Raw genomic sequence first — 72,089 nt, 5'->3', positions numbered from 1 at the left:
TACCAGTACCACCAATAACCCAAGTTTCAACATCACACGCCTCAACATCTCATTATGTACCTCGAGCATGATCATCGTTCTACGAATCGTTCTACATCATTTTCTTTATTCTTCATGGCAATTATGTAATCTCTAATGTTTTAGAGATTATGTATCCTAGTTCTAACGGTAAATCAAATGAGTTTAATATTATATTAACTCATTAAATCCATGATTACATATGAAGAAAATATTTATGTAGGTATATTTTCATAAAGATTGTAATTAAAAGTTCCTTGTACAAACTGTTAATGGTAAAAATATTTTAACAGGTAGGTAATACCCTGTAAGATATTTAGATTTCACATTAATAAGTTACACTCTACACTCTTCGGTTCTGACTCAGCAGTCATTAACAATACTGCTCAAATTCGCACATATACGTATCCGTTCACCAAAGAACAACCATTTTCATTCAAATTCAATTTCATATTCAGATTTTGACCGATCAGAATCCAAGTCAAGATTTAACAAGTGGCATAAAGAAGATAATAATAGACAAAATAAAAAAATTGATTAGTAACCAATTAATTAACTACGTAAAAATTTCTTCATCATCTCCTGATCTTAAATAAATTTAAATTTTAAGATTATATATTGAACTATTGGACTATATTTGGACTACTAACATTGGACAATTAAAAGGTATTAAAATATTGATTATAACATATGAAACAAAACATTTCTTCAAGTTTGCCACTTGATTTCATCTTAAACAATCATATATATCTTGACGATTACAACCTGCGTTCAAATCCTTCAAAATTCTTAAAACACCTCGGATTGATAACCAATGATTCAGAAATTAATATATATAATGCTGATGAAGCAGCAAAAGATATAGATGGTCTTAATGGCCAGAAGCTTAATAATAAAGAATAGTGTGTTGGAAAAGCTTAGAAAAGAAACTGAAGAACGGAATGAGCAAACCCTGAAGGAGACTATGGACAAATCACAAGGATTAAAAGAATCCGGATGATTCTGTATCTAATGAAATCTTTAGTGAATACTTTGCTCCTTACTTATTCTAAATCCTTGCGAAAAAAGTTCTGCAACATCCTTTGATTCTAGATATTTTAAATTCTAAGATATTATCGTATCTCTCGTTATAAATATCTTCAATATTTCTGAAGATACCTTCATAAATATCTTTGTCTAAAATTATCTATCTCCTCGTGCTATCTACATTACATCATAAAAGAAATTGTTTTAGTTTCTATCACTCTATAAAATTTGAGTTTAAATTATGAATGTTTCTAGAGAAGTGTTGGGAATTGAAGCATGAGTTAGTATAATATAATGACGCCCGGCCAACGTGATTATATTACAGTAAGTCATGCTGAATTCTAATGGAACGTTATGATTCACAGACTATACCGTCATCATGTGCCATGTTACATAACTCTTTCATTCTATTTAACCTCTAAACATATCAAGAACATATTTTATTGATAGTTCTATCTTTTCCGTGAATTCTGGTAATTTACCAAATCAAATCGTGCTAATACCTATCCCTCCTACTTAATATATTATGATCATTCGAAACTCCGTATCTAGGAATTCCGAACGAGTACTTGCCTCACTTAAGGTCAAAAAGAGAAAACAACAGCATGAGGCTTCGAAATACAAATAGAGTATAAATCATAGCAAACGTGAAATATCATTAACTGTGAATGTCAATAATTATGGAAAGACAGATGCAAGGAAGGATTATGAAAATCACCAACCCAAGAGCGTTGTAGAAATAAAAATATTCTTCTGGTGGAAGATATAAAAGAAGAATGACTGTAAATATGATTAATATAATAGCAAGGATCAATACAGGATTAAGCATATTAACAGGATCTTGTGAAAGTATGAATTGAGAAAGAAAATATAGGAGTGGTGGCAATAATGGATTGAAAGAGATGAATTTATAGCGAAATATCAGACATAGAAATCGAGGCAGATTACCGCATTTAATTGAAGAAGATCCTAATTTCCTTAATTACCGAAGAATCGAATCTGATATAGATTCCGAAGATTTTCTTAATTCCCTGGAATTCCGGAAATCCACCGTGACTACGTCAAAAGTTAAATCTCTAACTCAATCTTTTGTGACAGCTTCACTCGTACGTTTCACATAATCGAATCGTTTTATCTATATTAATCAATAATGATAAAACTCTATTTATCAACTCATATGCGTCATGAAAACATTCTTATTGTTAGCAATGACGACCTCGATCAAATTTCGGGACGAAATTTCTTTAACGGGTAGGTACTGTAATGACCCGGAAAATTTCGACTAATTTTAAATCAATCTCTCCATACGATTTAATGTTTTTGACACGATAAGAAAAGTCTGTTAGGTTAAGTCTCAAAAATTTTGAACTATTTTCTTGCATTCATTTAACCTCGATCAGTTCCCGACGATTCACGAACAATTAATTGTAAATAGATATGTGTGTATATATATATATATATACAAATAATAATTGGAAGTATAATTTAAAATATTAAATGATGGTAATACTAGTTTGATGTCCGATTGATATTAAGCGAGTTAAATTCAAATTTATATTATTTTAAAATAAACAGTGATCCGAAAATGAGTGATATAAATTATAGGCTTATTTGAAATGTATTTAGGGTTTAATTATTTAATTTTAATTTTTTTTTTATATTTTAACTGGGATCGAGCGCGGACAGTTGAGTTAAATTTTAATTAATAATTTTAAACAAGTTAATGACCAAATTTTATACCATAATGACTGAAATAAATAGAGACATTTAATTTAAAAATATGGAATTTATCTGAAAGACTTTATCCGCCACTGAAAATCAACGGACCAAGATTTAATATTCCTAATAGAACTGTCGGTAGCATGAAAACAATTAAATATCACGAGATGTAAATAAGTAGCATCTTTTGTCTTCTGCTTTTGAATTTTCACATGGTTATGATTATGACTTAATATATGAATTATCACATCTGCTTTTGAATTATCACTTGGTCCGAATCTATACCTCTTTCTATATATCTATATCTATCTCTATAATATAATAGATATATTCATACACATTATGGTTACAGATTAGGAAAAAGGAAAAACCCCAATTGAATCAATCAACACCCATCACTACCACTTTCTGTCTATTTCTATTTATAAATGAAACCCACTTGAAATTACCTCTTTGTTTTTGTTTTTTTTTTCTACTATATTTCCCAATCACCATCTTACATATAAATATTTACATATACATATACGAACGAAACAGATCACCATCATCATAAAAGCAAGAAAATTAGAATAAAGAAAAATATATTCATCTTGATTTTTAGTACCTCTTTCCTGTGTCCTTTTTACTTCACTTCAATCACCAATTGAAAAGTGGGTCATGATATAATAATGCAGCTCCGTGAAAGATGGGTGTCAACATTAATTTACAATCAAGGGTCCTATTGAGTGGAATAAAATTTATAGCTGATTATCTATTTATTTATTTTTATTTATTTATTTTTGCTACTAAACACGCGAGATTAAAAGGATTACTGAGTATATTTCTGTTTCTAGTGCGACCCATGCACACACATTAATCCTCCAAACTTATTTCCTTCTTCTTCACTAACCGATAACATAAACACCACCCATTTATATTAATCATTGGAGAAAACCACCGTTCTTCACTCCTCACCACCTCACCTCCAAGAACTACCACCATAATCACTATGCTCGATCACCATCTTTCACGATCACCACCCAACACCACACAACCATCACCAACTCGTCACCCATTTTTCTGTTTTAGTCCGACCAACTTATCAAACCTTTGATCATCACTATTTGTTAAATGTTATTCGATAACAACCTATATTCGATCACCACCACCTCGGATGTAAAGTAAAGACCCACAACCATCGAAATCCTCCACCACACCTATCGTAAAGTCCTGTTACTGCTGCTTAAACATTTCTACTACCATGTCGAACTGCTGTTTACTATTTCTGTTGTGACTATAGAATAACCAAAAATGAAACCCATTTACGTTACTGTTACTATTTCCATTCTATTTCATATTTAGAACAGCTCAAAAACCAAACACCAACCTTTGTAATTATTTTGCCAACGAAAACCACAGAACGATGATAAATCGAAGCTTGATTGTTTGTTGACGACTGCTACTATATTTTATTCTTCTGTTCGAGTACTATCACAAACCTGCAATCATCGAATACAACTTACACTATCTTCCTGCTTTTGTTGTCTTCCTGTTCGATGTAGTGACCCGAACTTTTCCATGTTTAAATATATTAATTGAGATTGATATTTACATGATTAAATGTTTCCAACATGTTAAGCAATCAAACTTATTAAGACTTGATTAATTGAAATATGTTTCATATAGACAATTGACCACCCAAGTTGACCGGTGATTCACGAACGTTAAAACTTGTAAAAACTATATGATGACATATATATGGATATATATATAGTTAAAATGATACTATGATAAGTAAACATATCATTAAGTATATTAACAATGAACTACATATGTAAAAACAAGACTACTAACTTAATGATTTTTAAACGAGACATATATGTAACGATTATCGTTGTAAAGACATTTAATGTATATATATCATATTAACAGATATTCATACATGATAATATCATGATAATATAATAATTTAAAATCTCATTTGATATTATAAACATTGGGTTAACAACATTTAACAAGATCGTTAACCTAAAGGTTTCAAAACAACACTTACATGTAACGACTAACGATGACTTAACGACTCAGTTAAAATGTATATACATGTAGTGTTTTAATATGTATTTATACACTTTTGAAAGACTTCAATACACTTATCAAAATACTTCTACTTAACAAAAATACTTACAATTACATCCTCGTTCAGTTTCATCAACAATTCTACTCGTATGCACCCGTATTCATACTCGTACAATACACAGCTTTTAGATGTATGTACTATTGGTATATACACTCCAATGATTAGATCTTAGTAGCCCATGTGAGTCACCTAATACATGTGAGAACCATCATTTGGCAACTAGCATGAAATATCTCATAAAATTACAAAAATATGAGTAATCATTCATGACTTATTTACATGAAAACAAAATTACATATCCTTTATATCTAATCCGTATACCAACTACCAAAAACACCTTCAAACACTTTCATTCTTCAATTTTCTTCATCTAATTGATCTCTCTCAAGTTATATCTTCAAGTTCTAAGTGTTCTTCATAAATTCTACAAGTTCTAGTTACATAAAATCAAGAATACTTTCAAGTTTGCTAGCTCACTTCCAATCTTGTAAGGTGATCATCCAACCTCAAGAAATCTTTGTTTCTTACAGTAGGTTATCATTCTAATACAAGGTAATAATCATATTCAAACTTTGGTTCAATTTCTATAACTATAACAATCTTATTTCAAGTGATGATCTTACTTGAACTTGTTTTCGTGTCATGATTCTGCTTCAAGAACTTCGAGCCATCCAAGGATCCGTTGAAGCTAGATCCATTTTTCTCTTTTCCAGTAGGTTTATCCAAGGAACTTAAGGTAGTAATGATGTTCATAACATCATTCAATTCATACATATAAAGCTATCTTATTCGAAGGTTTAAACTTGTAATCACTAGAACATAGTTTAGTTAATTCTAAACTTGTTCGCAAATAAAAGTTAATCCTTATAACTTGACTTTTAAAATCAACTAAACACATGTTCTATATCTATATGATATGCTAACTTAATGATTTAAAATCTGGAAACACGAAAAACACCGTAAAATCGGATTTACGCCGTCGTAGTAACACCGCGGGCTGTTTTGGGTTAGTTAATTAAAAACTATGATAAACTTTGATTTAAAAGTTGTTATTCTAAGAAAATGATTTTTATTATGAACATGAAACTATATCCAAAAATTATGGTTAAACTCAAAGTGGAAGTATGTTTTCTAAAATGGTCATCTAGACGTCGTTCTTTCGACTGAAATGACTACCTTTACAAAAACGACTTGTAACTTATTTTTCCGACTATAAACCTAAACTTTTTATGTTTAGATTCATAAAATAGAGTTCAATATGAAACCTTAGCAATTTGATTCACTCAAAACGGATTTAAAATGAAGAAGTTATGGGTAAAACAAGATTGGATAATTTTTCTCATTTTAGCTACGTGAAAATTGGTAACAAATCTATTCCAACCATAACTTAATCAACTTGTATTGTATATTATGTAATCTTGAGATACCATAGACACGTATACAATGTTTCGACCTATCATGTCGACACATCTATATATATTTCGGAACAACCATAGACACTCTATATGTGAATATTGGAGTTAGCTATACAGGGTTGAGGTTGATTCCAAAATATATATAGTTTGAGTTGTGATCAATACTGAGATACGTATACACTGGGTCGTGGATTGATTCAAGATAATATTTATCGATTTATTTATGTACATCTAACTGTGGACAACTAGTTGTAGGTTACTAACGAGGACAGCTGACTTAATAAACTTAAAACATCAAAATATATTAAAAGTGTTGTAAATATATTTTGAACATACTTTGATATATATGTATATATTGTTATAGGTTCGTGAATCAACCAGTGGCCAAGTCTTACTTCCCGACGAAGTAAAAATCTGTGAAAGTGAGTTATAGTCCCACTTTTAAAATCTAATATTTTTGGGATGAGAATACATGCAGGTTTTATAAATGATTTACAAAATAGACACAAGTACGTGAAACTACATTCTATGGTTAAATTATCGAAATCGGATATGCCCCTTTTTATTAAGTCTGGTAATCTAAGAATTAGGGAACAGACACCCTAATTGACGCGAATCCTAAAGATAGATCTATTGGGCCTAACAAACCCCATCCAAAGTACCGGATGCTTTAGTACTTCGAAATTTATATCATATCCGAAGGGTGTCCCGGAATGAGGGGGATATTCTTATATATGCATCTTGTTAATGTCGGTTACCAGGTGTTCACCACATGAATGATTTTTATCTCTATGTATGGGATGTGTATTGAAATATGAAATCTTGTGGTCTATTATTATGATTTGATATATATAGGTTAAACCTATAACTCACCAACATTTTTGTTGACGTTTTAAGCATGTTTATTCTCAGGTGATTATTAAGAGCTTCCGCTGTCGCATACTTAAATAAGGACGAGATTTGAAGTCCATGCTTGTATGATATTGTGTAAAAACTGCATTCAAGAAACTTATTTTGTTGTAACATATTTGTATTGTAAACCATTATGTAATGGTCGTGTGTAAACAGGATATTTTAGATTATCATTATTTGATAATCTACGTAAAGCTTTTTAAACCTTTATTGATGAAATAAAGGTTATGGTTTGTTTTAAAATGAATGCAGTCGTTGAAAAACGTCTCATATAGAGGTCAAAACCTCGCAACGAAATCAATTAATATGGAACGTTTTTAATCAATAAGAACGGGACATTTCAGTTGGTATCCGAGCGTTGGTCTTAGAGAACCAGAATTTTGCATTAGTATGTCTTATCGAGTTTGTTAGGATGCATTAATGAGTCTGGACTTCGACCGTGTTTACTTGAAAAATGATTGTTTAACAAATTTTGTTGGAAACTATATATTTTTAACATGTGAATATTATGTGATATATTAATCTCTTAACGCGTTTGATATTATGTGATAGATGTCTACCTCTAGAACAAACCCCATTGACTCACCTAATAATAATGAAGAGTCAAATGTAAATTGGAATGATTCGTGGACTGATTCACAAGTTCCCGAAGAGGAACCGGAAGAAGAGTCGGAACCGGAAGAAGAATCGGAACCGGAAGAAGAATCGGAACCGGATGAAGAAATAGAACTGGTGGGGGAAATAATAAAACGGTTAAGTAATAGAAAATCCTCAACCAACCGACCAAGGTTAATTATGGTCAATGGTGTTTCCGCCAAGGAAGCAAAATATTGGGAGGATTACCAATTCTCCGATGAATCGGATTCCGACGAGAATTCCGATGATGTTATAGAAATTACCCCAACTGAATTTAAAAAGGTAAAAGAAAATAATAAGGGAAAGGGCATAAAAATAGAGAAATCTAATTCCAACCCCGATGAACTTTATATGTATCGTCAACCCCCGAAGTCCTTAAGTTGTAACAATGACCCGGGAACCTCTAAACCACCAGGTTTTTCTAAACCAATGTGGAAAATGACGGCTCGTATTAGGGGAACATCATATATCCCTAGAAACTTGGCAAAACGAACCAAAATCGAAGAAGAAGAAACAAGCGAGTCGGAATAAGATAGTTGTATTCGTGTGGTGTAATATATGTAATATAGTGTGCTTATGCTTTATGATATATGTAAAAATTGCTTGTATTAATAAGTATTTTTTTTTTATGAATCTAACTCTTGTCTATTTTACAGTATAAAAACACAAAATGGATAGACAACCCAATATTTTAAGAGACCTACCCGGAGACATGATTGATGAAATCTTGTCTAGAGTCGGTCATAATTCTTCGGCACAACTATTTAAGGCGAGATCAGTTTGTAAGACATTCGAAGAACGTTCCAAGAATGCCTTGGTTTATAAAAGGCTTTCGTTCGAAAGATAGGGGATATCACATTGGGAAATCCATAAGTTACGATGTGTTTACTTTGACGCATATATTGCGGGGAACCCAAATGCTATTTTATGCAATGGGTTAAGAAATTATTTTGACTCAATATATCTGAATATTGGACTTCGTGATTTAGAAAAAGTGGCTAACATGCAACATAAAGAAGCATGTTATGCTTACGGATTAGTAATGTTCGCTTCTCACCAAAGTGAGAACAAGAACATCGGGCTACAACTATTAAACAAAACGTTCCCACAAGTGACGGAGTCGGTAATTGGGGTAAGAAATGAGGTTTTTAGATTGTTACGGGACTGTTGGACATTACGTAACCCTCGTCCCTTTGACGACGTTACAACACGCTGTCTTATCAACGGCCATAACGGTTATGTTCCACAAGACCAAGGATGGGAAGTAATCCTAGTAAAACCAGAATGCATGACTTGTTTCTGGACGTATGAATTACGTGTCTTTATTGCCTTTGCTGAACGACTTGTGTACTAGCTAGAATTATCTTCACAACCATCTTGTATCAAATTTATTGTGTGTTATATTTCATGCTATATGTAAAATAAGCGGTATTGTAAGTTTGTAAAATATTGTGTAAAAGTTTGAACGCGAAATATTATTATAATCAGTTTTTCATATAGAATTGTAGTAGTTGAATTGTATATTAGCTACTAAGTATGAACTTAACGGGTAGGTACTACCCGAATTTAAACTTATAAAACGCTAATATGAAGAAAAAGCTTTTATAAATGAGTTCATATTATGCTACGAAATACTATTAACTACTCTTAATATTCTGTATGATTAACTTGTTCCATTTGACTATTTTGAAGGAAATGGCACCGACTACTCGACACACCATGAATATGAATGAAGAGGAATTCTGTACTTTTCTAGCTTTAAACATAGCCGCAGTACAGGCTGCGCTACATACCAACAATAACCTTGGATCTAGCAGTACAGGAAATCGTGTAGGATGCACCTACAAAGAATTCACTGCCTGCAAACCTTTGGAATTTGATGGAACCGAAGGACCGATCGGATTGAAACGGTGGACCGAGAAGGTCGAATCAGTGTTTGCCATAAGTAAGTGTACTGAAGAGGACAAAGTGAAGTACGCTACACATACCTTCACAGGTTCTGCGTTAACATGGTGGAATACCTATCTAGAGCAAGTGGGACAAGACGATGCGTACGCACTACCGTGGTCAGCATTCAAGCACTTGATGAACGAGAAGTACCGTCCCAGAACCGAGGTCAATAAGCTCAAGACAGAACTTAGAGGGTTACAAACCTAAGGATTTGATATTATCACGTACGAAAGACGATTCACAGAATTGTGCCTATTGTGTCCGGGAGCATTCGAAGATGAGGAAGAGAAGATCGACGCGTTTGTGAAAGGATTACCGGAAAGAATCCAAGAAGATATAAGTTCACACGAGCCCGCCTCCATACAACAGGCATGTAGAATGGCTCACAAACTAGTGAATCAGATTGAAGAAAGAATTAAAGAACAGACTGCTGAAGAGGCCAATGTGAAGCAAGTTAAAAGAAAGTGGGAGAAAAACGGTGATAAGAATCACCAATACAACAACAACAGCAATTACAACAATAATCGCAACAATTATCCCAACAATCGCAACATCAATTGCAACTACAACAAACGGCCCAACAACAACAACAACAACAACAACAACAACAACAACAACAACAACAACAACAGCAACTACAACAATCATCCCAACAACAATAATAACCGCAACAACAACAACAATCAGAAGCAGCTATGCCAAAGGTGTGAAAAGTATCACTCGGGGTTCTGCACCAAATTTTGCAATAAGTGTAAAAGAAATGGTCATAGCGCGGTGAAGTGTGAGGTCTACGGACCAAGGGTTAATAGAACGAAAGGAACAAATGGTGTCGGAACGATTAATGGCGGAGCAAGTAGTGTCGGAGCAAGTTATGCCAATGTAGTTTGTTATAAATGTGGAAAACCGGGCCACATTATTAGAAATTGCCCGAACCAGGAGAACACGAATGGACAAGGCCGCGGAAGAGTTTTCAATATTAATGCGGCAGAGGCACAGGAAGACCCGGAGCTTGTTACGGATACGTTTCTTATTGACAATAAATCTGCTTACGTTTTATTTGATTCTGGTGCGGATAGAAGCTATATGAGTAGAGATTTTTGTGTTAAATTAAGTTGTCCATTGACGCCTTTGGATAGTAAATTTTTACTCGAATTAGCAAATGGTAAATTAATTTCAGCAGATAATATATGTCGGAATCGAGAAATTAAACTGGTTAGCGAAACATTTAAGATTGACTTGATACCAGTAGAGTTAGGGAGTTTTGATGTGATAATCGGTATGGACTGGTTGAAAGAAGTGAAAGCAGAGATCGTTTGTTACAAAAATGCAATTCGCATTATACGAGAAAAAGGAAAACCCTTAATGGTGTACGGAGAAAAGGGCAACACGAAGCTACATCTTATTAGTAATTTGAAGGCACAAAAACTAATAAGAAAAGGTTGCTATGCTGTTCTAGCACACGTTGAGAAAGTACAAACTGAAGAAAAGAGCATCAATGATGTTCCCGTCGCAAAAGAATTTCCCGATGTATTTCCGAAAGAATTACCGGGATTACCCCCACATCGATCCGTTGAATTTCAAATAGATCTTGTACCAGGAGCTGCACCAATAACTAGTGCTCCTTACAGACTCGCACCCAGCGAGATGAAAGAACTGCAAAGCCAATTACAAGAACTTTTAGAGCGTGGTTTCATTCGACCAAGCACATCACCCTGGGGAGCTCCTGTTTTGTTTGTCAAGAAGAAAGATGGTACATTCAGGTTGTGTATCGACTACCGAGAGTTGAACAAACTTACCATCAAGAACTGCTACCCACTACCAAGAATCGATGACTTATTTGATCAACTACAAGGCTCGTCTGTTTATTCAAAGATTGACTTACATTCCGGGTATAATCAAATGCGGGTGAAAGAAGATGATATTCCAAAGACTGCTTTCATAACACGTTACGGTCATTACGAGTTTATGGTCATGCCGTTTGGTTTAACTAATGCACCAGCTGTGTTCATGGACCTTATGAACCGAGTGTGTGGACTATACCTTGACAAGTTTGTCATTGTTTTCATTGATGACATACTTATTTACTCAAAGAATGACCAAGAACAAGGTGAACATTTGAGAAAGGTGTTAGAAGTATTGAGGAAGGAAGAATTGTACGCTAAGTTTTCAAAGTGTGCATTTTGGTTGGAAGAAGTTCAATTCCTCGGGCACATAGTGAACAAAGAAGGTATTAAGGTGGATCCGGCAAAGATAGAAACTGTTGAAAAGTGGGAAACCCCGAAAACTCCGAAACACATACGCCAGTTTTTAGGACTAGCTGGTTACTACAGAAGGTTCATCCAAGACTTTTCCAGAATAGCAAAACCTTTGACTGCATTAACGCATAAAGGGAAGAAATTTGAATGGAATGATGAACAAGAGAAAGCGTTTCAGTTATTGAAGAAAAAGCTAACTACGGCACCTATATTGTCATTGCCTGAAGGGAATGATGATTTTGTGATTTATTGCGATGCATCAAAGCAAGGTCTCGGTTGTGTATTAATGCAACGAACGAAGGTGATTGCTTATGCGTCTAGACAATTGAAGATTCACGAACAAAATTATACGACGCATGATTTGGAATTAGGCGCGGTTGTTTTTGCATTAAAGACTTGGAGGCACTACTTATATGGGGTCAAAAGTATTATATATACCGACCACAAAAGTCTTCAACACATATTTAATCAGAAACAACTGAATATGAGGCAGCGTAGGTGGATTGAATTATTGAATGATTACGACTTTGAGATTCGTTACCACCCGGGGAAGGCAAATGTGGTAGCTGATGCCTTGAGCAGGAAGGACAGAGAACCCATTCGAGTAAAATCTATGAATATAATGATTCATAATAACCTTACTACTCAAATAAAGGAGGCGCAACAAGGAGTTTTAAAAGAGGGAAATTTAAAGGATGAAATACCCAAAGGATCGGAGAAGCATCTTAATATTCGGGAAGACGGAACCCGGTATAGGGCTGAACGGATTTGGGTACCAAAATTTGGAGATATGAGAGAAATGGTACTTAGAGAAGCTCATAAAACCAGATACTCAATACATCCTGGAACGGGGAAGATGTATAAGGATCTCAAGAAACATTTTTGGTGGCCGAGTATGAAAGCCGATGTTGCTAAATACGTAGGAGAATGTTTGACATGTTCTAAGGTCAAAGCTGAGCATCAGAAACCATCAGGTCTACTTCAACAACCCGAAATCCCGGAATGGAAATGGGAAAACATTACCATGGATTTCATCACTAAATTGCCAAGGACTGCAAGTGGTTTTGATACTATTTGGGTAATAGTTGATCGTCTCACCAAATCAGCACACTTCCTGCCAATAAGAGAAGATGACAAGATGGAGAAGTTAGCACGACTGTATTTGAAGGAAGTCATCTCCAGACATGGAATACTAATCTCTATTATCTCTGATAGGGATGGCAGATTTATTTCAAGATTCTGGCAGACATTACAGCAAGCATTAGGAACTCGTCTAGACATGAGTACTGCCTATCATCCACAAACTGATGGGCAGAGCGAAAGGACGATACAAACGCTTGAAGACATGCTACGAGCATGTGTTATTGATTTCGGAAACAGTTGGGATCGACATCTACCGTTAGCAGAATTTTCCTACAACAACAGCTACCATTCAAGCATTGAGATGGCGCCGTTTGAAGCACTTTATGGTAGAAAGTGCAGGTCTCCGATTTGTTGGAGTGAAGAGGGGGATAGACAGATTACGGGTCCGGATATTATACAAGAAACTACCGAGAAGATCATCCAAATTCAACAACGGTTGAAAACCGCCCAAAGTCGACAAAAGAGCTACGCTGACATTAAAAGAAAAGATATAAAATTTGAAATTGGAGAGATGGTCGTGCTTAAAGTTGCACCTTGGAAAGGCGTTGTTCGATTTGGTAAACGAGGGAAATTAAATCCAAGGTATATTGGACCGTTCAAGATTATTGATCGTGTAGGACCAGTAGCTTACCAACTTGAGTTACCTCAACAACTCGCGGCTGTACATAACACTTTCCACATCTCGAATTTGAAGAAATGTTTTGCTAAAGAAGATCTCACTATTCCATTAGATGAAATCTAAATCAACGAAAAACTCCAATTCATCGAAGAACCCGTCGAAATAATGGATCGTGAGGTTAAAAGACTTGAGCAAAACAAGATACCAATTGTTAAGGTTCGATGGAATGCTCGTAGAGGACCCGAGTTCACCTGGGAGCGTGAAGATCAGATGAAGAAGAAATACCCGCATCTATTTCCAGAAGATTCGTCAACACCTTCAACAGCTTAAAATTTCGGGACGAAATTTATTTAACGGGTAGGTACTGTAGTGACCCGAACTTTTCCATGTTTATATATATTAATTGAGATTGATATTTACATGATTAAATGTTTCCAACATGTTAAGCAATCAAACTTATTAAGACTTGATTAATTGAAATATGTTTCATATAGACAATTGACCACCCAAGTTGACCGGTGATTCACGAACGTTAAAACTTGTAAAAACTATATGATGACATATATATGGATATATATATATATATAGTTAAAATGATACTATGATAAGTAAACATATCATTAAGTATATTAACAATGAACTACATATGTAAAAACAAGACTACTAACTTAATGATTTTTAAACGAGACATATATGTAACGATTATCGTTGTAAAGACATTTAATGTATATATATCATATTAATAGATATTCATACATGATAATATCATGATAATATAATAATTTAAAATCTCATTTGATATTATAAACATTGGGTTAACAACATTTAACAAGATCGTTAACCTAAAGGTTTCAAAACAACACTTACATGTAGCGACTAACGATGACTTAACGACTCAGTTAAAATGTATATACATGTAGTGTTTTAATATGTATTTATACACTTTTGAAAGACTTCAATACACTTATCAAAATACTTCTACTTAACAAAAATGCTTACAATTACATCTTCGTTCAGTTTCATCAACAATTCTACTCGTATGCACCCGTATTCGTACTCGTACAATACACAGCTTTTAGATGTATGTACTATTGGTATATACACTCCAATTATCAGCTCTTAGCAGCCCATGTGAGTCACATAACACATGTGGGAACCATCATTTGGCAACTAGCATGAAATATCTCATAAAATTATAAAAATATGAGTAATCATTCATGACTTATTTACATGAAAACAAAATTACATATCCTTTATATCTAATCCATATACCAACGACCAAAAACACCTACAAACACTTTAATTCTTCAATTTTCTTCATCTAATTGATCTCTCTCAAGTTCTATCTTCAAGTTCTAAGTGTTCTTCATAAATTCTACAAGTTCTAGTTACATAAAATCAAGAAAACTTTCAAGTTTGCTAGCTCACTTCCAATCTTGTAAGGTGATCATCCAACCTCAAGAAATCTTTGTTTCTTACAGTAGGTTATCATTCTAATACAAGGTAATAATCATATTCAAACTTTGGTTCAATTTCTATAACTATAACAATCTTATTTCAAGTGATGATCTTACTTGAACTTGTTTTCGTGTCATGATTCTGCTTCAAGAACTTCGAGCCATTCAAGGATCCGTTGAAGCTAGATCCATTTTTCTCTTTTCCAGTAGGTTTATCCAAGGAACTTAAGGTAGTAATGATGTTCATAACATCATTCGATTCATACATATAAAGCTATCTTATTCGAAGGTTTAAACTTGTAATCACTAGAACATAGTTTAGTTAATTCTAAACTTGTTCGCAAATAAAAGTTAATCCTTCTAACTTGACTTTTAAAATCAACTAAACACATGTTCTATATCTATATGATATGCTAACTTAATGATTTAAAACCTGGAAACACGAAAAACACCGTAAAACCGGATTTACGCCGTCGTAGTAACACCGCGGGCTGTTTTGGGTTAGTTAATTAAAAACTATGATAAACTTTGATTTAAAATTTGTTATTCTGAGAAAATGATTTTTATTATGAACATGAAACTATATCCAAAAATTATGGTTAAACTCAAAGTGGAAGTATGTTTTCTAAAATGGTCATCTAGACGTCGTTCTTTCGACTGAAATGACTACCTTTACAAAAACGACTTGTAACTTATTTTTCCGACAATAAACCTAAACTTTTTCTGTTTAGATTCATAAAATAGAGTTCAATATGAAACCATAGCAATTTGATTCACTCAAAACGGATTTAAAATGAAGAAGTTATGGGTAAAACAAGATTGGATAATTTTTCTCATTTTAGCTACGTGAAAATTGGTAACAAATCTATTCCAACCATAACTTAATCAACTTGTATTGTATATTATGTAATCTTGAGATACCATAGACACGTATACAATGTTTCGACCTATCATGTCGACACATCTATATATATTTCGGAACAACCATAGACACTCTATATGTGAATGTTGGAGTTAGCTATACAGGGTTGAGGTTGATTCCAAAATATATATAGTTTGAGTTGTGATCAATACTGAGATACGTATACACTGGGTCGTGGATTGATTCAAGATAATATTTATCGATTTATTTCTGTACATCTAACTGTGGACAACTAGTTATAGGTTACTAACGAGGACAGCTGACTTAATAAACTTAAAACATCAAAATATATTAAAAGTGTTGTAAATATATTTTGAACATACTTTGATATATATGTATATATTGTTATAGGTTCGTGAATCAACCAGTGGCCAAGTCTTACTTTCCGACGAAGTAAAAATCTGTGAAAGTGAGTTATAGTTCCACTTCTAAAATCTAATATTTTTGGGATGAGAATACATGCAGGTTTTATAAATGATTTACAAAATAGACACAAGTACGTGAAACTACATTCTATGGTTGAATTATCGAAATCGAATATGCCCCTTTTTATTAAGTCTGGTAATCTAAGAATTAGGAAACAGACACCCTAATTGACGCGAATCCTAAAGATAGATCTATTGGGCCTAACAAACCCCATCCAAAGTACCGGATGCTTTAGTACTTCAAAATTTATATCATATCCGAAGGGTGTCCCGGAATGATGGGGATATTCTTATATATGCATCTTGTTAATGTCAGTTATCAGGTGTTCACCACATGAATGATTTTTATCTCTATGTATGGGATGTGTATTGAAATATGAAATCTTGTGGTCTATTATTATGATTTGATATATATAGGTTAAACCTATAACTCACCAACATTTTTGTTGACGTTTTAAGCATGTTTATTCTCAGGTGATTATTAAGAGCTTCCGCTGTCGCATACTTAAATAAGGACGAGATTTGGAGTCCATGCTTGTATGATATTGTGTAAAAACTGCATTCAAGAAACTTATTTTGTTGTAACATATTTGTATTGTAAACCATTATGTAATGGTCGTGTGTAAACAGGATATTTTAGATTATCATTATTTGATAATCTACGTAAAGCTTTTTAAACCTTTATTGATGAAATAAAGGTTATGGTTTGTTTTAAAATGAATGCAGTCTTTGAAAAACGTCTCATATAGAGGTCAAAACCTCGCAACGAAATCAATTAATATGGAACGTTTTTAATCAATAAGAACGGGACATTTCATTCGACCCCTAAGAACCACCGCAAGCATTCATAATCATAACATGATCACCACCGTCTCCTTTTTCTTGTTTGAGCCAAGATAAAAAAAAACCCATCTCCTTGATTACTATTGCCGATATACTTTGTTCACCACCAACGAAACACTTCCATTAACCACCATCATCTTTATAACATGTTTCGTTTACTATTTTGGCCGAAAAAACCCAACACCATCAAAAGTTCTGACGGTTGCTGCACCTGCTTACTTCGTTACTGTTTCTGTTCAAATAATGATGAAGAAGATACAGTAATGTTGATGATGATGATTCGCTGAAGGTTATGATGAAAAGTAATAAAGAAACGATGATGAATAGTAGTGTACGAGAATGATGATACAGTTATGGTGATGAAAAGATAAAGATGAATGATGATGTTTTCGCTGTGATGTACCTGATGATAACGATGAACTTGTGATAATGATGATGATGAATCGAAACCCTAGTCTGCTATTCCATTAAACGGCCTCTTTTGTTTTGATCAGTTAAAGAATATAATCGAAATTTTTTATGTTTACTAATGGAATAATTATATTGGGTTCCACTTAAATGGACTTTCGATTTGGGCCCGTATATGATTTGTGCAGTTGGGCCGCCGGTTACTAGTTGGGCCGAGATAAACATGGGCTTGTGATATGGATTGTTAATAGGGAATAAATAAATTTAAGTTGGATATTTAATCACAAAAATGAGTTAGATCAGTTGGCTCGGGTGTGTGTTTCTTAAGTAAGAGGTCACGAGTTCGAATCTGGGCTGTGACATATTGGTTACCTTTTTAAGGTAGTATTCTTATTCTTCGTAGTATTCTTATTATCCAAATTATTATTATTATTATTATTATTATTATTATTATTATTATTATTATTATTATTATTATTATTATTATTATTATTATTATTATTATTATGATTATGATTATGATTATTATTATTATTATTATCAATATAAGTATCATTATTAGAAATTATTATTATTATTATTATTATTATTATTATTATTATTATTATTATTATTATTATTATTATTATTATTATTATTATAATTATCATTTTTAATATTATTTTTATCATTATCATAAGTATTGGTATTATTATTAGTAGTATTATTATCATTATAGTTATTAATATAAATATTAATATCATTATTATTATTATTATTATTAGTAAAATCATTATTTTTATAGTTACAATTATTAGTATTCATTATTATTAAAATTAAAATTTTTATTAAAAAGTATCATTTTTATTAAAGTTATCATTATTATCATTTATATTAAAAGTATCATTTTTAAATCTATTATCATTATTATTATTATTTTTATCATTACTAATGTTATTTTAGTATTATTATAATTTTAACAAACAAACAATATATATATATATATATACAAAAATATATATTTAATACATATAACATAACAAATTTATATTTTTTTATTTATTTTAAATATATAAAATGAATATATAAAACATATAGGTTATTAATATAAAAATGATATAACTAATAAATTTATATATATATATATATATATATATATAAATTTGTTCGATTACAATTATGTGTGTTAATATATATATATAAATGATATAGGTTCGTGAATCCGATGCCAACCCTCCATTGTTCAGTTTCGTCGTATGCATATTTTTACTACAAAATATCGTATAGTGAGTTCATTTACTCCCTTTTACTCTTTACATTTTTGGGACTGAGAATACATGCGCTATTTTTACAACTGCTTTATTAAATGCTTTTGAAATATATTTTGAACTGCGAATACATGAAATGCTTTTATAAATGTTTGATGAGACAGAAACAAGCAAAACATTCCTCGAATGAATTATTATGCAAAAAAAAGTTCTGTGGATTATTATTGAATTAGTTGGACATTATAATTGCCACTAATTGTTGTGAATATTTCCCCTGATTATTATTGCTTGGTAACCTAAGAATTAGAATCGGGTATGGCCCTAATTCATGCGAATCCTAAAGGTAGCTACCGGGTTTAACACCCCCACCCAGAATGTTCACTAGACGGAAGAGCTAGTGGGCGTGGTGTTTAGTACTTCGAGGTTTATATATTCATTACAGACTGAAAGTTCTGTTTATTTTGGGGATATTATTGATGCGCATTATATGTTAAGGTCGGTTATCAAGCCAAGCAAAGAAGGCAAAGTGAATGTTATGTATCGAGAGAATGATTTTTATACACAGGTTATGTGTATGATATTTTGTACACGAGATATGTGTACGGTTACTAAGATTTATGAAAAATAGTTTCGTACACGAGAAAGGTGTACTATATTTAAAAGAGATCGCATGTACATTACAGGTGGGTATAGGATTCGGGCCCATTTGTACCATGCACATTTAAATCTTGTGGTCTATCAAAATTATGAATTTTATTGTTTATGATAAACCTATGAACTCAATAACCTTTCGGTTGACACTTTTAAAACATGTTTATTCTCAGGTCTGAAAGAAATCTTCCGCTGTGCATTTGTTCATTTAAAAGATATTACATGGAGTCGTTCATGGCATATAGAGGTCAGAACCTCGCAATGGGACCATCTGTTGAAGACTTCGTACAGGTAGATAAGGACGGGTCACTACAATGTTGGCCAAGTTTCATGTTAATTGGAGTTGCTAGTAAGCGTGAACGAAATGCTGAGCACGAAATGCACTAATCTGCACAAATGTGCAATTTCTTGCACACTTGTGCAAATAAGGGTAAACTGAAATCAGAAATCAGAAATCCCCTTGTTTTAGCTGGACACAAAATGCACTAATCTGCACAAATGTGCAATTTCTTGCACACTTGTGCAACCTGATGTGCTTAAATTTTCAAGTGTACGAACCAAAACTCTTTCAACCGCAATTATGAACCGTAAACACTCAAAACGCGTATCTTATGTCGTTGGAAAGGTATTTTGACAAGGAATACAACTAAACACATATCAGTAATCAAAACTAGCATTTGCAATAATCAAAACCTCATCGAATGATCATTATTTAACGTTTCAAGCTCAAAAATGCAAATGGTGATTCGGGGATCCAATTCACATATACGATATGCCGTTTCGAAGGTCCTTAAACATACATTGCAACTAAACACTTACTAACAACATCTCATAGCATTTAATGCGTCATAAATTCGTTTTAAGTCTATCAAACCCTAACCAAAAATCATAAAATCAACAATCATGCTAACGAAGTTTTTCTAAATCAACCTACATACCAAAACGAAGCTAACGATGCTAGTAACACATTTAATACATGAACTTTAATATTTAAACAACATTTAATCATCCAAAACTCAAGATTAAACACACCCATTTCAAGTGTTCATGCTAGTTACTCAAAACAATAAAATCGAATAAACCAATCACATATTCATGTTAGACTTGAGCCATAGACACTAATTAACATCATTTCAAGTTTATAAAATGAAATTGAGAAATCTAGAGTTTTTAGAAACTTTACCCCAAGTAGTGAAATTGATACCAAAATGTAGAGGATGAAGAGAGGATTCCAAAAGTACGATTTGTTTTGATGTTAGCTTCTTGATTTGAATTTAGATGATGAATCTTTGTTGAAGATGAAAATGGTGAAAGATGGAAGTAGTGAATGAGAGAAAAAATGGAAAAGAAAAAGAAAATGGAATGAGTGGTGGGGAGGAGGGTTTGACCCTTTGACCTAATTGCCACTTTGGTCCTTTGACAACCTTAGTCCCTTGAGTTTGAAAGCGGGTGCGTGAATTAACCAAATGAATTATTTTAAATACACTAGAGTAAACGAGAGATGTTATAATTAAATAACGAAAATATTAAAACGCTAGTCAACGGAAGATACAAATATAGATACGAAATGTATTATATAAAAAAATAAGACGGGCGTTAAAATGATTTAATGAAAAAAGGCGGAATGTTACATTTTTCATGGATATCACACGTCTTCGATGAAACCATCCAAAATAGTATGGTGGCGGATTTGCTCGTAACTTAGATGTCATTCATAATTAGGGATGGCAATGGATCGGATATGGATCGGGTGAGGCCGTATCCATATCCATATCCATTTATTTTTTTTACTTCTAATCCATCCATATCCATATCCGTCGGGTGAAGCAGGTTAATGGATAATTATCCATATCCGTTTAAATTTATTTTATTTTTAACAATTATAAGCGGTAGTTCACTATATACGATTAAAAGTAATATTTTTAATAGTTTATGCGACCGAAAGTCACATTTTACTAATATATATAACAAATATTCAATAGATAACCTATTAAACGTGTAAAGATATCGACATGTAAATTGCTTACTTTTAGTTACATGGAATCACATTTGAACCACTAAAGTACGATAAATACATTTGATTATTTAAACAAAACAAAATATAAGAAGAAGTTATATTTTTAGAGAAAATATAAAGAAAGATGAATATGAATATAATTAATGAAATATCACTACATAAATGATACTAATTTGAGTGATAAATTTATATATTTAGTTATTTCGGGTGAAAGCGGGTTCATCCATAGATGAAATTTTTTCATCCACATCCATATCTGTAGTGACCCGAACTTTTCCATGTTTATATATATTAAATGAAATTGTTATCTACATGATTAAATGTTTTCAACATGTTAAGCAATCAAACTTGTTAAGACTTGATTAAATGAAATAAGTTTCATCTAGTCAATTGATCACCCAAGTTGACCGGCGATTCACGAACGTTAAAACTTGTAAAAACTATATGATGACATATATATGGATATATATATAGTTAACATGATATTATGATAATTAAACATATCATTAAGTATATTAACAATGAACTACATATGTAAAAACAAGACTACTAACTTAATGATTTTGAAACGAGACATATATGTAACGATTATCGTTGTAACGACATTTAATGTATATATATCATATTAAGATATATTAATACATCATGATATCATGATAATGTAATAATTTAACATCTCATTTGATTTAATAAACAATGGGTTAATAACATTTAACAAGATCGTTAACCTAAAGGTTTCAAAACAATACTTACATGTAACGACTAACGATGACTTAACGACTCAGTTAAAATGTATATACATGTAGTGTTTTAATATGTATTCATACACTTTTGAAAGACTTCAATCCACTTATCAAAATACTTCTACTTAACAAAAATTCTTACAATTACATCCTCGTTCAGTTTCATCAACAATTCTACTCGTATGCACCCGTATTCGTACTCGTACAATACACAGCTTTTAGATGTATGTACTATTGGTATATATACTCCAATGATCAGCTCTTAGCAGCCCATGTGAGTCACCTAACATATGTAGGAACCATCATTTGGCAACTAGCATGAAATATCTCATAAAATTACAAAAATATGAGTAATCATTCATGACTTATTTACATGTAAACAAAATTACACATCCTTTATATCTAATCCATATACCAACAACCAAAAACACCTACAAATACTTTCATTCTTCAATTTTATTCATCTAATTAATCTCTCTCAAGTTCTATCTTCAAGTTCTAAGTGTTCTTCATAAATTCTACAAGTTCTAGTTTCATAAAATCAAGAATACTTCCAAGTTTGCTAGCTTACTTCCAATCTTGTAGAGTGATCATCCAACCTCAAGAAATCTTTATTATTTACAGTAAGATATCTTTCTAATACAAGGTAATACTCATATTTAAACTTTGATTCAATTTCTATAACTATAACAATCTTATTTCGAGTGGAAATCTTACTTGAACTTGTTTTCGTGTCATGATTCTGCTTCAAGAACTTTCAAGCCATCCAAGGATCCTTTGAAGCTAGATCCATTTTTCTCATTTCCAGTAGCTTTATCCAGAAAACTTGAGATAGTAATGATGTTCATAACATCATTCGATTCATACATATAAAGCTATCTTATTCGAAGGTTTAAACTTGTAATCACTAGAACATAGTTTAGTTAATTCTAAACTTGTTCGCAAACAAAAGTTAATCCTTCTAATTTGACTTTTAAAATCAACTAAACACATGTTATATATCTATATGATATGCTAACTTAATGATTTAAAATCGGAAAACATGAAAAACACCGTAAAACCGGATATACGCCGTTGTAGTAACACCGCGGGCTGTTTTGGGTTAGTTAATTAAAAACTATGATAAACTTTGATTTAAAAGTTGTTTTTCTGGGAAAATGATTTTTCTTATGAACATGAAATTATATCCAAAAATCATGGTTAAACTCAAAGTGGAAGTATGTTTTCCAAAATGGTCATCTAGACGTCGTTCTTTCGACTGAAATGACTACCTTTACAAAAATGACTTGTAACCTGTAATTCCGACTATAAACTTATACTTTTTTTGTATAGATTCATGAACTTAAGTTCAATATGAAACCATAGCATTTGGATTCACTCAAAACGGATTTAAAATGAAGAAGTTATGGGTAAAACAAGATTGGATACTTTTTGATTATTTTAGCTACGGAAAATGTTTAACAAATCTATACAAATCATATCCTAGCTAACTTATATTGTATTATACATGTATTCTAATATATTATGTAATCTTGGGATACCATAGACACGTATGCAAATGTTTTGACATATCATATCGACCCATGTATATATATTATTTGGAACAACCATAGACACTCTATATGCAGTAATGTTGGAGTTAGCTATACAGGGTTGAGGTTGATTCCAAAAATATATATACTTTGAGTTATGATCTAGCCTGAGACATGTATACACTGGGTCATGGATTGATTCAAGATAATATATATCGATTTATTTCTGTACATCTAACTGTTGACAACTAGTTGTAGGTTACTAACGAGGACAGCTGACTTAATACACTCAAATCTTTAAAACATAATAAAAATGGTTGTAATTATATTTTGATCATACTTTGATATATATGTACATATTTGTATAGGTTCGTGAATCGATCTGTGGCCAAGTCTTATTTTCGAGGAAGGAAATATATGTGAAAGTGAGTTATAGTCCCACTTTTAAAATCTAATATTTTTGGGATGAGAATACATGCAGGTTTTATAAATGATTTACAAAATAGACACAAGTACGTGAAACTACATTCTATGGTTAAATTATCGAAATCGAATATGCCCATTTTTATTAAGTCTGGTAATCTAAGAATTAGGGAAAAGACACCCTAATTGACGCGAATCCTAAAGATAGATCTATTGGGCCTAACAAACCCCATCCAAAGTACCGGATGCTTTAGTACTTCGAAATTTATATCATATCCGAAGGGTGTCCCGGAATGATGGGGATATTCTTATATATGCATCTTGTTAATGTCGGTTACCAGGTGTTCACCATATGAATGATTTTTATCTCTATGTATGAGATGTGTATTGAAATATGGAATCTTGTGGTCTATTGTTACGATTTGATATATATAGGTTAAACCTATAACTCACCAACATTTTTGTTGACGTTTAAAGCATGTTTATTCTCAGGTGAATATTAAGAGCTTCCGCTGTTGCATATTAAAATAAGGACAAGATTTGGAGTCCATGTTTGTATGATATTGTGTAAAAACTGCATTCAAGAAACATATGTCGATGTAATATATTTCTATTGTAAACCATTATGTAATGGTCGTGTGTAAACAGTATATTTTAGATTATCATTATTTGATAATCTACGTAATGTTTTTAAAACCTTTATTGATAAAATAAAGGTTATGGTTGTTTTAAAAATGAATGCATACTTTGAAAAATGTCTCATATAGAGGTCAAAACCTCGCAACGAAATCAATTAATATGGAACATTTATAATCAATATGAACGGGACATTTCAGTTCGTATCCGAGCGTTGGTCTTAGAGAACCAGAAAATTTGCATTAGTGTGTCTTATCGAGTTTGTTAGGATGCATTAGTGAGTCTGGATTTCGACCGTATTTTCTTTAAAAATGATTGCTTAACATTTTTGTTGGAAACTATATATTATTAACATGTAAATATTATGTGATATATTAATCTCTTAACTTGTTTGATATTGTGTGATAGATGTCTACCTCTAGCACAAATCCCATTGACTCACCTAATAATAACGAAGAGTCGAATATATATTGGCAAGATTCACAAGTTCCCGAAGAACCGGAAGAAGAGGAACCGGAAGAAGAGGAACCAGAAGAAGAGGAACTGGAAGAAGAAGAGGTTCCAGAGGGGGAATAGTAGGAACCACAGAAAATCGGTCAAATAAAAGAAAATCCTCAACCAATGGACCAAAGTTAATAATGGTCAATGGTGTTTCCGCTAAGGAAGCAAAATATTGAGAAAATTACCAATTTTCTGATGAATCGAATCCTGATGAGGATTCTGATGATGTTATAGAAATTACCCCGGCCCAATTTAATGAGGCAAAAGAAAATAATAAGGGAAAATGCATCAAAATAGAGAAATCTGATTCCGACCCCGATGAACTTTATATATACCGTCAACACCCGTATTTTTAATATCGTGACAATAACCTGGGAACCTCTAAACCACCAGGTTTTTCTAAACCAATGTGGAAAATGACGGCTCATAATAGAGGAACATCATATATCCCTAGAAAAGTAGGAAAAAGAACCAAGTCCGAAGAAGAAGAAACCAGTGATTCAGATTAGAGGGGTGTGAGCATGTTGTGTAATAAAGGTATTGTAGTGTGCTTGTACTTTTATGTTCTATGTAAAAATTGCTTGTATTGTTTGTTATTACGAATCTAATCCTTGTCTATTTTACAGTTTAAAAACAAAATGGACGTTAAGGGTAGACAACCGAATATTTTAGAAGACCTACCAGAGGATATGATTGAGGAAATCTTGTCTAGAGTCAGTCAGAATTCATCAGCACATTTAGTTACGGCGAAATTAACTTGTCAAACATTTGAAAGACATTCCAGAAATGCCTTAGTTTATAAAAGGCTTTCCTTTGATAGGTGGGGTATATCACATTGGGGAGACTTTAAGTTACGCCGTGTTTTCTTTAAAGCGTTAAATGCGGGGAACCCAAATGCAATTTTACGCTACGGGTTAAGAACCTATTTTGACTCAACATATCCCAACATAGGATTTCGTGAATTAGAAAGAGCTTCTAACATGCAACATAAAGAAGCATGTTATGCTTACGGGTTAGTGATGTTCGCTTCTTACCTAAGTGAGAAAAAGAACATCGGATTGCAGCTTTTAAATAAAACTTTCCCACAGGTGACGGATTTTGTAGTTGGGGTGAGAAACAAGGTTTTTAGATTATTACGGGGCTGTTGGACGTTACGAAACCCTCGTCCTTTTGACGACATTACAACATGCTGCCTAGCTAATGGTCATAACGGTTATTTTCCGCAAGACCAAGGATGGGAAGTCGTCTTAGTAAAACCAGAATGCATGACTTGTTTCTGGACTTATGAATTACGTGTCTTTATTTCCTTTGCTGAACAACTTGCGTATTAACTAGATTTATCTTCAAAACTGTCATGTATCATAGTGTACTATATTTCATGTTATATGTAATATAGCGAAGTTGTAAGTTTGAAGAATATTTGTATGTGATATATTATTATAATCAGTTTTTCATATGGAATTGTAGTAGTTGAATTGTATATTAGCTACTAAGTATGAACTTAACGGGTAGGTAGTACCCGAATTTAAACTTATAAAACGCTAATATGAAGAAAAAGCTTTTATAAATGAGTTCATATTATGCTACGAGATACTATTGACTAATCTTAATATTCTGTATGATTAAATTGTTTCATTTGACTATTTTGAAGGAAATGGCACCGACTACTCGACACACCTTGAATATGAGCGAAGAGGAATTTCGTGCCTTTCTTGCTTCAAACATAGCCACAGTACAGGCCACGATACATACCAACAATAACTCTGAATCTAGCAATACAGCTAACGGCGCAAGAAATCGTGTAGGATACTCCTACAAGGAATTCATTGTCTGCAAACCTTCAGAATTTGATGGGACCGAAGGACCAATCAGATTGAAACGGTGGACCGAGAAAGCTGAATCGGTGTTTGCCATAAGTAAGTGTACTTAAGGAGACAAAGTGAAGTACGCTACGCATACCTTCACAGGTATTGCGTTAACATGATGGAATACATATCTAGAGCAAGTGGGACAAGATGCTGCTTACGCGCTACCGTGGTCAGCATTCAAGCACTTGATGAATGAGAAGTACCGTCCTAGAACCGAGGTCAATAAGCTCAAGTCAGAACTTAGAGGGTTACGGACACAGGGATTCGATATTACTTCGTACGAAAGACGATTCACAGAATTGTGCCTATTGTGTCTGAGAGCGTTCGAAGATGAGGAAGAGAAGATCGACACGTTTGTGAAAGGGTTACCGGAGAGAATCCAAGAAGATATAAGTTCACACGAGCCTGCCTCCATACAAAAGGCATGTAGAATGGCTCACAAACTAGTGAACCAGATTGAGGGAAGAATTAAAGAACAGGTGGCCGAAGAGGCCAACGTGAAGCTAGTCAAAAGAAAGTGGGAGAAAAAGGGTGATAAGAGTCACCAAAACAACAACAACTATCCCAACAATCGCAACATCAATCGCAACTACAACAAACGGCACAACAACAACAACTACAACAATCATCCCAACAACAATAATAACCGCAACAACAATAACAATCAGAAGCAGCTATGCCAAAGGTGTGAAAAGTATCACTCGGGGTTCTGCACCAAATTTTGCAACAAGTGTAAAAGAAATGGTCATAGCGCGGCGAAGTGTGAGGTCTACGGACCAGGGGTTAACAGAACGAAAGGAACAAATGGTGTCGGAATGAGTAATGGCGGAGCAAGTAGTGTCGGAGCAAGTTATGCCAATGTAGTTTGTTATAAATGTGGAAAACCGGGCCACATTATTAGAAATTGCCCGAACCAGGAGAACACGAATGGACAAGGCCGTGGAAGAGTTTTCAATATTAATGTGGCAGAGGCACGGGAAGACTCGGAGCTTGTTACGGGTACGTTTCTTATTGACAATAAATCTGCTTACGTTTTATTTGATTCGGGTGCGGATAGAAGCTATATGAGTAGAGATTTTTGTGCTAAATTAAGTTATCCATTGATGCCGTTGGATAGTAAATTTTTACTCGAATTAGCAAACGGTAAATTAATTTCAGCAGATTATATATGCCGGAATCGAGAAATTAAACTGGGTAGCGAAATATTTAAGATTGATTTGATACTCATAGAGTTAGGGAGTTTTGATGTAATAGTTGGCATGGACTGGCTGAATAAGGTGAAAGTAGAGATCGTATGTTATAAAAATGCAATTCGCATTGTACGAGAAGAAGGAGAACTCTTAATGGTGTACGGAGAAAAGGGCAACACGAAGCTACATCTTATTAGTAATTTGAAGGCACAAAAACTAATAAGAAAAGGTTGCTATGCTGTTCTAGCACACGTCGAGAAAGTACAAACTGAAGAAAAGAGCATCAATGATGTTCCCGTCACAAAAGAATTTCCCGATGTATTTCCGAAAGAATTACCGGGACTACCTCCACATCGATCTGTTGAATTTCAAATAGATCTTGTACCAGGAGCTGCACCAATAGCTCGTGCTCCTTATAGACTCGCACCCAGCGAGATGAAAGAACTGCAAAGCCAACTGCAAGAACTATTAGAACATGGTTTCATTCGACCAAGCACATCACCATGGGAAGCTCCTGTTTTGTTTGTCAAGAAGAAGGATGGTACATTTAGGTTGTGTATTGACTACAGAGAGTTGAACAAACTTACCATCAAAAACCGTTATCCACTGCCGAGAATTGACGACTTATTTGATCAACTACAAGGCTCGTCAGTTTATTCGAAGATTGATTTACGTTCTGGATATGAGGCAGTGTAGGTGGATTGAATTGTTGAATGATTACGACTTTGAGATTCGTTACTACCCGGGGAAGGCAAATGTGGTAGCTGACGCCTTGAGCAGAAAGGACAGAGAACCCATTCGAGTAAAATCTATGAATATAATGATTCACACTAACCTTACTACTCAAATAAAGGAGGCGCAACAAGGAGTTTTAAAAGAGGGAAATTTAAAGGATGAAATACCCAAAGGATCGGAGAAGCATCTTAATATTCGGGAAGACGGAACCCGGTATAGGGCTGAAAGAATTTGAGTACCAAAATTTGGAGATATGAGAGAAATGGTACTTAAAGAAGCTCATAAAACCAAGTACTCAATACATCCTAGAACGGGGAAGATGTACAAGGATCTTAAGAAACATTTTTGGTGTCCAGGTATGAAAGCCGATATTGCTAAATATGTAGGAGAATCTTTGACGTGTTCTAAGGTCAAAGCTGAACATCAGAAACCATCAAGTCTACTACAACAACCTGAAATCCCGGAATGGAAATGGAAAAACATTACCATGGATTTCGTTACTAAATTGCCAAGGACTGCAAGTGGTTATGATACTATTTGGGTAATAGTTGATCGTCTCACCAAGTCAGCACACTTTCTGCCAATAATAGAAGATGACAAGATGGAGAAGTTAGCACGACTGTATTTGAAGGAAGTCGTTTCCAGACATGGAATACCAATCTCTATTATCTCTGATAGGGATGGCAGATTTATTTCAAGATTTTGGCAGATATTACAGCAAGCATTAGGAACTCGTCTAGACATGAGTACTGCCTATCATCCACAAACTGATGGGCAGAGCGAAAGGACGAAACAAACGCTTGAAGACATGCTACGAGCATGTGTTATTGATTTTGGAAACAGTTGGGATCGACATCTACCGTTAGCAGAATTTTCCTACAACAACAGCTACCATTCAAGCATTGAGATGGCGCCGTTTGAAGCACTTTATGGTAGAAAGTGCAGGTCTCCGATTTGTTGGAGTGAAGTGGGGGATAGACAGATTACGGGTCCGGAGATAATACAAGAAACTACCGAGAAGATCATTCAAATTCAACAACGGTTGAAAACCGCCCAAAGTCGACAAAAGAGCTACGCCGACATTAAAAGAAAAGATATAGAATTTGAAATTGGAGAGATGGTCATGCTTAAAGTTGCACCTTGGAAAGGTGTTTTTCGATTTGGCAAATGAGGGAAATTAAATGCAAGGTATATTGGACCATTCAAGATTATTGATCGTGTCGGACCAGTAGCTTACGTCTTGAGTTACCTCAACAACTAGCGGCTGTACATAACACTTTTCACGTCTCGAATTTGAAGAAAAGTTTTGCTAAAGAAGATCTCAATATTCCGTTAGATGAAATCCAAATCAACGAAAAACTTCAATTCATCGAAGAACCCGTCGAAATAATGGATCGTGAGGTTAAAAGACTTAAGCAAAATAAGATACCAATTGTTAAGGTTCGATGAAATGCTCGTAGAAGACTCGAGTTCACCTGGGAATGAGAAGATTAGATGAAGAAGAAATACACGCATCTATTTCCATAAGATTCGTCAACACCTCCAACTACTTAAAATTTCGGGACGAAATTTATTTAACGGGTAGATACTGTAGTGACCCGAACTTTTCCATGTTTATATATATTAAATGAAATTGTTATCTACATGATTAAATGTTTCCAACATGTTAATCAATCAAACTTGTTAAGACTTGATTAAATGAAATAAGTTTCATATAGACAATTGATCACCCAAGTTGACCGGCGATTCACGAACGTTAAAACTTGTAAAAACTATATGTTGACGTATATATGGATATATATATATATAGTTAACATGATATTATGATAATTAAACATATCATTAAGTATATTAACAATGAACTACATATGTAAAAACAAGACTACTAACTTAATGATTTTGAAACGAGACATATATGTAACGATTATCGTTGTAACGACATTTAATGTATATATATCATATTAAGATATATTAATACATCATGATATCATGATAATGTAATAATTTAACATCTCATTTGATTTAATAAACAATGGGTTAACAACATTTAACAAGATCGTTAACCTAAAGGTTTCAAAACAACACTTATATGTAACGACTAACGATGACTTAACGACTCAGTTAAAATGTATATACATGTAGTGTTTTAATATGTATTCATACACTTTTGAAAGACTTCAAGACACTTATCAAAATACTTCTACTTAACAAAAATGCTTACAATTACATCCTCGTTCAGTTTCATCAACAATTCTACTCGTATGCACCCGTATTTGTACTCGTACAATACACAGCTTTTAGATGTATGTACTATTGGTATATACACTCCAATGATCAGCTCTTAGCAGCCCATGTGAGTCACCTAACACATGTGGGAACCATCATTTGGCAACTAGCATGAAATATCTCATAAAATTACAAAAATATGAGTAATCATTCATGACTTATTTACATATAAACAAAATTACACATCCTTTATATCTAATCCATATACCAACGACCAAAAACACCTACAAACAATTTCATTCTTCAATTTTCTTCATCTAATTAATCTCTCTCAAGTTCTATCTTCAAGTTCTAAGTGTTCTTCATAAATTCTACAAGTTCTAGTTTCATAAAATCAAGAATACTTCCAAGTTTGCTAGCTTACTTCCAATCTTGTAGAGTGATCATCTAACCTCAAGAAATCTTTATTATTTACAGTAAGATATCTTTCTAATACAAGGTAATACTCATATTCAAACTTTGATTCAATTTCTATAACTATAACAATCTTATTTCGAGTGAAAATCTTACTTGAACTTGTTTTCGTGTCATGATTCTGCTTCAAGAACTTTCAAGCCATCCAAGGATCCTTTGAAGCTAGATCCATTTTTCTCATTTCCAGTAGCTTTATCCAGAAAACTTGAGGTAGTAATAATGTTCATAACATCATTCGATTCATACATATAAAGCTATCTTATTCGAAGGTTTAAACTTGTAATCACTAGAACATAGTTTAGTTAATTCTAAACTTGTTTGCAAACAAAAGTTAATCCTTCTAACTTAACTTTTAAAATCAACTAAACACATGTTATATATCTATATGATATGCTAACTTAATGATTTAAAACCAAAAAACACGAAAAACACCGTAAAACCGGATATACGCCGTTGTAGTAACACCGTGGGCTGTTTTGGGTTAGTTAATTAAAAACTATGATAAACTTTGATTTAAAAGTTGTTTTTCTGGGAAAATGATTTTTCTTATGAACATGAAACTATATTCAAAAATCATGGTTAAACTCAAAGTGGAAGTATGTTTTCCAAAATGGTCATCTATACGTCGTTCTTTCGACTGAAATGACTACCTTTACAAAAACGACTTGTAACCTGTAATTCCGACTATAAACTTATATTTTTTCTGTATAGATTCATGAACTTAAGTTCAATATGAAACCATAGCATTTGGATTCACTCAAAACGGATTTAAATTGAAGAAGTTATGGGTAAAACAAGATTGGATATTTTTTGATTATTTTAGCTACGGGAAATGTTTAACAAATCTATACAAATCATATCCTAGCTAACTTATATTGTATTATACATGTATTCTAATATATTATGTAATCTTGGGATACCATAGACACGTATGCAAATGTTTTGACATATCATATCGACCCATGTATATATATTATTTGGAACAACCGTAGACACTCTATATGCAGTAATGTTGGAGTTAGCTATACAGGGTTGAGGTTGATTCCAAAAATATATATACTTTGAGTTGTGATCTAGCCTGAGACATGTATACACTGGGTCGTGGATTGATTCAAGATAATCTATATATCGATTTATTTCTGTACATCTAACTGTGGACAACTAGTTGTAGGTTACTAACGAGGACAGCTGACTTAATACACTTAAATCTTTAAAACATAATAAAAATGGTTGTAATTATATTTTGATCATACTTTGATATATATACGTACATATTTGTATAGGCTCGTGAATCTATCCGTGGCCAAGTCTTATTTCCGAGGAAGGAAATATCTGTGAAAGTGAGTTATAGTCCCACTTTTAAAATCTAATATTTTTGAGATGAGAATACATGCAGGTTTTATAAATGCTTTACAAAATAGACACAAGTACGTGAAACTACATTCTATGGTTGAATTATCGAAATCGAATATGCCCCTTTTTATTAAGTCTGGTAATCTAAGAATTAGGGAACAGACACCCTAATTGACGCGAATCCTAAAGATAGATCTATTGGGCCTAACAAACCCCATCCAAAGTACCGGATGCTTTAGTACTTCGAAATTTATATCATATCCGAAGGGTGTTCCGGAATGATGGGGATATTCTTATATATGCATCTTGTTAATGTCGGTTACCAGGTGTTCACCATATGAATGATTTTTATCTCTATGTATGAGATGTGTATTGAAATATGAAATCCTGTGGTCTATTGTTACAATTTGATATATATAGGTTAAACCTATAACTCACCAACATTTTTGTTGACGTTTAAAGCATGTTTATTCTCAGGTGAATATTAAGAGCTTCCGCTGTTGCATACTAAAATAAGGACAAGATTTGGAGTCCATGTTTGTATGATATTGTGTAAAAACTTCATTCAAGAAACATATGTCGATGTAATATCTTTCTATTGTAAACCATTATGTAATGGTCGTGTGTAAACAGTATATTTTAGATTATCATTATTTGATAATCTACGTAATGTTTTTAAAATCTTTATAGATAAAATAAAGGTTATGGTTGTTTTAAAAATGAATGCAGTCTTTGAAAAACGTCTCATATAGAGGTCAAAACCTCGCAACGAAATCAATTAATATGGAATGTTTATAATCAATATGAACGGGACATTTCAATATCCATATCCATTTAGATCGTCCATATCCACAAATAATCGGGTGGATCGGATGAATATCCACTGGATCGGGTATCCATTGCCATCCCAAAGATTCATAATTCTAAATATTATGGTGTCCCATGTCCAGCCGTCCCCAACGTTGATTTGAAAGAATTCGGGAAAACTTGTAACGATAACCGGTTAGAGGCGGTGTCGCAGCCGTCCCGGACGTTGATTTGAAAAACGCCGCGAAACTTGTAACGATACCCGGTGCTCTAAATCGAAATAGAGCCATCAAGTATCGGAGTCAATCTTTTAAGTGTAACACCTATCTGTATTAAAAAACTAGACGCGTTTAACAACGCGTGAACCCAATTAGCTCACGGCACCGAACCGAACCACACCCACGCGTGTTGATTTTGATTTTTATATATATATAACAAAATATAACAATAACAATCATTGCCATATATACATTTCCCTTTCCCTATAAATCGTTTAAAAACTCTGTTGCTGAATTCAATCCCAAAGAAAGAATCTGCCATTTTTTTTTTTTCAATTCAGGTCAGTTATCATCCTTAAATTCTTTTCGAAATCTATATATTATAATTATTACATGTTGAATTCTATCTTAATAGTCATATATAATATATAATAATATATGTTTTATGTTTTATTTTAGTATATCAAATCAAATCATGATACCTAACGCATGTTATTCGTATACCTAATTTTCTTCTTCAATGTTTATCTAGGGTTTTAATATATCATTTATGTATATGCATATGTTTGTTCTTAATGCCTGCTTGTTTGTTTGCTTGATCGATTGAATTGTGGTTGTGCTATAGATGTGTGTACTCTGTGAATTTCTACTTGTAATTTTGTTAAATTTTATTGAAATATTGTTACTTAAACTTAACCGTATAGATTATTACATTAGAGATATAATAAGAGCATATTGGAGTGGTTATACCTTAGAATGCTAATTAAAAATTTGTTGATCAACAATGTGTGGCTTTATGTGGTCATGTTTTATACAATAATTGATACACAAAATCTACTTTAATTGTTTTATGCTATTATTATTTATCCCACTTGAACCAACTGTATTTTGGTTGATTAAAAAATCAATGACATTCTACTAGTTATTCTTGTGTTTTGCTTCGTTATTACTGGTAACCATGATTTAGAATTTTAGATCTATGTGATTCTTAAATTTGCCTTTATTAGGGAAAATCTTAAGTACATTTAACTATAAGCTATTACCACTGTTGCAAAAGACCCCGTCTCGTACCGTTGCGACGGTTTGGTGACTAGCCCGTCCCGTCTCGAAGAAAACCGTCTAATATTGCAGTCAACGGTTAAAATTCGGGTCAAAGTTGAAAAAAATCGAGTCAAAAGTCGGTCAAAATTCAAAAAAGTCAGAAAGTCAGAAAAATCGGTCAAATTTGTCGTATTTTAGTTTGAATTTTATGTATTAAATTAATGGTGATAGCGATTATGGGTACAAATTAATCAATTAAAGTTTTTGGCTATAAAATATGTCTACATATATGCATTTATATACTTATATATATAAAAGTCAACTTTGGTGAACGTCCGTCTCGACCCCGTCTCGAACGTCTCGACTATTTTAGGATCCGACCGTCTCGACCCCGTCTCACGTATTTTGCAACCTTGGCTATTAGTCGATAGTAACATTGATTTTGAGGTGTATAAGATTATATATGCAGTCCTTATTAAGAGACATTTAAGTATTTTTTTTTTTTGTTTTATAATGACCTATGAATTAGATCACACATGCATTTACTATTATGTAGCTGGGGAAATATGATTCAAGGCCACTGATTAGTTTTTATTGCTACAAGATATCATTGCATCTTTTCGTTCCCAATCTTCAAAAGATTTCTATATTGTTTTGTTATGTTAGGTTCTTTGGTTCTTTAGTTCTTCAGTTCAACACCTTTGTCACACACAATTGCTGACATAGTCTGTCTTATTATGCAAAATACAATTTTTTTAATCTAATTCAGCTTTAACACAAAAGGAAGTACTAATTGCTTTGTAGTCAACTAATCAACTCATGCAGACATGCAGTTATATGTAATGGTGACTGAAATGACTGTTTAATGGTGTTTAATGTGATCAGACTGACATTGTATAAAGTCTTATACATTTCCTAAAATGACTGTATTTTCGCGAAGTGTGTTAGTTTTTGCATTCTTTAAGGTTTATCTCAGTAGTTATGAAGTGTCAGAAAGACTATAATCGTTATGCTTCACATAATCATGAATGTATGCTGTGCGCTGCAGTTTTTGTAAAGGAATTGTGACGTTAAAGTAAAATGGGTGGTGGAGAAGATGAACGTAAAAATGATCAAGACAAAGGTCTGTTCTCCCATCTAGCTGGATACGCTACTGGCGGTGGACATTACCCTCCACAACATGGACCGTACCCTCCTTATGGCTCTCATGGGTATCCGTACCCTCCTCCTGGCGGGTACCCGCCCGCTGGTTATCCTCCGCCAGGTGGATATCCGCCAAATGCTTATCCTCCGCCAGGTGGATATCCACAGCATGGTTACCCTCCCGCCGGTTATCCGCCAGCAGGCTATCCCCCAACTGGCTATCCTGGTCCATCACATAATTCAGGTTTGTTTTTACAACTATTACTGATCATTAATCCTTTTTTTCACCTTAAACTGTAAATACTGCAACTTTGACTATGGGTTTAGCCGTTTAGGTGAATAGAGTTTTAATACTATTATTGAATTGTATAGACCAGCATGCATCGTGTAAAATACAAGAAATATGTGGACCATACTAATCACCACTAGTATTTATTATTGATAAAGTATGAGTATATAGGTGCATTTAGATTGAATATTTGCTGAAATAGAAGAGATTTTTGTATAATATTATTATGGGACTGAAGAAGGATCATACAATTTTAACGTATTTCCCAACACTTACGTTACATGAGAATTGGAATCGTGTATTCTTTGGAAAGATGTCATGTTGAAATTACATAGTCACCCGTATTATTATACAAATAAATCAATAGTATTGGATTCAGCTCATACTTCATATGATTCTGTTTTTTTTCTTAATGGAAGGAATATTTTTTTTATATATTTAGAGTAGTAAGTAAATAATGAGAATAAATGCCAAATTTGGTCTCAGGCCATGGAGGACCTGGCATGGGAACAATACTAGCTGGAGGTGCTGCTGCTGCAGCCGCTGCATATGGGGCCCACCATCTTACTCATGGTCATGGGCATGGTGGTTATGGACACTATGGGGGTCACCATGGTAAGTTTAAGCATGGTAAGTTCAAGCATGGCAAGTTTGGCAAACGATGGAAGCATGGGGTCTTTGGTGGAAAGCATAAAGGTTTCTTTGGAGGAAAACACAAAATGTGGAAGTGATCTCAATGTGCACCTGTTCACTACTATTAGCTGTCTACATATAACTATGTTTTTAGTCCAGTTTTCTTCTTCACTATAAGATCATAGTTGCAGTTGTTTTCTGATGCTTCTTACTAGAATTTGTTGGTTTGGTAATATGCTGTTGCTCTTGAAAATATTTAGTTACTAACAAAGAATGTGTGTGTATGTTATTGTTGATTTACCTTTTTTATGTGAGTTGTGTAGAAGATGAAAAATTAATACATTATTCTTTATGTGTTGCTTTCAACTGTTTAATTAGAGCTTGTTTTACATCTCTGACTAATTGGTGTGTTGGATCTTAACATTTTAACACTTAGATCCCAAATCTTGTTGGGTTTTAATGGATCTGCAGGGTGAAAAATAAGCAGGTGGGGAAAGTGGTACCAGGTCAGCATGTGTGTCTAGGAAGAACTAGTTATAGTTATTTGTTTAACTTACTGCAGTAATTAATATTAACTAGAAAAAATCCGACCGCGCGTTGCTGCGGTTGTATTCGACGCGCGGTCCAATTTGGATATACGATGTCCGTTTTGCGTATAGTTAGTCGTGTTGTATATGTATATATATGTATGTAATATAGCCCGAAATATTTATTTTTTTTAACGATGTCCGTTTCGCGTATAGTTAGTCGCGTTGTGTTCGTAAAATTATTTCGAGTTGAACGGTGGTCTCGGAAAAATTTAACTCGCACCGAGCGTGAATATAGGGCCGTTATTTAGTGTTTTTTTAACGATGTCCGTTTTGCATATAGTTAGTCCCGTTGAGTTCGTGAGATTTTTTCGAGTTGAACGGTAGCCTCGGAAAAATTTAACTCGCACCGAGCGAGAAGATAGGGCCCGTTATAAATTCGGGTGGAGTGAGGTTTTTTTATTTTAACTAAATTATAAATTTACGGTTTTTACCTCTGAAAAAGTGTAAAGTTGAGGGGTTATTATGTAATTTGTGCGAAAGTTGGAGGATCATTTGTAGTGTGAACGCAAACTCAAAACGACAATTCGTTAAAACTGAAACGACAAAAAATGGGAGGAGGTTTAGTATGTAAAGTATAGTATAATATAGTATAATATAGTATAATATAATATAATAATATAATATAATATAATATAATATAATAATATAATATAATATAATATAATATAACTAACAAATATTGTTGGTACAATCATTAAATAACTCATCTGTCATAGAATTGGTCCATACCTATATGAGATATTTTATACAGTAAGTTTTAGGTAATAAATCAATCCCACATGCATCTTCATGTGCCATTCACCTAGAACACCTCATAGTTTGTTTAAAAGTACATATCAGAATCAGATTCTAAGGTATTTGTGGTCCATTCTTTCTGTTCAAATGATGCCAGGGACCAACAAACCCCATACAAAAACACACTGGCAGATACAATTTATTACATCCAAAAGCTCATACTATTTCAGATCCCTTGAAATTTTCTTTTACAGTTTAAAGCTTGAACTTCAAAAATGTCGTAAAACAGTGTTTCTTGCATCTAAAAATTTGTTTTCTTGAGATACCGATAGATGTGTCACTTGCATTTACTTTGTGCGTTCGATGCCTTGGTTTGTAGCTAAGTTCTAATCATGTACCGGTGAAAGGAATCTTGGACGTGAGGATAGTTACTAGAAAGATTGGTATAGTGGCTTCTTTTCTTGTGCCTTTTTCGTTTTAAAGAATGTTACGCTCTTAAATCAAGTAAAAAAGGGCACAAAATAAGATGCAACTAAAATTTTATTAACCTTCACGTCCATTGTCCCTTTCACCGCTGCTAGATTATATGTTCGTTGTGCCTGGCCATGCTACAATGATGTGTCCATGCTTCTAGTTCATGTTCAACGGTAGAAAATTTTGAACATACAATCTGCAAATAAGTATGATGTCTTTTTGTTACTATTATCAATTAACCGAATGAGGTTGGTAATGGTATGATTTAAATTATCTTTTATCAAAAATTGTTTTCCACTAATTAGAAAAAGGTTTTCTGTCAATTGTATGCTTAACTTTTTTGTTTCTGATCAAATAATCAATTTATCATCATCACTAAGACCATAAAAATGGCAATAGTAACACGAGTATAATTGTCTTTAGGGGTGGAAATTTGGTTATTAGATAAACGAGTCGAGCAACCCGGATTGGACCCAAGTACTGCTTTTTAAAAAATAAGGTCAATAGGTTAGTGGGTCAGTATCAGATTGACAGTTCAAATGGGCCAGAAAAGCAAAAAGAATGTGAAGAATAGACGTATGATTGCAACAATTTAACACCACAAGAAGATAGTTATATGCACACAAAACAAGAGAATATACATATGGAGTGGGAATTGCAATCATATGGTTTCATTCATCATCTCCCCTATCTATCAATCATGCCTAAACTCCCACACCTACTGCTTTATCCTGCCAACAAGGTACTTTAAGTATATAAATATAGAATTTTAATTTTATATCACTTTCTTAAAAACTTTATTTGCTTCTCTCAATTGAAAAAGGAAATTATGAAAGTAAAATTTAATTTCATAACAATCCTTGGTTCTCAGGATATGTTCTGGTAATATTGAACGCTGTAAAACAGTGTGTTCAAATTATATGGGGTGGGTGTATTCTTTAATTAGAGTTATCTCGTCACCATTCATTTCTCTAGATATCGTGAGCTAGTGAGGCTTGAACATAAGTTCTATTGTGAGGATATTTCATATTAGGACGTAACCACCGAGTTATCTTGTAATATTGAACATTGTAAGGAATACATGTTAACAAAATGAATGAATGATATTAGAAACATAATCATTAAGGAATCAACCTATCACTTCATCTACAAATTAACCTACTAAGTCCATGTTTGACAACAAGCTTTTTGAAACTTTCCGAAGCTTTTAGCTTTTAACTTTTATAAAAAAACTTCTATCAAACAAAAAATTCCGTTTAACTGCAAGAGCTTAAAACGTTTTAAAGGATAGAAAAGCTAAAAGCTACTAGAAGTAGCGTTTAGCTTTTAGCTTCTAGCTTTTTGTCATTTTACTCTTTATTTTAATATTTTCAGTTACTCTGCCAAACGACTAAATACATATAAAAACTCAACAGCTACAAGCTACCAGCTACAAGCTACCAACTACCAGCTACCAGATACCAGCTACTAGCTAAAAGCTAGCAGCTACCACCTAGTTTTGTCAAACATACCCTAAATAACATAATAATATAATGATACATGGAAGGATGGTTTGGAGAAAGAATTAGTGGATGTCACATGTCATAATCTTAGAATAGTAAGAGGATTATTAGGCAGGTTGTAACGACCCGACTTTTTCGACTTGCTTTTGTGTTTTGTGCTTTTTGCGAAACTGCGTATTTGTGCGTACTGAGCTATATTATACTCTGGGAACTTCCTACATGTTGATTACTTTCGTTTATATATTAAAACGTGCCTTTAAGTACGTAGGGTACTTAACTTGAACCCCGGAAGCCTTTATGACCGTTAGTGTCACTTGACGTTTAGAACGAACTGCGTACTGTGTACACGTTTAACTTTTGTCGTAACCGGAATATTACGACTACGAAATACTAATTGTTATTTTATAATAACAATTACTTGGGTTTTTGGATGCTTAATTACGCTTAGTAATTTACTAGAGCACACTAGTTAGTCTTGTTGGACTTTCTATCTTGTTGGACTTTAGCCCACCCTACACTAGCTAGTGGACTATTTAATTAACCCAATTATTATAAGTTAGTGACTCATTATAATGAAAGACAAATATCCATTTATTAGAGGGAACATACTAGCATTTTTGTTAAGCATTATCCTTAATGTTGAATGAGATCCTAACATAAGCACCAACTTTAGACAACCATTAACCAAAAAGTAAACAGTTGTCCCCCTTGTCCCCCCTCCAAAATCACGGCCATACCACCCCTCCCACCTCCTCACCACCTATAAATACAAGCCTTATTTCACCCATTCTACACTTGATCTCATTTGTAATTTACACACACTTACTCTCTAATTCTCTCTCTAGTCTTTCTCACTCTAAAAAGTGTAAATTTTAAATTTTATTCTTCTTTCTTTTCTTCTTCATGAAGTCGACATCATCATCATCATTTTATGGATCTAGCTTTTAGCTTTTGATCTTGTTATATCTTGTGGATTCAAATTTGGGTTTGAATTCTTCAAGAACATGAAAGATTCAAGCTTTCTAGCTAGGAATCTTCATTTACTTGTTAAATCTAGCTTGTAATTTCTTTGTTTTATTATAAAGATCAAAACTTGTGTTTATGATCTTCATGTATCTTAAAGATCCAAGCTTTATGCTTCAAGATCTTCAAGAACACTAAAGATCCAAGCTTTCTAGCTTAGGGTTTCATTATTATGTTAAAGATCTTAGCTTTTTAGCTTATTGATAATGCTAAAAACGGACATATATTTCATAGCATTATTCCTCAAGAAAGACAAGCTTTTAGTTGCAATTGTTCTATTTACAAGTGATATTCGTTTAAATAATAAAAGGTGAAGACAAAAGACAGATTCGACGAATTGAAGACGCAAAGGTCCAAAAAGCTCAAAAGTACAAAATACAATCAAAGTGGTTCCAATTATTGATAAGAAACGTCTCGAAATTACAAGAGTACAAGATTGAAATCGCAAAGTACAAGATATTAAATTGTACGCAAGGACGTTCGAAAATCCGGGACCGGGACCAGAGTCAACTCTCAACGCTCGACGCAATGGACTAAAAATTACAAGTTAACTATGTATATAAATATAATATAATATATAATTAATTATATAAATTATATATATATTATATTTATATAAAAATCCGTCGGCAAGAAAGGAGCCAAAATGGAGTGAGCTGTAAAATCAAACTCCGCGACTCGCGGAGTTTGAAGAGGAAAAGTGTCGCGAGTCGCGGAGATTTCCTGGACTCAAATCCCTATAAAAGGCAACGCAGTTTGATCATTTTTAATATCAATATATCCATCCTCTATATATCTATACGTAAATATTTATATTTATATTTTAATTTTAATTTTAATCCAAATAATAAGGGTATGTTAGCGAATGTTGTAAGGGTGTAAGTCGAAATTCTGTTCGTGTAACGCTACGCTATTTTTACTCATTGTAAGTTATGTTCAACCTTTTTAATTTAATGTCTCGTAGCTAAGTTATTATTATGCTTATTTAAAACGAAGTAATCATGATGTTGGGCTAATTACTAAAATTGGGTAATTGGGCTTTGTACCATAATTGGGGTTTGGACAAAAGAACGACACTTGTGGAAATTAGACTATAGGCTATTAATGAGCTTTATATTTGTTTAATTAAATGATAGTTTGTTAATTTTAATATAAAGATTTACAATTGGACGTCCCTATAAATAACCATATACACTCAATCGGATACGATGGGCGGGATATTTATATGTACGAATAATCGTTCATTTAACCGGACACGGGAATGGATTAATAGTCACTAGAATTATTAAAATAGAGGTGAAATTATGTACAAGGACACTTGGCATAATTGATAACAAAGTATTAAAACCTTGGGTTACACGCAGTCGATATCCTGGTGTAATTATTAAACAAAGTAATAAAACCTTGTTACAGTTTAAGTCCCCAATTAGTTGGAATATTTAACTTCGGGTATAAGGATAATTTGACGAGGATACTCGCACTTTATATTTATGACTGATGGACTGTTATGGACAAAAACCAGATGGACATATTAAATAATCCAGGACAAAGGACAATTAACCCATGGGCATAAAACTAAAATCAACACGTCAAACATCATGATTACGGAAGTTTAAATAAGCATAATTATTTTATTTCATATTTAATTTCCTTTATTTTATATTTAATTGCACTTCTAATTATCGCACTTTTATTTATTGTTATTGTATTTAATTGCACTTTTAATTATCGTACTTTTTAATTATCGCAATTTTATTTTATCGCACTTTTATTTATCGCAATTTCATTATCATTATTTATTTTACGCTTTAAATTAAGTTGTATTTATTTTTACATTAGGTTTTAACTGCAACTAAAGTTTTAAAATCGACAAACCGGTCATTAAACGATAAAAACCCTCCTTTATAATAAAAATATTACTTATATATATATTTTTATTTTTATAAATTAAACTAATATAGCGTTAAGCTTTGTTTAAAGATTTTTTTCCCTGTGGAACGAACCGGACTTACTAAAAACTACACTACTGTACGATTAGGTACACTGCCTATAAGTGTTGTAGCAAGGTTTAAGTATATCCATTCTATAAATAAATAAATATCTTGTGTAAAATTGTATCGTATTTAATAGTATTTCCTTGTAAAATTTAAAAGTATTTTATACCCCTTAGCTTTGACATCAAGTATTTTTGGCGCCGCTGCCGGGGAACATCTAGCTTAAAAGCCGGAAGCGCAACGCTAATATAAAAAAAAAATTTATTTTTAGTTTACTAATATAAAAAAATACGCTTTTGTAAAAATACGTTTTAAATATTCGAAAATATAAAAAGAAAAACAAAAATATAAATATTTTTAAGAGTTTGTTAAATATTTAAGTTTTGTAAAGTTTCTTTATTTTTATTTTATAAAAATATAAGTTTTATTTAAATATTTTGTGTTTATTTAAAATATAAAATCAAAACCGAAAATATATATATATATATATATATATATATATATATATATATATATATATATATATATATATATAAATTTATTTTTAAGATTTTTAAAATTATAAAGTATTTTATTTCTAATTTAGTTTTTAAAATATAACTTTTATTTACTATATTAATTAAATTAAAAACAGAAAAAAAAATATATATATATAAATAAAATTAAACCAGTCGAACGAAACCAGCCTGTCAACTGAAATTTCAAACCCCGCGACTTGCGGAGTTTGTAGCCACGAAGCACCGCGACTCACGGAGCCGTCTGACACGGGTGACACAGAAACCCTAAAAGCATTAATTACGGGATAATTATTATTATTATTAATCTTAAACCCTAATTAGGGTATTTTTATTATAATATTTAGCTTTAATTTTATTATTTTGTTTTATTTAGTTTTAATTAGTTTAATTAAATTGTAAAATTTATAGTTTTAATAAAATAAATAATATAAAAATAATATTTTTATAAAAATTGTACTTTTTACAACTTTTAGTATATTTTTATATTTTTTACCTTTTTAATTGTTTTAGCGTAATATTTGTGTTTTTCACTCGTATTTAGTTTTAAACTTAGTTTTTGCCATAGTTATTTTTATTTCTAGATTTTTAGGCTTTGCCGTAAAATCCCTTAAGTGCTTTTTCTTTAGACTAAGATTTAGGTGCTTTAGAATTTTGCGACGCCTTTTTAAGTTTTAGTACCTTTTTAAGTTATTACTATTTGGGATATAGTTTTTCTTTTAAGCTTTAATATTTTTAGACGCAACTTTTAATTTTTAGTTTTTAGTTCCTTTTTAAGTTTCAACGCGCTACTTTCTTATTTTTATTTTTCGACGCCTTTTACCTATGTATCAATTATCACTCCAATTAGTAATCTCAATTTGCAATTTTAATTTTAAGTTAGTGATAGTAATAAGGTTGGGTTAGTCGAGTGTTTTTAAGTTTTATAAGTCTCTTTTTTTTTATTTCTTATTTTTCGACGCCTTTTATTTTTCAACCCTTTTCTTTTTCGACGCGCTCTTTTTCTTTCTTATTTCTCGCTATTCTAGTTTTTAGGACATAAATTTTTATTCTACTTCTTATCTAAATTTCTTAAAATTACAAAAATTTATTTTAAGTGGTTAAATTGATAGACATCAAAATTTTCTGGTTCGTAGTAATAGTTGGATTTGTACGTGGACCGGGTTATTGGAGCCAAACAGTACTCAATTATATTGAGACCAAACGAATCCTGCCCCTCTGCTGCATCTTTTGGCTATTCGAAACGTGGGCAAAATCAGAAAAGTCTATTATTTGGATAACTTATATAATTTTTCTTTCCTTTTAAAAACTAATAGGATATTCAGTGAATGCACCGAGCAAGACGTTCACCACCTTTTGTACGTTCACTACCTGTAACTCGATCAAGACATCTAGCTAATATTGTCGCCGTTGATTTTTCTTTAGAATCGTCATCCAGTCGACCAAGTACTCCAGTTCAAATTTCCGATAATCCATTTTTCGAACCCGACCTCACAATTGAGAATCCGGAGAATATTCAGGGACGATTCATATATCCTGAACCATTAATTTTTCCTCCGAAACCACCAATCATTCAAACAGAGATTGTTGAGGAACGAACCATTAAATCAGAATCCTCTAGTGATTCAGATTCAACAAATTCAATTATGGAGAATCTGGAACCTTTAAGTATGGAAGACCGAATGAGAGCTAAACGCACTGGCCAAGGTCACGCAATTACTCATCCAGACATTAATGCGCCAGATTATGAAATCAAAGGACAAATTCTACATATGGTGACTAATCAATGCCAATTTAGTGGTGCGCTGAAGGAAGATCCAAATGAACATCTTCGTACCTTTAATAGGATCTGCACATTATTTAAAATCCGAGAAGTGGAGGATGAACAGATATATCTCATGTTATTTCCCTGGACTTTAAAGGGAGAAGCCAAAGATTGGTTGGAATCGTTACCTGAAGGGGCGATTGATACATGGGACGTTTTAGTTGAAAAATTTCTTAAACAATTCTTTCCGGTATCTAAAGCCGTAAGACTTCAAGGAGAAATTGTTACGTTCACACAGAAGCCAAATGAAACTCTATATGAGGCGTGGACAAGATTTGGAAAGTTATTGAGAGGATGTCCGCAACATGGTTTAGACACCTGTCAAATAGTACAAATATTCTACCAAGGATGCGACATCACTACAAGAAAAGACATAGATATAGCAGCTGGTGGTTCCATTATGAAGAAAACCGAAACTGATGCTTACAAAATTATTGATAACACTGCTTCCCACTCACATGAGTTGCACCAAGAAAAAGATATCGTTAGATCATCTAAAGCAGCTAGAGCCGATTCTAGCCATGACTTAGATTCCATTTCAGCAAAGATAGATGCTGTCGAGAGACGAATGGAAAAGATGACTAAAGATATACACTCAATACGAATTAGTTGTGAGCAGTGTGGAGGACCACATTTGACAAAAGATTGTCTTAGTATTGAGCTAACGATGGAACAAAGAGAGAATGTTTCATATCTAAACCAAAGGCCTGGAAATAATTATCAGAATAATTATCAACCGCCAAGACCGATTTACAATCAAGACCAGAATTATAACAGAAATGTTCCATACAACAACCAATAAGGTCCTAGCAATCAACAAGTATCCAATAATACTTACAACCAGCAAAGACCTAATTTTCAAAACAAACCACCACAAACCGATGATAAAAAACCAAATTTAGAAGATATGATGACGAAGCTAATTGAAACTCAAACGCAGTTTTTCACATCTCAGAAACAAACTAATGAACAAAATGCTTAAGCATTTAGAAATCAACAAGCTTCTATTCAAAATCTGGAACAAGAAGTAAGTAACCTAGCAAGGTTAATAGGTGAAAGAAAACCGGGAAGTTTACCTAGTGATACAAATGCTAACCCCCGGAATGAAACAGCTAAAGCCATTACCACAAGAAGTGGTACAACACTTAAACCACCTGAAATACCTGTAATTTCTGATGAAGCTATTCCTACTCCACAAGAACCACAACCTGAACAAGATAAGGAAAAAGAACCGGTAGTTGAAAAGGTTAATGAAGATAACACAGTTAAGGATAAACCTCATGTTAAACCATACCAACCACCACTTCCTTACCCGAGTAAATTGAAAAAAGAGAAACTTGAAGCCGAGCAATCCAAATTATTGGATATGTTTAAACAGATAAATGTAAATCTTCCTTTCATTGATGTAATTTCAGGAATGCCTAGATATGCTAAATTTCTAAAAGATCTGATCACAAATAGAAAGAAAATGGAAGAACTCTCGGCCGTTACTATGAATGCTAATTGTTCTGCAGTGCTGTTGAATAAGATACCAGAAAAACTATCTGATCCAGGAAGTTTCACAATTCCATGTTTTCTGGGAAGTCTTAGTTCAATAGAAGCATTGGCAGATTTAGGTGCTAGTATAAATTTAATGTCGTATTCACTATACGCTAAACTAGACCTTGGAGAATTGAAACTAACAAGAATAAGCATACAACTAGCCGATCGATCAATAAAATATCCTATAGGGATAATGGAGAACATGCTAGTTAAAGTTGGTACTTTAGTATTTCCAGTAGATTTTGTTGTTCTGGACATGGAAGAAGATTCTCAAGTTCCTCTCATATTAGGAAGGCCATTCTTAAACACGGCTAAAGCAATGATAGATGTGTTTGGTAAGAAACTGACCCTAAGTATAGAGGACGAGAGTGTTACCTTTTCAGTTGATAGAGCAATGCAACAACCGCAATCTGCAGATGATACATGCTATTATATTCAAACTATAGACTCACATGCAGAATTGTTAGAAGAATTTCCAGAATTACAAGGAACAGGAGAATGTTCTTTAGGAGAAAGTACTGAACCAATTGATGAAGCTGAAATGTTAGCTACACTAATAGCAAATGGATATGAACCAATAACAGAAGAAATTCAAATGCTAAAAGAAGAAGACAGATATCGATACAAATCATCGATAGAAGAACCTCCAACATTAGAGTTAAAGCCACTTCCAAACCATTTGGAATATGCTTATTTACATGGTGAATCTGAATTACCTGTAATAATATCGTCTTCTCTTACTGAAAATGAAAAATCACAACTCATTTCTGTGTTGAAAGCTCATAAACCAGCCATTGCATGGAAGATTCATGATATTAAAGGAATAAGTCCTTCGTATTGCATACATAAAATCCTTATGGAAGAAGGTCATAAAACGTATGTGCAACGCCAACGAAGACTAAATCCTAATATGCAAGATGTAGTTAAGAAAGAAATTATTAAACTGCTAGATGCAGGTTTAATTTATCCAATTTCTGATAGTCCATGGGTAAGCCCAGTTCAATGCGTGCCTAAGAAGGGTGGCATGACTGTCATTACAAATGAGAAAAATGAGCTTATTCCTACTAGGACTGTAACAGGATGGCGTGTATGTATTGATTATAGAAAATTAAATGACGCCACCAGAAAAGATCATTTTCCCTTACCTTTTATTGATCAAATGTTGGAAAGGTTAGTCGGAAACAGTTACTATTGTTTTCTAGATGGTTTTTCCGGATATTTTCAAATTCCAATAGCACCCGAGGACCAAGAAAAAACCACATTCACGTGCCCTTATGGTACTTTTGCTTACAAACGCATGCCATTTGGACTTTGCAATGCCCCTGCAACCTTTCAAAGGTGCATGATGGCGATTTTTCACGACATGATAGAAGAATGCATGGAAGTTTTCATGGATGACTTTTCAGTCTTCGGTGATACATTTGAATCATGTTTAGTTAATCTTGAACGAATGCTTATTAGATGCGAACAATCAAATCTAGTACTTAATTGGGAGAAATGTCATTTCATTGTTAAAGAAGGCATCGTTCTTGGACATAAAATTTCAAAGGAAGGAATTGAAGTGGATAGAGCTAAAGTAGATGTAATTGCTAAACTTCCACATCCCACCAATGTTAGAGGAGTTAGGAGTTTTCTAGGGCATGCCGGTTTTTACCGACGTTTCATAAAAGATTTTTCTAAAATTGCCACTCCTATGAATAAACTCCTAGAAAAGGATGCTCCATTCATCTTTTCAGATGAATGTATCAAATCTTTTAATATTCTTAAAGAGAAACTCACTAATGCGCCGATCATGAAAACACCAAATTGGAATCTACCGTTTGAACTAATGTGCGATGCAAGTGATTTTGCAATGGGAGCCGTTTTAGGACAAAGGATTGAAAAACGATTTCAACCTATATATTATGCTAGTAAGACGTTACAAGGAGCACAAACGAATTACACAACTACTGAAAAAGAACTCCTTGCTATTGTCTTTGCTTTTGACAAATTTCGTTCATATCTCGTTCTAGCAAAAACGGTGGTCTATACCGACCATTCTGCTCTTAGATACCTATTTTCGAAACAACATGCTAAACTAAGATTAATCCGTTGGATCTTACTCTTACAAGAGTTCGATATTGAAATCCGAGATAAAAGAGGAGCAGAAAATCTCGCCGCTGATCATCTTTCTCGTCTTGAAAATCCTGACTTAGAAGTTCTAAATGAATCGGCCATACAAGACAACTTTCCTGATGAATATCTATTGAAGATAGATTATAATGAAATTCCATGATTTATAGACTATGCAAACTACTTAGTATGTGGATTCCTTGAAAAAGGATTGTCATACCAAAAAAGAAAGAAATTCTTTAGTGACATAAAACACTATTTCTGGGAAGATCCACATCTGTTTAAAAGTTATCCCGATGGAATAATACGCCGATGTGTATTCGGAGATGAAGCCAATCAAATCTTAAACCATTGTCACACAGGACCAACATGAGGGCATTATGGGCCTCAACTAACAGCAAGAAAAGTTTACGATGCTGGATTCTGTTGGCCTACAATTTACAAAGATGCACACCTTCTTTGCAAATCCTGTGATGCTTGTCAAAGGGCCAGAAAAATAAGTCAACGTGATGAAATGCCACAAAATGTCATTCAAGTATGTGAAGTATTTGACATTTGGGGTATTGACTTTATGGGTCCATTTCCAAAATCTCATAATAATCTCTATATTCTCGTAGCCATTGATTATGTATCTAAATGGGCGGAAGCACAAGCTCTCCCAACTAACGATGCACGAGTTGTAGTCAACTTCTTAAAACGTCTTTTTGCAAGGTTTGGAACACCGAAAGCTTTAATAAGTGATCGAGGAACTCATTTCTGTAATAATCAACTTGAGAAAGTTCTTAAAAGATATGGAGTAACTCATAAAATCTCCGCCGCATATCATCCATAAACGAGTGGACAAGTTGAAAATACCAACCAAGCTTTAAAACGTATTCTAGAGAAAACCGTAGGATCAAATCTTAAGGAATGGTCCATAAAATTGGAGGATGCACTCTGGGCTTTTAGAACAGCCTACAAAACTCCAATTGGAACCACACCTTTTAAACTCGTTTATGGAAAAGCATGTCATCTTCCAGTAGAAATTGAACACAAAGCATTTTGAGCTTTGAAGACATGTAATCTTGATTTACATGAAGCTGGACGTCTACGATTAAGTCAACTAAACGAATTAGAAGAATTAAGACATGAAACATACGAAATTTGTTAATCTATAAGGAAAGAACGAAGAAATGGCATGATAAAAGAATCAGAAGTTCAAAAGAATTTAAAGAAGGAGACAGAGTTCTTCTTTTCAATTCACGATTTAAGCTATTTCCTGGAAAATTGAAATCAATATGGTCTGAACCATTCATAGTCAAAAGAGTTTTCCCATACGGAATGATAGAATTAATAAATTCAAATGGGATTGAATTTAAGGTTAATGGTCACAGAGTTAAACATTACATAGATAGTCCAATGGAAGTTGACAACGAAGTTAATCACAATTTCGATACCACAGCTAACTAAGTGTGGGGAGAATCAAGTCTTTTAAAGGATAATATGTATTTCTATTAGAGTTAGATTTTCTGTTTTCGTGTAGTTCTCGAAAATGGAACCCGAATGGTCTTTCCCTAGCAGACCCTAAAGAACTAGTCTTCTCCCCCCATTCTGAATTTTTATTTTTTTTAGGTTTTTACGAAATGAAGACTTCCTGTGAACTAAACCATGGTCTAATGCTACACGCTTTGATCACTAAACGTAATAATGACACACTTCCGAGTGAAATAGTATCATTAATCAGAGGTAAATTGGACGGAGTAAGAAAAGAATCCAGATGCGAAGATAATAAGTCACAATTTGGTAAAGGAAAATCAAAATCCGCAGCGAAAAGAAGAGCACGACACCTTGAAAGATGTCACAAATGCGGAAAATGGTTACATGGAGGTAAATGTTTAAATAATCAAACCTATTCAAACACCGAATTTGTTACTTTATGCAGAGATGGACCGTTCATATGTTTAGAAGAAAAAACACTGAATGCTCAAGGTTACGCCTATGTAGCCATGGAAAATCAATTAAACCGACTATCTTATGAATGGGATAGATCATATCACTAAGAATACTATCTCACAGGTAAGTCTGTACAGTTTTTATTTTTATTTTTATTTTTAACCTTTTGATAATAAACGCTAATTTGTTCGCTATAAAGTATTAAATTGGTATTGAATAAAATTAGATTTGGCGACCGAAATTATTGATATCATTCAAAAATTTATTACATCACTGCGAAATTTAACGTTTATTCTTAAGGTATAAATATCTTTAATCAATCAACCCAAAATATTTCAAAAATTCGTCATGAGTTAAATTAGGTCATTGAACCGAAATTACTTTACCGAAAAGAGGGGCGTATATTTTTGATAATATTTGATTGATTAAAGTGGGATAAAAGACCAAAAAGATTTTTAATTTTATTTTTACCATGTTTTTTAAAATTAATATATAAATATTAAATTAATATTGTAAACTTTTTAAATTAATATATTTAAAATTGTAAATATTTGAACAATTGATATTTTTAAGTTTGTATGTATAAAAACAAAAATATAATATAAGTTTGGAGTGAATTTATAATATGAATTTTTAATTAAGTTTGGTGTGAATTTTGAATTTTATATTTAAGTTGTGTGAATTTAAAAACCAAAATTTACTTTTTCTCATTAAGTTAAAAATATGATTTTTAAAATTCGTCGTAAGTTGAAGACTAGGTCGTTGAACCGAAATTGCTTTACCCGAGGGAGGGACGAGAACTTTTATTATCATTATTTTTAATCTTATTGAATTAAAGTATGACAAAAACATTAAAAAACCCATAAATCTTTGCTTTTAAAACCGCGCTTTAAATTGACAAATTTTAAAATTTTGTCGAGGGACGGACTAGGACATCGATTCGAAACGACCTCGTCCTAAATAACAAGGGAAACGAAATTTTAAAATTAATTACTTAATTGTCTTATAAGTTAAAGATTATTAAAAAAAAAAAAAAAAGGGGCCGCGACTCGCGGAGTTTGAAATAGGCAAACACCGCAAGTCGCGGAGTTTGAAAAATACAGAAAAAAAATAAAACGCTGGAAACAGATCAGTCCCTCACTCCACACCCACAAAACTGCAAAAAAAAAACCCGAAAAAACACTCCCAAAATCGAAATTTTTCACCAAAAATCATCACATTTTTTACTAAAATCATGTTGAGAAGGATGCTATCAAGGAATTACTCAAGGAAAACGGTAAATTTCTACACCTAAACACCATTTAATCCGAAAATTAGTGTTCTTGAGCAATTTTATACCCAATTCGATTTTGATGCTTTTTAGTGTAATTATGCTTAAATTGTTTATGCATTATGCTTGTATAACCTAGATTGATGCTATTTAACATGATTAGAAGCCTTAAACTTCAAATTTTGAGTAATCTAGGGTTTGTGTTCTTGAGCAAATTTGGGGCTTTTTGATATAAACAGGTTATGGCCGATTTTTGTCATGAATTATTGCTAAATTAAGTAGTGTAACATGTTTAGGTAGTTAAATGATCCAAACTTTGAGCCTAAACATGATTTTTGAGAATTAAAGTGGACTTTTTCAAGTCTAAAATTCATGAACTTGATTTTTGAGAGATAATGCCATTTGAAACTTGTTTAATTGCTAATAATGATTATTTTGACATGTTATTTGAGTTGAATGCTTATGAACTTGGTGAACATTTTCGTATATGCTTATTTGAAAAAGTGTAGATTTGATAAAAATATGAAAATGAGCATAAGTTTGATATAAATTGGACATGTCATTGTAATTATTTTGATTAATGATTTTGCTGACACTAATGCATATTTGGATGCACAAAAATTGTGTTTGATGTGTTTTGCAGACTGAAAGGGGTGAATCTTCATCCCAAGCTCGCAATGCTCCTCCTGAGAATGCGGAACAACAGGATGTTGATAGCTATTATAAACAAGATATTCCTCATCCATTTATGACATTTTCAGATATGCACGTGGAGAATTTGCACCCGAACTTGAGATTAGACAGACGTTGGATAGATTATCCAAAATACCAAAGGGGCTTGCATACTCTTCATTCTAAAGCTGTTGAAGTACCTAGGGTAATAGAATGGGAACCATTAGAAGCCGTAGAATTGGCCGAGCCAATTAGGGAATTACTTACTCAGAGGTACGGTAATTCTACTTTTAACGATTGGGTACGATTATTCAACATGCGTAGACCTGTATATAAAGTATGGTGTGAAGAATTATTGTGTAGTATAGAAATAAATGATCGGGTAGTTAGTTTAACCGATCGATCTTTTATTAGATTTTTGTTAGGGGATTCAAAGCGCCACATGTCTCTACTAGACATGGCTCAGGCCTTACGTATATATACGCCTGAGGAGCTAGCATCTACCGATTGTCGAGGGTTGATACTAAATGGTAGGAAAATTGATGAAAATTTTGATACGCATGGTGTATGGAGTCAAATGACTAGCCATCACCGATTTAAAGGGGGAAATTACTCTTATTTGGATATAGATAGAGCTGAATTAAGAGTAATTCACAGGTTTTTAGCCAATTCGATTACACAACGAGGTAAGAATAAGGAAAAGGTAAATGAACAGGATTTGTTTTACCACATGTGTATTTGAGACCCACAAATCGCTGTAAGTATACCTTATTGTGTGGGTTATTATTTATCAGCTATGGTTAGGGGATTGAGACCGCACAGTATAATAGGAGGTGGTATATTTATTACATTAATTGCTGAGTATCTCAATGTGGATATAAGTCGGGGGGATTATTAATCGAAGAACTAGAACCCCACGATACAATTGGTTTAAATGTATATCATGGTGCTAAGGTTTTGAAGAGGCGAAATCAACAGCAAGGTAATGTGGGAGGGGGAAATGAAATGACAGAAATGCAAAGGTTTATAGCTTCACAAGAATATGAAAATGCTAGACATCGAGGTAGAAACATGTAGGTAGAAACTATATTCCTACTCCAACGCCCGTATTCCCTCCCTGGTCTATAGAGATGCAACCACCGTATCCTACGTATAACCCAGCCGAAGCATTCTATAACACATACGATTATGCATGGAACCCCTACTGGTATCAGTATCATCCCTAGTCTACTTAGTTTTATTTATTTTATTATTTGTAATGTTGATACATTTAATACTTATGTTAATATTGTAATAGTTTTTATAATTTTCTAACTTTTATTATTAGATTTTAATAATTTTTGAATGTGGGGTAATATACCAAACTTCAAAAATATGTATATATGTTTGCAGTTTATCTTATGTACACAACAGTGTAAAACAACGCATTTTCAAAGACTGGCATTAAGTTCTGCAAAAGCAACTAATTTTGACGACAAGATGCAAAATATATGTGAAATAACAACAAGACGGAATGAACAAATGATGTGCACCATTTATCATTCAACACAAACAACAATATGTTTGGAAACTTTGGTAAAATTTAATCATTTCTACGCTAATCACCCTCAATAATTTAAATTGTTACTGATTTCTTGCAAATGAGGGCATTGCAAGATCTTAAGTGTGGAAAAGGGTTAAATTCTTTCGGATTTTTAAAATTTTTATCTTAAACACTTGGTTACCATTAAAAATACTAGTAAAGCAGTAGTTGTATTAGAATCTAGTGCTCTCTGATAACAAAGAACAACCCTAGTCTTATATACTGACTACCCAATTCTTAAAAAAAAAAAAATTCAAAATTTTCAATTAAATGAATTCAAAATCATGTTTATACATATTTATGAACGATAAAACTAGGTTTTAACACCGAAATTATTGTTACCTTGGAAAGGACATAAATTGAGAAACAAACCAAAATGTTAGAATTCATTTAAAATGGAATAGAGGAGAACAAAAAGGAAAAATAAAAGCCAAGTGTGGGAAAATTTACCAAGTTATTTTAAACATATGTCACATATTTCTGTAACAAATAATTGAAAATACTTTTGTTTTGAACGATAATTAACTGTTTTACCCGATTTACTATAAGAAAGATGGATCTACACGATGAATCAATTCCATCATTAAAAGGAAGTAAAGTCTTCATAAAAAGAAACGCGCTTCCTGATTTAGGTCATGAAGAAGTCTTCCAGACCAGCTGTAGGTTGACGAAAAACCTAGAAAAGTCATCACTAAAGTCAGCAGGAAATCCACGGACCTCATCATCAAACAGGGTCGCCAAGTGGTCAGACTTATCCTAACCATGAGAGGATCTGTCTTGTAAAATGAGGAGGACGCCGTGCAAATTAGCTGGATAAGACTAATGAATCAGATCCCCAGAAAGGATAATCTCCTTAAAAGATCAAAAAATCAGCTTTTAAGACTGATATTACTCAATCCTTGAGATTGACCTTAAAGATTGAGAATTCAAACTCAAGGAATTCAATGATATCTAAACTCGAGCTTGAACGAGAAAATATTTTGATCAAAAATTACAAACCGATTTGTTTTCTGAAAACCTATTTTCAATGCGTTCATTACCATTGAACGTAAAATCCTAGGAATTCACCTGAAATTCATTAGGTCACCTGAACCAAATCGGGTGTCAACCGTAAGAACGGTGGTTGCATAGTATGGTCAAAGACAGGACCTTGTGCCAGACCAAAAAATTATAAGGGTGAGCTTTACTATTGCTCCTACCAAGGGTAGTAATTGTGTCCGACACGTTATAGACCATAATTAAAAGCATGTCAGGGGACATTGCCTTAACAGTTGCTTGTTCAACGCTTTCCTTTATAACCGGATGGTAGTTTATCGAAAGGTAATATTCGGAGCAAGTATACTGGACGTGTTGCTTTCCCAATACAAGGTTAGCAAGTGGGTGACACAAAACCACAAGTTTTGAGCTAAAATTTTCAAATCTGAAACCCACCAAACCCACAAAAATATTTTGCAAACACCGATGAAGGGTTATTCCGGAAAACTTATCTAGGGTAAAAACTAGACTTAATTTTCAAAAAGATCAAATCTTTTCATAAAGATCCAATTTCCTTAATGGATCTAAATTTTCATAAGTCATGTGAGACTGTAAACCACATCGTTACTACCATTGTTTATACCGCCATATAGAAATCACTGATGTATAAAGTGTGAAGAATAAAGAAGTGATTCTAGTATTTCAAGACTATATTGCTTGAGGACAAGCAACGCTCAAGTGTGGGAATATTTGATAATGCTAAAAACGAACATATATTTCATAGCATTATTCCTCAAGAAAGACAAGCTTTTAGTTGCAATTGTTCTATTTACAAGTGATATTCGTTTAAATAATAAAAGGTGAAGACAAAAGACAGATTCGACGAATTGAAGACGCAAAGGTCCAAAAAGCTCAAAAGTATAAAATACAATCAAAGTGGTTCCAATTATTGATAAGAAACGTCTCAAAATTACAAGAGTACAAGATTCAAATCGCAAAGTACAAGATATTAAATTGTACGCAAGGACGTTCGAAAATCCGGGACCGGGACCAGAGTCAACTCTCAACGCTCGACGCAATGGACTAAAAATTACAAGTTAACTATGTATTTAAATATAATATAATATATAATTAATTATATAAATTATATATATATATTATATTTATATAAAAATCCGTCGGCAAGAAAGGAGCCAAAATGGAGTGAGCTGTAAAATCAAACTCCGCGACTCGCGGAGTTTGAAGAGGAAAAGTGCCGCGAGTCGCGGAGATTCCCTGGACTCAAATCCCTATAAAAGGCAACGCAGTTTGATCATTTTTAATATCAATATATCCATCCTCTATATATCTATACGTATATATTTATATTTATGTTTTAATTTTAATTTTAATTTTAATTTTAATCCAAATAATAAGGGTATGTTAGCGAATGTTGTAAAGGTGTAAGTCGAAATTCTGTCCGTGTAACGCTACGCTATTTTTACTCATTGTAAGTTATGTTCAACCTTTTTAATTTAATGTCTCGTAGCTAAGTTATTATTATGCTTATTTAAAACGAAGTAATCATGATGTTGGGCTAATTACTAAAATTGGGTAATTGGGCTTTGTACTATAATTGGGGTTTGGACAAAAGAACGACACTTGTGGAAATTAGACTATGGGCTATTAATGGGCTTTATATTTGTTTAACTAAATGATAGTTTATTAATTTTAATATAAAGATTTACAATTGGACGTCCCTATAAATAACCATATACACTCAATCGGATACGATGGGCGGGATATTTATATGTACGAATAATCGTTCATTTAACCGGACACGGGAATGGATTAATAGTCACTAGAATTATTAAAACAGGGGTGAAATTATGTACAAGGACACTTGGCATAATTGATAACAAAGTATTAAAACCTTGGGTTACACGCAGTCGATATCCTGGTGTAATTATTAAACAAAGTAATAAAACCTTGTTACAGTTTAAGTCCCCAATTAGTTGGAATATTTAACTTCGGGTATAAGGATAATTTGACGAGGATACTCGCACTTTATATTTATGACTGATGGACTGTTATGGACAAAAACCAGACGGACATATTAAATAATCCAGGACAAAGGACAATTAACCCATGGGCATAAAACTAAAATCAACACGTCAAACATCATGATTACGGAAGTTTAAATAAGCATAATTATTTTATTTCATATTTAATTTCCTTTAGTTTATATTTAATTGCACTTCTAATTATCGCACTTTTATTTATTGTTATTGTATTTAATTGCACTTTTAATTATCGTACTTTTTAATTATCGCAATTTTATTTTATCGCACTTTTATTTATCGCAATTTCATTATCATTATTTATTTTACGCTTTAAATTAAGTTGTATTTATTTTTACATTAGGTTTTAACTGCAACTAAAGTTTTAAAATTGATAAACCGGTCATTAAACGGTAAAAACCCCCCTTTATAATAAAAATATTACTTATATATATATTTGTATTTGTATAAATTAAACTAATATAGCGTTAAGCTTTGTTTAAAGATTTTTTTTTCCCTGTGGAACGAACCGGACTTACTAAAAACTACACTACTATACGATTAGGTACACTGCCTATAAGTGTTGTAGCAAGGTTTAAGTATATACATTCTATAAATAAATAAATATCTTGTGTAAAATTGTATCATATTTAATAGTATTTCCTTGTAAAATTTAATAGTATTTTATACCCCTTAGCTTTGACATCACTTATGGTCTCATTACTTCCATTATTTTGTTAAAGATCTTAGCTTTCTAGCTCATGGTCTCATTAATCTTGTAAAGATCCAAGCTTTCTAGCTTAGGGTTTTCTTAATACTTGAGATCTAAGTTATTATTGTAGATCTCACTTACTTGGAACCTTTTTGTGTTTGTTGTGATGATAAAGATCAAGTCTTCATCATCACATATGATGGAGATGCATAAACTTGTGTAAAAAGGACAAAGGTTGAAACTTTATTGGATTTATGCAATAAAGAGGCAATCTTGATGTTCAAAACTTGTAGAATGATAGATTTTACTCTTAGTTGTGTGTTGATGGTTGAACCTTGGTCAAAGTGATATTAAAACATCAAAGAGTTGTACACTTGAAGCTTCCAAGCATCAAGGATGAGAACCGTGATGAGCATCAAGCACCAAGAACCTCACCGGAGCACTTGTTTGCCATTTTTCGGGGTCTGATCAGACTCCTGGGCTTCTGGAAAATTAATTTTCAGATATTTCATTTCGATTAGATGACTTTTCGTTTAGGCCTCGACTTAATCCGATATACGGTTTAGGATTTATAGCCTTTCGAAAGTCACTACGCCTTTGTAACGTTGTGCTGATATTTCTGACCTACTCGCACTTAAACCGTCGCCACGGTTAAACAAAGACGAGTTAGGTTCTGAAAATTGGTCAGTGGTTAGAGGACTCACATACAGAGCCACTGACTACGTGTCTTTTCGATTTTTATAGAGGTCGTAAAAGCTGTCCGAAGTCAGCCTTTTGTTTCGATCTCTATTCTTGTTGAACTTACCTTAGTGTTGATGAATGATGATGATAATGATGATGTTGATAATGACACTTAACTTAATTTATGTACTTTTAAACCTTTTGGGACAACATACTGACCTAGTGATCTTTGACTTAGGTTGACGACCTTTCGGACCGACTTACTACTTGCATACTTTGCATATCGACTTTACCGCATTTATCACTGTGAGTTATAGCTTCCCTTTTTACTTATACTATTTTTGGGACTGAGAATACATGCGCTTTTTATGTTTTACATACTAGACACGAATACTTAAACTTTACATATGTGTGGTATATATAATGGCATAAACTTTCCCCTTAGCACGGTAACGTTTAATCATTGGTTTTTGAACCGGTGAAGGCAAATATTAGATATGGATCCATAGGGTTTGACATCCCCACTCGGGCTAGTCGGGCTAGCATTTAACGGGTGTTTGATACTTCGAGGACATACGCACTCGTCAAGTGTACTTTTAAGGGGTATTATTATTACGTTAAGTTAGTTACCGGGTGCCCACAGATAAGCATATACTTTTCATACTGTTTTGAATACGAAATCTCGTGGTCTACATGACATTACTGGAACAAACAAACTATAGATCACCAACATTCGTGTTGACTTTTAAGCGTGTATTTCTCAGGTGCTTAGACGATGTTGCTTCCGCTGTTAGACTTGCCGTCTTGGTGTTATAGACTTGCTGTTATGGACCTGCTGTGTTAGATTTTCGCTGCATTACTTAGAGATGTCTCAATTATGAAACTTTTTATCTTGCATTCACAACTTATGTTATTTGAATAATGGCTTTGTAATGACATCCGTGTCACGTTATCTTTTGTAAACGCTATCTTTTTATGAATGCAAAACTAGTTTTCAAACAGTATATAGTTTTTGACCGTGTAAAGATCCTGTTGTTGACGAATCGTACACGATGGTTTTGTACGGGGCGTCACATTTGGTATCAGAGCATTGGTTATAGGGAATTTGGTTACATTAGTGAGTCTAGACCAGACTGTGACAACCCGGAAATTTCCAACCAAATTTAAACTTTATCTTTATATTATTCTGACACGATAAGAAAACTTTGTTAAGTTGAATCTCAAGAATTTTAAACTGTGTCCATACATTCATTTAAACCTCGACCAAGTTCCAACGATTCACGAACCATTAAATTGAACGAACATGATTATATATGTATATGTGTATATATTATAACTTGAAAACATTAACAAAGTATTAGGCGTATAATACTTTATATAAACGTATTTGTTTCAAAATATATTCTAATAGTTATCAACAGAATTAGAAGATAATATCAAATGGCTGATTTATCAGATACATTGTGATATGATTACGGGTCTATGTTATGAGGTCCACTGTGATTTAAGAAATCTATTATTTTTGACAACATTCGGAAAATGGTAAAGTGATTTATAAGTAAGAATGTGGAGTGTAAATAACTTAGATGTTGGATATCGACAAGTTAAGTAACTCGACATTTTTCATTAAGATGATTTCATACGTTTATTTAACCTTTGGACTTTATCCCATGCTTCACCAACAGACTGTAATTTAGAAACTTGAAACCTATTATGAATATATATGACTCTACTTTTCTAAAATATTTTATGATATAACGATTTCCATTATTTTAACCTTTAATCAAAATAATTCTTAAATATATTTAGTTTTGGAAAACAAAATTATCATATTTATTTGTTTAGTTTCAAACGTACAAAAACGTTTTCAGTTTAAAAAGAACTTTATTATTAAAACGTATATAACTTTTATAAATATCTAGAACTACTTTTGACAACTCATTACTTAACCAGTATGATAAAGATAACGATATTTATATTTAATTTTATTAGTATATATAATGATTTAAATTAATATTATATATATTTATACGCGTATTATACGTATATAGTTTTATACTTTTACTATACTTAAATTTTATCTTTACTTTATTTTTACTTTACTTTAACTTTAATAATTCACTTTAATAATTCATACTTTAATAATTCACTTTAATAATTCATACTTTAATAATTCACTTTAATAATTCATACTTTAATAATTCACTTTAATAATTCAAAAATCTATTATAAATAGAATTCAATAGGTTACATTTTTTCATAGAAATTTGAAAATATTTTCTCTAAACTCTCTCAATCGATTTACATATATGTATTTACTCCATATTATTTCAAGATATTATTAGTATACATAAAATATTACGAAGGAGTGCTGTCCGTGTGATTTCAAAATTGTTTTTCGAGCGGGATAGAGCTAAGGAAATTATGGGTTATAGCTATGGAGGTTATGGGTATGGTTCGGGAGTATTGCTCGTAAGTCAAACTAGTGTTTATCATCTTCGTTGCGTCTACGTACTTTTCCTGCAATATTGAATCTCAATATTGATACGTGAGTACTCATAATTTAATTTTTATATATTAATAGTGTATCCCTGACTAGTGCTCGAGAATATAGGATTATGCATGCTTGTACTTTTGATATTGCCATTAGATAGGATATGTTGAATCATGAATTAGTTACGTATGCGGTTGAGATAAGGTATAACATATCAATGTCGTTGGAAAGCTAGCAAAAATTCAGAACTTTTCATTTAGATATCGAATGGTTTCGATGAACGGATTTGAAGTTATAGTCAATTGAATTTTTGTATTATTATTAAAAATGATTATTATTATCGTCGTTATTATCATCATTCTAGTTTTATATTATTATTGCTATTATCATTATCAATAAAAGGAATTATCATTAAAAATTGTTATTTTTATTATTATTACTATCGTTATTATCGTTAAAGTTATAATTAGAAGTTATTATTATTATCTAATTATTATTATTATTATTATTATTATTATTATTATTATTATTATTATTATTATTATCATTATATATATATATATATATATATATATATATATATATATCATTATTTAAAAATGGTTATTGTTATTGTTATTATTATTATTATTAATTATTATCATTAAAATAGTTATTAGTATTATCGTTAATAATATCATAGTAATTATCATTATTAGTATTATTGTAATTAAAACTAATATTAGTAACACCTAATTATTTTGATTACTATTATTATCATTATTATAAACACGATATAAAAGACGATTAAAAGCTATTAAACGAAACGATTAGGAAATAATGAGTATGAGTATCATGATGAAATTAAAATATTATAAGATATTGATTTAGATAAAATTATCGTTCTTATTATTTTTATCATTACTATTATTATTAAAAGTATCGTTAGTATTAAAAACTATCATTTTAACAAAAATTATCATCTTAATAGAAATGTCATTGTTATTATAAAATATGATTATTATTATCATTTTAAATAGAATTATTATTTTAAAGTTAATATTAAAAAGTATCGTAAATATTAAAGTTATCATAATTAGAATTATCATTTTATCATAGTGTCATTTTTAGTAATTATAAATATTGATATTTTTATTAATAGAATAATAATAATTATTATTACAAAATAATATAACTTTTACTTACTATTATTATAGATATTATTTTATCAAATAAATATGTGATACAAACATATTTTACTACGTGTAATAAAATTACTTTAATAATAACTATCATATTATCTTTATGATATTAAATGAACTCTATAAATTTTATTACTTAATATATATAAAAGTATATTTTATTATATAAATTTTAATATAAAATTTTATTTATTAATAAATTAATTATATTATTTACTCTAATAAATCTTTTAAAAATATTTAAAAATATAAAACGACGATATTTAAACTATATATTAATCATGTATAGATTTTGGAAATTATTTTGAGTCAAATTGACTTTTGTTGACCTTTACATATTATTCTCGAGCCTTAGGATTGTGATACACTATGACTTGACCTAATTTGTTAGACAAATATTGACCAACACATAAATATATATAATTAATTTAGGTTCGTGAATCCGAGGCCAACCTTTACGTTATATGTATTTTTACTATGAAATACACTATGGTGAGTTTCATTTGCTCCCTTTTTAAATGCTTTTGCAATATATATTTTTGGTACTGAGAATACATGCACTGCTTTTATAAATGTTTTACAAAATAAGCACAAGTTCATGAAACTACATTCTACGATTGTTTTGTTTTACCGGATATATGTACTTATTATTATTATGCTTGGTACCCTAAGAATTAGTGAAAAACACTAATTGACGCGAATCCTAAAGGTAGATCTACGGGCACCAACCACCCCCATTTTCGAATAGTGAAAATACTTTAGTACTTCGAAGGGTTCTTGTCATACATTTGAATAGTGGAATGTATGATGCCAGATATCTTAAGCGCTCTATGTTAAGGCGGGTTACCAGGCGATTCATCGTATGAATGATTTTTGCAGTTGTAATGATCCTGCACATTTAATTAAATGAAATCTTGTGGCTTATTAAATATTATGATTATTATATAGAAATTAAACCTATGAACTCACCAACCTTTTGGTTGACACTTTAAAGCATGTTTATTCTCAGGTGTTAAAGAAATCTTCCGCTGTGCATTTGCTCATTTTAGGGATATTACTTGGAGTCATTCATGGCATATTTTGAAAGACGTTGCATTCGAGTCGTTGAAATTCATCAATATTATTATTAAGTCAATTATAGTTGGATGTATTATGAAATGATATGCATGCCGTCAACTTTCGTTGTAAAGAAAGTTTATCTTTTAGAAACGAATGCAATGTTTGTAAAATGTATCATATAGAGGTCAAATACCTCGCGATGAAATCAACTAATATGAATCGTTTATAATGTATATGAACGGGTCCTTTCAGTTGGTATCAGAGCGGTGGTCTTAGCGAACCAGGTCTGCATTATTATGTCTAACTGATAAGTCGTTAGGATGCATTAGTGAGTCTGGACTTCGACCGTGTCTGCATGTCAAAAGTTTTGCTTATCATTTTTAGTCAGAAATCATCTGCTTATCATTCTTAGGAAATTACCTGCTTATCATTACTAGTCTAGACACGTCTTGCTACATTAATTGCATGAGTAGTGTATAGACAAAATTCATATCTTAGCGTATCTTCTAAATCATATCTTATCGTATCTGTTACTTTAAACTTTACCTGACATATCCCGCAAATTCTTCCGTAATCTATGAAATCTTTTGTTCTATATCTATGGATATTCTATGTAATTAGAATACCATCCAATAACCGAAAATCATTTCATATCGAAAAATCCTTATTCAATCGTACGAAATGGAATTCATCATTAATTCAAGTTCCTCGGATTCCGAAATGGAATCCCACCCCAGCTCTGAAAGCAGTGTGACCGGAATGGATCAGCCAATCAGCCATCATCTATTCTGGATGAATTGGGGATGGGTTCGTAGCCTCCTCAATCATTGGAGACAAGAAGAAGGTGATCCCTTCCATCCACCCCATTGCCCTCTTAACGAAGAACCTGAAGCACTTACCGGCGAACCAATCTGAAACACCATTTTCTCTCTCATTTCCAGAGTATCTCGTCACGATTATATACTAAATCAAATTCTAGATTTTATTTATCCACTCGTCCGAACCGACAATCACCTCTGTATAATAGAAGAAGTCAACGAGCTTCGCGCTCGGGTAGTGGCTTTGGAGAATATGGTGCAAAGATTACAAACACCAGCAGCCGCACCAGCAGCATAACCAGTACCACCATCATCAACGCCAACAGTACCATTACCACCTCCAACCACAACCGCGTTGTAAACCTCAACTTCACAATCTGTCCCACGAGCATCAACGTCATACGCACCATAGATACCAAGGAGTACCAACAACAATAACTGACGAAGTATTAATTCATAACTTCATTGGAGAAACATTCCGCGGCGATTATGTAATCTCTAAAGTCTTAGAGATTATCTAATCTAGCCCTAATCATAAATCAGTTAAGCGAACCAAAATGATAGAAGGAAGAGTAGAAACCCTGACAAAAATGGTGTGTGGTTAACAAGCTAAACTTGTTTTACCAACAGCATCAACAGTACCGTCAGCGTCACCAGCATCGTCAGTGCAGTCAGCATCAGAATCTGCAACACCTATAACATCACAAACTCCGTCAGTTCAAGAATCACTGTGGACATCATTACGAATCAATAACGCGTATATTTTATCAACGAGTTATGAAGAATTAACTCATTCCCTCTGAAGAAATTATATGTATATTATATATATATATATATATATATATATATATATATATATATATATATATATATATATATATATATATATATATATATATTAAAATAAAAATAAATCTTTCGGTGCTAAGCTATTGTGTGTGAATCTTAACTACTCGGTTAATTCATATTACAAATATGCAATAATGTACGTCCTTCGCCGCAACTTAACCATCGTTAACTACAATCTCTGTCTCAATTCAACAAATTCCAATTCATAATAAATCAAGTATATATTTGATTTTACACTTTCATCATCGATGTACCCGAAACTTTTCAGATAACATCATTCGTACTTTGCGAAGTTCACAAGAATTTAATGAAAACCAACATCACACCTCAACAAATAACGAAGTATTGATTCATAATTTCAATATTATTGAAGAAATACTTATGTAATCTCTAAAGCCTTTAAGGGATTATTCAATTCTAGTTCCAACCGTATATTGAATGAGTTTAATTTAGTATTAACTCATTAAAATCTATGTTACATCTGAAGAGAATATATACATATATATTTTCATAAAGACTGTAATAAAAATTCTTTTGTACAAAATATTAATTGTGAAATTTTTTTTTAACGGGTAGGTAATACCCGATAGATATATAAATTCACAATTAATATGTTACATTCTTCGAATCTGATTAAGCAAATTATCAACTATACTTCCTACTTTCACAATAATATACATTCTTTCATAGAAATCAAAACAACCATACTCATTCAAACTCAATTACATATTCTGATTTTGAAACCTCAGAATTCAATTCGAGATATAACCGGTACCATCACTTTTAGATTCCTACATCTTTCAGAGCTATACTTTGACTTCAAAACTGTGTTAGAACATCAAATGTATATTAACGATTACAATCTGTGTTCAAGCCCTTCGAAAAATTTCTGAAGACATTTCAAATAATGAGCAATCGAGATGATGATCCAACCACATATTACCCACAGTTATGTACTTAAAAAGCTCTCGAAACCAAAGTCATAATTCAACACATATCTATGTTAGATCCTTTGGCATTTATTAGCAAAAATAACTTTGCAATTCCTTTTCAAAGTAACAAATTCTATCACAGCTCCAGCAAGACAACTTCGATTTTTCATTCAGAGTAGTCTTATCATAATCTTGATAAATATGATTACCCTTTTATTACCAGAGAACCTTTCATGTTCCACCACATTAGTAATAAACTTATTCACAACTTCACTGATCTTTGACCTTCCGAAGAATCATTATATTTACCGAAACCCCATCATTTAATCATTCGCATCTTGTAAAGAGAATTTCCATACGAATCATCAGGAATTAGCAATAAGTATTTTGAAATCTCGCAGTATGTCTACACCAACAGTTATATGTGTATATATAACGTCTATCTTCTGGACTTAATTTGAATGTGAAGTTTCTGAAAAACACTCCGAACTACGAATTGGTTCTCCGAAAATGGAAAAATGCTGATGAAGCAGCAAAAACTATAAACGACTTTAACAGTAAAAGTTTGATGATTATAAATAAGTGTGCTGGCACAGCGCAGAAAAAGAGAAGTCTTGGAACTGGAAACCGGATTGAGCAAAGTATGAAGGAGGCTGTAGACAAATCACAAAGACTGAACCTGACTTCAAAGAATCCAAATGATTCAGTACCTGCTGAAGTCATTAACGAATACCTTGCTCCTGACTCTAAACTCCTGCGGACAATATTCTTCATCATCCTCTGATATTAGAATTCTAAGATATCATCGTATCTTTCATTATAAATATCCTCCATATTTCTGAAGATATTTTCATAATTATTCTTATCTAAAATCATTTACCTCTTCGCGTTATCTGTATTACATCATAAAAGAAGCTATTTTTGTTTCTAAATTCTGAAACATTCGAGTTTAAAATAGGAATACTTTTGAAGTAGTGTTGGGAGCTGAAGCATGAGTTAGTATAATATAATGACACTTGATCAACGTGATTATATTACAGTAAGTCATGCTGAGTTTTTAAATGGAACATGATGATTCACAGATCATAACATCATCATGTGCCATGTTATACGACTCATGTATTCTACTTAACCTCTAAAAATATTAAGAAAATATTTTCTTGATGATTCGATCTTTTCCGAGGTATTCTGATAATTTGACAAATCAAGATCGTGCCATTACGATTTCCTTCTTAGAATATTAACAATGTTTATTCCGAAATTTTTATCTACGAATTATGGACCATTATAAGCGGTACTTACTCGCATGAAGAAGAAACGAAAGGACAAAACTCCAAAACAGAAATTGGGATATAAATCGCAGCAAATAAAAGAGAGCATTAATTGGAGATGACAATGATTATAGAAGACAGAAGCAAGGACATCGAAATATAAGGGAAGATATAAAACCCAACAACAACCCAAAAATTACAAACCATATATATCGATGCATATAGCAATATAAAGACACGGGAGAACTAAAAACACTATAAAACCAAGAGTATAGTAGAAGTAAATAGATTCTTCTGGTGGCAGATGAAAAAGAAGAATGACAGATATGAAAGTTAGGAGTATATCAAGAATCAGAACTGGATGGAGCATATTAGTGAATGCTATATAGTATGAATTGAGGGAGAAAGAATAAAAGGTGTGAGTTGTGAAAATAAGGAAACGAAGGGGGTGGATATATAGTAAAATATCCGACAGAGCAATCAAAATAGATTATCGCATTTAATCAAGCGGATCCTAACTTCCTTAATTACCAAAGAACCAAATCTTATTACGAAGATTTTCTCTAAATTCCTTGAATTCTGGAAATCAACCGTGACTATGTCATTGGTTAAAAAGAACGTGCATTTACTCATTTCATTCTTTTGTGATAACTTCACTCATACTCTTCACAAAAATTAAATTGCTTTATCTATATTACTTGATGATAATAAAACTCTAATTTTCAACTCGTGTACGTCATGAAAACATACTTATTGTCAGCCATGACCATCCCATTCAAATTTCGGGACGAAATTTCTTTAACGGGTAGGTACTGTGACAACCCGGAAATTTCCAACCAAATTTAAACTTTATCTTTATATTATTCTGACACGATAAGAAAACTTTGTTAAGTTGAATCTCAAGAATTTTAAACTGTGTCCATACATTCATTTAAACCTCGACCAAGTTCCAACGATTCACGAACCATTAAATTGAACGAACATGATTATATATGTATATGTGTATATATTATAACTTGAAAACATTAACAAAGTATTAGGCGTATAATACTTTATATAAACGTATTTGTTTCAAAATATATTCTAATAGTTATCAACGGAATTAGAAGATAATATCAAATGGCTGATTTATCAGATACATTGTGATATGATTGCGGGTCTATGTTATGAGGTCCACTGTGATTTAAGAAATCTATTATTTTTGACAACATTCGGAAAATGGTAAAGTGATTTATAAGTAAGAATGTGGAGTGTAAATAACTTAGATGTTGGATATCGACAAGTTAAGTAACTCGACATTTTTCATTAAGATAATTTCATACGTTTATTTAACCTTTGGACTTTATCCCATGCTTCACCAACAGACTGTAATTTAAAAACTTGATACCTATTATGAATATATATGATTCTACTTTTCTAAAACGTTTTATGATATAACGATTTCTATTATTTTAACCTTTAACCAAAATAATTCTTAAATATATTTAGTTTTGGAAAACAAAATTATCATATTTATTTGATTTAGTTTCAAACGTACAAAAACGTTTTCAGTTTAAAAAGAACTTTATTATTAAAACGTATATAACTTTTATAAATATCTAGAACCACTTTTGACAACTCATTACTTAACCAGTATGATAAAGATAACGAAATTTATATTTTATTTTATTAAGTATATATAACGATTTAAATTAATATTATATATATTTATACGCGTATTATACGTACATAGTTTTATACTTTTACTATACTTAAACTTTACCTTTACTTTATTTTTACTTTACTTTAACTTTAATAATTTACTTTAATAATTCATACTTTAATAATTCACTTTAATAATTCATACTTTAATAATTCACTTTAATAATTCATACTTTAATAATTCAAAAATCTATTATAAATAGAATTCAATAGGTTTCATTATTTCATAGAAACTTAAAAATATTTTCTCTAAACTCTCTCAATCGATTTACATATATGTATTTACTCCGTATTATTTCAAGATATTATTAGTATACATAAAATGTTACGACGGAGTGCTGTCCGAGTGATTTCGAAATTGTTTTTCGAGCGGGATAGAGCTAAGGAAATTATGGGTTATATCTATGGAGGTTATGGGTATGGTTCGGGAGTATTGCTCGTAAGTTAAACTAGTGTTTATCATCTCCGTTGCGTCTACGTACTTTTCCTGCAATATTGAATCTCAATATTGATACGTGAGTACTCATAATTTAATTTTTATATATTAATAGTGTATCCCTGACTAGTGCTCGAGAATATAGGATTATGCATGCTTGTACTTTTGATATTGCCATTAGATAGGATATGTTGAATCATGAATTAGTTACGTATGCGGTTGAGATAAGGTATAAAATATGCATATCGTTGGAAAGCTAGCGAAAAATTAAGAACTTTTCATTTAGATATCGAATGGTTTCGATGAATGGATTTGAAGTTATAGTCAATTAAATTTTTGTATTATTATTAAAAATGATTATTATTATCGTCTTTATTATCATCATTCTAGTTTTATATTATTATTACTATTATCATTATCAATAAAAGGAATTATCATTAAAAATTGTTATTTTTATTATTATTACTATCGTTATTATCGTTAAAGTTATAATTAGTATTATTATTATTATTATCTTATTATTATTATTATTATTATTATTATTATTATTATTATTATTATTATTATTATCATTATTATTAATATATATATATATATATATATATATATATATATATATATATATATATATATATCATTATTTAAAAATGGTTATTGTTATTATTATTATTATTATTAATTATTATCATTAAAATAGTTATTAGTATTATTGTTAATAATATCATAGTAATTATCATTATTAGTATTATTGTAATTAAAACTAATATTAGTAATACCTAATTATTTTGATTACTATTATTATCATTATTATAAACACGATATAAAAGACGATTAAAAGCTATTAAACGAAACAATTATGAAATAATGAGTATGAGTATCATGATTGTGAAGACCCGTCCTAATCCATCCGGACGAAATCCATATCGATTATAAACGATTCACAACAGTTGATTACATCGCGAGGTATTTGACCTCTATATGACACATTTTACAAACATTGCATTCAATTTTAAAAGACATTCTTTCTTTACAACGAAAATTGACGGCATGCATACAATTTCAGAATATATCGAACTATAATTGACTTAATAATAATCTTGATGAACTCGACGACTCGAATGCAACGTCTTTTGAAATATGCCATGAATGACTCCAAGTAATGTTTCTAAAATGAGCAAATGCACAGCGGAAGATTTCTTTCATACCTGAGAATAAACATGCTTTCAATTGTCAACCAAAAGGTTGGTGAGTTCATTAGTTTATCATAAATAATCATTTCATAATTTTAATAGACCACAAGATTTCATATTTCCATTTCTCATAAACATACGTCCCATCCATAGAGACAAAAATATCATTCATAAGGATTGAACACCTGGTAACCGACATTCACAATATGCATATAAGAATATCCCCATCATTCCGGGATCCTCCTTCGGACATGATATAAATTTCGAAGTACTAAAGCATCCGGTACTTTGGATGGGGCTTGTTGGGCCCGATAGATCTATCTTTAGAGTTCGCGTCAATTACGGTGTCTGTTCCCTAATTCTTAGATTACCAGACTTAATAAAAAGGGGCA

The 72,089-nt window shown here is 32.3% G+C and overlaps 1 protein-coding gene across 1 annotated transcript; it reads left to right on the top strand.

Moving 5' to 3' along the window:
- The first annotated feature begins 34,753 nt into the window (after nt 1-34,753).
- LOC139843749 (uncharacterized) lies at nt 34,754-37,950 on the top strand. Its single transcript, XM_071833895.1, has 3 exons — nt 34,754-34,826; nt 36,575-36,913; nt 37,445-37,950. Exons 2-3 carry the CDS (start codon nt 36,607-36,609, stop codon nt 37,687-37,689), a joined length of 552 nt encoding a protein of 183 aa, XP_071689996.1. The 5' UTR covers nt 34,754-34,826; nt 36,575-36,606; the 3' UTR covers nt 37,690-37,950.
- The last annotated feature ends 34,139 nt before the right edge of the window (nt 37,951-72,089 follow it).

Source organism: Rutidosis leptorrhynchoides, chromosome 4, assembly GCF_046630445.1.
Source record: "Rutidosis leptorrhynchoides isolate AG116_Rl617_1_P2 chromosome 4, CSIRO_AGI_Rlap_v1, whole genome shotgun sequence".
Lineage (NCBI taxonomy): Eukaryota > Viridiplantae > Streptophyta > Magnoliopsida > Asterales > Asteraceae > Rutidosis > Rutidosis leptorrhynchoides.
Note: the sequence above shows the minus strand (reverse complement) of the source record. Positions and strands in the feature narration are given on the sequence as shown.

Excerpts from the sequence above, each read along its gene's own strand:
- LOC139843749 (XM_071833895.1), top strand. The coding sequence starts at position 36,607 with ATGGGTGGTGGAGAAGATGAACGTAAAAATGATCAAGACAAAGGTCTG. Across the intron at positions 36,914-37,444 it reads TGGTCCATCACATAATTCAG|GCCATGGAGGACCTGGCATG; the intron begins GTTTGTTTTTAC and ends ATTTGGTCTCAG.